We start from the raw sequence: 67,641 nt of genomic DNA, 5'->3' as shown, positions 1-67,641 counted from the left end.
CTGGGGCTCCCCTACTACAAGCTGAATTCACCTAAGAGCTGAAATCACTGAGTGTTGTGTTAAGTAGTGGGGGAGCCTGAAGATATATTGTGGAGCAGTTCGTGGGGCGGCTGGCGGAGCAGAGCGCAGCTGAGTGAAGGAGTTCGTGGGGCGGCTGGCGGAGTGGAGCGGAGCGAAGGAGTTCGTGGGGCGGCTGGCGGAGCGGAGTGCAGCTGAGCGAAGGAGTTTGTGGGGCGGCTGGCGGAGCAGAGTGCCGCTATGGAGCTATGGGGCGGTCAGCTTCAGATCACGTAAGGTGCCTCTTACCCCCGTCCCATTTCCACCCAGGTTGGGAGGTAAAGCTCCGCAGATAAACTTTCGAACTCTGGGGCTGCCCTGACCAGGGACAGAGACTTTTGGGGCATTGGACTTTTGGGACTTTGGGTGATTTGGGGTTGCTGGACTCAAGAACCAAAGGGAAAAGGGCATGCCCCAATTTGCCTGGGGTGGGTTCTTTTTTTTTGCTCATGGGTTGTGTTATGAATCCTGTTGGTGGTGTTTCCCCAACATAATGCCACATTGTTTCTCTCTGTTATTAAAAGGCTTTTGCTACACTCAGACTATGTGCTTGCGAGAGGGGAAGTATTGCCTCTTGGAGGCGCCCAGCGGGGGTGGTATATATTTGTCCCAGGTCACTGGGTGGGGGCTCGAGCCGGTTTGCATTGTGTTATTGGAATGGAACCCCTAGATATTGAACCCGGCCCTTGTTGCTGCCAACTCTGACGGGCAGAAGGGTTACATAAGGATTAAATAGTCAGTTTTCATAATGGCAGAAGGTAACAGCCAGGCTTCAAGGTACTCTACTAGGTCTCTTGTTGGATGGTATTTATGAATGATCTGGGAAGAGTGGCAAGTCATGAGGTAGCAAAATTTGCAGATGGCACAATGGTTATTTGGTTTCAGAGTAACAGCCGTGTTAGTCTGTATCCGCAAAAAGAACAGGAGTACTTGTGGCGCCTTAGAGACTAACCAATTTATTTGAGCATGAGCTTTCGTGAGCTACAGCTCACTTCACTGGATGCATCCGATGAAGTGAGCTGTAGCTCACGAAAGCTTATGCTCAAATAAATTGGTTAGTCTCTAAGGTTATTTGGGTTAGTCACATCTTGAGAAGACTCTGAAGAACTTGGAGAGATGTAAACAAGCTCGGTGAGTGGGCAACAGAGTGGCAATTGGAGTTTAATGTTGATAATTGCAAAGTAGTGCACTTTGGAGGGGAAAAACTGAACTATTTGTATACCCGACAGGACTCTAAATGAACTGTAATCAACCCCAAAAAAGGGACCTAGATGTCATTGTAGACAGCTCAATGAAGACCTCAGTTTAATGCCCAGCTACGATCCACAGGTTAACCAAGACATTTAGATGCATAATGAATGGAGAAAATTATGGAAAAATATTCTGATGCCTTTATATAAATCAATGTTGCAACCTCATCTAGATCCTGAGCGCTGCACTGGGCACCCCATCCCAGAACTAGAGAACGATCAAAGATCTGAAAATTCTCCTCTGAAGAGAAATGGAAAAGACTGGACTTGTTACCTTCGAAAAGGGATGGATAAGACAGGGAGCATGATAAGTCTATAAAATAATGAATGGGATGGAGAAGGCAGATCAGGAATGTAGTAGAAAGAGCGAGCCTGAGACATGAGGCTTGGTATAAGGGGCCTGGTGTAAGGCCTTAGGCCTGAACTGAAATAGTAGTCAGGCCCTGCTGATATAAAGCGGAGTGCAGTGTTAGCAAAAGTTGGGCTGTGAACAGTTGTCAGGCCCTGTTATAAAACAAGTCTGCTTGCAAGTTCACAGAACCTGGCCAGAACCGGCCTGGTATTGCAAAAACATACACACATTCCTAAGGAGTAGGCACAAGACACTCATGCAAACACATTCCAGAAGGGTGGTACCAGAAGCTCCTGATACTGGGTTATTGTGTAAACACACTCCCTGAAGATGATACAAGGACACACCGACCCCCTCCTAAAGATAAGGTCAGGATGACAGGGTGATGGACAGAGATGTTTGGTGTACAAGGTAAAGCATAGTAACTAACCACGTTGGAGGAGCAATACGTAATTTGTTTGTATCCGTATATGAAAGAAGGGTCACAGAGGGAGTGTCTTTGTCCAGCCAAGGGTGGAATGAAAAGTCCCGCCGCTCACTGATCTGTCCATTGTTACGGGCATACATGTGCTAGTGTACCTGTAGACATTGATCTGGGGAGCTAGGACCGTGCTTTGTCGACAAAAAACCTGGCTGGGTGCCTTCGCTACAAATGGAGTCTTGTGGTCTTTGTGGGCAGTTCGATGGAGGTGTGCTGTGTCGGCTGTCTGCACAGAGCTGGGACAGCACACAGAAAGAATACCGTGACAGGGTCAGGCCAGATGGCTACAGGAGAGTATTTTTTTTTTTTTTTGAAGCAAAAAGGTATTTTTTTATTTGCATAACACACTTACAAGACAAAAAAAACAGCAGCATATGCAATGTGTAACACAGCAGCCAATCACAATTGTTTTCTCATTATCTTCAGGGGAGGGAAGTGTTCAAGCTTGCCTGGGCCCAGAGCGGGGGGCTTCCTCGACTCTCATGGTCTTTCACCCTTCCGAGTTACCTGGTGGCCCAGAGTGAGGAGGCTTCATCGACTCTCAAGGTCTGCCACCCCCTTGAGTTACCTGGCACCACGCCCAGTGTCACCAACAATTCCCTCCTTTGAAAGCACCCAACAAGAGGGGCAGGCTGTGGGGTGGACAACCCGGGGGGGGGGCACATGCACCCACGTGTGAAAGGACCCCTCTAAGATGGTGGTGTCTGTAGCAGCAAAGGCTAGGGCTACGGTCCCTTACTCTCTCCCCCAATCAAAGGGTCAAACAAAGGGAACCGGACGGGGACACCGAGCAGAGAACCTTGGACAGCGCCCACCGCTCCTCAAAAGCATCAAGGGAGTCAGTGGACGCCGCCCAGAGGAACTCTGCCCGGATACGTGAACGGACCGAGGTTCGGAAAATGGCCCCACAGTCACAGGAAACTCCATCGGCCAACCTCCTCTCTCTGGTTTTATAGATGGCCATTTTAGCCAGGGCCAGGAGGAGGTTAACTAGGAGATCCCGCAACTTTGTGAGGCCACGGATGGGGAGTGCATGAATAAAAAGGTGAGGGGAAAAATGCAACCAAAAACATAATAGGAGATTTGTGAGGAGCTGGAACAGGGGCTGCAGCCTGGCGCACTCCAAATATATGTGCGCCAGGGTTTCCCTCACACCACAAAAGGGACAAGTATCTGGGATGGGGGTGAACCGCGCCAGGTACGTGCCCGTGCTCACAGCTCCGTGAAGGAGCTGCCAACTGATGTCCCTGACAGGCCTTGGAACCAAGGTGGACAATAGGCTGGCCCACTGGGGCTGCTCACCCTCCAAAGGTGGCAGAAGGTCTCGCCACTTTGTGTCAGGGTGGGACACTAGGGTGAAGGGTGTGGAGCACGAGCGTGTATAGATGTTTCCTTGGCATGGTTTGGAAACGTACCGGCTGCAGTTCATGCAGCCAGCTTGCAGTGAAGGTGTGAGGGGATTGATTGGATCTGCGGGGCAGGGGTCCAATTAAAAAATCCGGCGGGCCTGGGGTAGAGGGTGGGTGGGGCATGCCCTTGAGCAGGACCCGGTCGAGGTAAGCTTGAGCAGCGGGCGGCAAAGCGGCCTTCACCTCCTGAAGTACGTGCTGGGGGGTACGAGGTCTGGAGAGCCCCATGCGCTGGGCGAGCATCAGGGGATCCAGCCAGTCTCCCCTGTTGTAGTCCAGGAGGTCTCCGACTCTCGTGACTTCTGCCAGGATCAAGCTCTGGTGCACCGAGTGGGACTCCGCCACCTGCACACAGATTTGGGGGTTGTGTAGCAAGGGCTCCACGAGGAGATCTATCCCCTCAGTGGCTGCCACGGACCTGGTCATTGAAAACAGTTTCCAAGTCTGGAGGAGGTCCTGGTAGAAGACCGGCAGCCCAGAGAGGTCTTGCGGAAGACCTCCCGGGTGGAGATAAAAGAGCTGCTGGTCATATAGGAGCCCTCAGATGCGGCGCAGGATGGCGTGCGCCAATGTGCTCCACGCCGAACTGCCTGCACCATAGAGGAGCCTCTGTAGGGCCTGGAGGTGGAAGACACGGACCTGAGTGTGCAGACACTTCAGGCCCCGTCCCCCTTCCTTCAGGGGTAGATGAAGAACCCCTACAGGGGCCCAGTGCATTCCTGACCAAAAGAACCCCAGAATTGGTGTCCGGAGGTTGGTCAGGAAACCTGGGGCCAGGACCAGGGTGTTGAGCCGGTACCAGAGCATGGACAGGACTAGTTGATTAAGCACCAGCACTCTCCCTCAGAGGGAGAGACATCGGAGTAGACCCATCCATTTCTGGAGCCGCTCTATCACCCTGCCCTCTAAATTTTCCCAGTTCTCCAGCGGAGAGGGATGCGTGGCAGAAAGGTAAATGCCGAGGTAGAGCAGCTGACCCGCGTTCCACCGGATGGTCTGAAGCGCGGGTGGGAGGGAGCTCGCCTGCTGCCAGTCTCCTACCGCCAAGCCAGAGCTCTTGACTCAGTTGACTCAGGTGGAGGAGGCTGCCGAATAGATGGCCTGGCAAGCTTCCACCTGCGCCAAGTCGCCGGGGTCCTGGATCACGAGGAGCACGTCATCAGTGTACGCCGACAGGACCAGCCGCAGCTCCAGCTCCCGCAGCACCAACCCTGTCAACCTCCTGCGGAGGAGACAGAGGAAGGGCTCAATCGCCAGAGCGTACAGCTGGCCTGAGAGGGGGCACCCCTGCTGTACTCCTTGCCCGAAGCTGACCGGTTCGGTCAGGGTCCAGTTGAGCTTAACCAGACACTCTGCGGAAGCGTACAGCACCCGGAAAAAACCCACAAACTGGGGTCCGAAGCCAAACGCCTGCAGAGTGCTCAGGAGGTACCTGTAGTCCACCCTATCGAACGCCTTCTCCTGATCTAGGGACAAGAGGGTGAATGACAGACCGTCTCTACACCTGAGTTCCAAAAGGTCCCGAACCAGAAATAGGTTATCAAAGATACTGTGGTCTCGGACGGTGTAGGTCTGGTCTGGGTGGATCACGTCCACCAGCACAGACCGTAGCCGCAGCGAGATTGCTTTCGCTACGATTTTGTAGTCCATGCTGAGGAGCGAGACAGGACGCCAATTTCGTAAATCGCGGCAGTCCCCCTTCTTCGGCAATAAGGCAAGCACAGCTCGTCTGCACGAAAGAGGGAGGACTCCGCTCTGCAGAGACTCGGCCCAGACGGTGACTAGGTCTGGGCCGAGGATGTCCCAAAACACGCGGTAGACCTCCACAGTCAGCCTGTCCATGCTTGGAGACTTATTAGTGGGCATATGATGGAGGGCTTCCAAGAACTCGGCCAGAGTGAGAGGCAACTCTAGTCGGTCTCGGTCGCTTGCGCTGACCGTAGGGAGCTCCTCCCAAAGCACTCTGCGAGCGCTAGGTTCGGTCAGATCTGGGGAGAAAAGACTTGTGTAGAAGGCTTAGGCCCTCCCGCACATCTCCGCTGGTTCTGTGAGGGGGGTACCGTCTTCTTTCAGGAGGCAGGTGACGTGTTTCTTGGCCCCCCTCATTTTCTCCAGGGCATAGAAGAAGCGGGAGCCGCGATCCATCTCCCGAAGGAGGCGGATGTGGGATCAAACAAAGGCGCCCCGGGCCCGATGGTCCTCGAGGGCCCGGAGCTCCTCCCACTTCTCCTAGCACGCTCTGCAGAGGAGCGGGTCTTCGGGGCTGGCAGCCAGACGCCTCTCCAGCTCTAAGACCTCCCATTCCAACTGTTCTATCGCTGCATTTCTCCGTCGGCTGGTGCCCCGGGTGTAGTCACGGCAGAAAGGCCGGGTGCGCACCTTTCCCAGGTCCCACCATCGCTGCGCCGAGGGAAAGGCACGCCGCTGCCCTCGCCAGGCCAGCCAGAATTCCTGGAAGGAGGTCACGAAGCCCTCATCCTCCAACAGGCTGTTGTTAAAATGCCAATAGGCCGGCCCTGGCCTTTCCGCACAGAGGGAGGCTGTCACGGTGGCTAGGTGATTGTCAGAAAATGGGGCCAGCCGAATGCTGGAGGAATGGGCTCATGAGAGATGGAAGCGTGATAAATAAATGCTGTCCAACTGGGAGTGGCTCGACCAATGGGCTTCCACTTGGACAAAGGTGAACGTGGAAGTGTCATCCGGGTGGTGGTCACGCCAGATGTCCACTAGGGAGTGATGTTCAACTATCTCCCGGAGGGTGTCCGCGGTGGCCGGGCTCTGCTCGGTCCCCGAGCGGTCTTGCTCCTCGAGGGTGGTATTAAAATCCCCTCCCAGGACCAGGCACTCGTGAGAATCTAAGGTGTCGAGGAAGGCGGACGCCTGCTGATAGATTTGCGCCGCTCCGGGCCCGATGTCGGGGCATAGACGTTAACTAGGTTAACCACGAGCCCCTCTATATAGACCCGGAGATGCAGCAGGTGACCCTGCACAGCCTCGGTGACCCCTAGCACCTCAAGCCATAGGTCGGGGGAGAACAGGGTCGCCACTCCAGCCTGCCGAATCGTGGAATGGCTAAAGTAGACCCTGTCCCCCCACTCCAGCCGGCAACTATCTTTGGCGGTCAGATTTATATGGGTCTCCTGCAGGAAAATCACAGAGTACCCTCCCTCCCGAAGGAAGGAGAGCACCTGGGACCTGCGGAGAGCCATCCTACAACCCCTGGTGTTCAACGTTGCGATGGTGAGAGGTGTCATGGGGAAGGCCGGGGGGGATTCTCACTGGCAGGGAAGCTCACATCCCCCAGCGGGCCGCACAACAGTCGTTGACCACCCCGTAGGTGAGTAATTGGTCATGGAAGACGCGGACCCGCCAGTAGGCCGCAGCATCCTGCTTCCCCGTCCCTTTACCTTCCCCCATGAATCATAGAATCATAGAATATCAGGGTTGGAAGGGACCCCAGAAGGTCATCTAGTCCAACCCCCTGCTCAAAGCAGGACCAATTCCCAGTTAAATCATCCCAGCCAGGGCTTTGTCAAGCCTGACCTTAAAAACCTCTAAGGAAGGAGATTCTACCACCTCCCTAGGTAACGCATTCCAGTGTTTCACCACCCTCTTAGTGAAAAAGTTTTTCCTAATATCCAATCTAAACCTCCCCCACTGCAACTTGAGACCATTACTCCTCGTTCTGTCATCTGCTACAATTGAGAACAGTCTAGAGCCATCCTCTTTGGAACCCCCTTTTAGGTAGTTGAAAGCAGCTATCAAATCCCCCCTCATTCTTCTCTTCTGCAGGCTAAACAATCCCAGCTCCCTCAGCCTCTCCTCATAAGTCATGTGTTCCAGTCCCCTCATCATTTTTGTTGCCCTTCGCTGGACTCTCTCCAATTTATCCACATCCTTCTTGAAGTGTGGGGCCCAAAACTGGACACAGTACTCCAGATGAGGCCTCACCAATGTCGAATAGAGGGGAACGATCACGTCCCTCGATCTGCTCGCTATGCCCCTACTTATACATCCCAAAATGCCATTGGCCTTCTTGGCAACAAGGGCACACTGCTGACTCATATCCAGCTTCTCGTCCACTGTCACCCCTAGGTCCTTTTCCGCAGAACTGCTGCCTAGCCATTCGGTCCCTAGTCTGTAGCTGTGCATTGGGTTCTTCCGTCCTAAGTGCAGGACCCTGCACTTATCCTTATTGAACCTCATCAGATTTCTTTTGGCCCAGTCCTCCAATTTGTTTAGGTCTTTCTGTATCCTATCCCTCCCCTCCAGCGTATCTACCACTCCTCCCAGTTTAGTATCATCCGCAAATTTGCTGAGAGTGCAATCCACACCATCCTCCAGATCATTTATGAAGATATTGAACAAAACCGACCCCAGGACTGACCCTTGGGGTACTCCACTTGATACCGGCTGCCAACTAGATATGGAGCCATTGATCACTATGAGGGCCCTTGTGGCTCGGAGGATTTGAAAAAAATCCCCCCATCGCTGGAGAGCAAGCTGTACCTTGTTGCGGGAGCCACGGACATCCTCTAAAACCTTCCGCAGCTCTCCTTGCAGCTCATGGGGGGGTGGGGTTACGGTTTCCCGGTTGTTCCCTGGCGGGGCCCTTGGTGCAGCCCCGTGGTCCACTAAAACGGACAAGCAGGGTGCAGACCCCCAATGGGGTGCCTGATGGGCTGGAGCTTCTAGGCTTGCCTCAAGTCCTGGGGCGATAGGGGGCGGTGGAGGGAAAATGGCAGCCCCTAATGGGTCGGGGCAGGAGAATGCAAAGGCCGCTCCCTCGGGGTCATCGATTGGAAAAGGGAAGGAGACACCCCCGGGGGCGGCAATAACATCGCAGGAAGTAGACTGGATAGGGGCAGGGGCAGAGGTGAGGTTCTGGGTTTCGGGAGGCAAGCAGCTGGATGGTGGCACCTCCCGATCAGGCTCGAGGGTTAAGGAGGTCGGAAGGGATCTCTCAGTGATACCGGGTACGGGCTCTATGGTGGATTTAGCGGCCACAGTATCAGGAGGTGGATAATCTTCTGTTGGGCCCCCGCCTGGGAAGGAAGTCGATTGCTCCGCACCAACGGGGGGTTCCCGTGGTGATTCATGCCCCGGCCACGTGGCGCCCGCTGTCACCTGAACAGGCTCGGTGGTCATCAGTGGGGTGCCATAAGTGACCGGGTCGATGGAGGAGTCCAGGGGCTCCTCGGAGGTGGGAGCAGAATCAGCAGTTAGGGGGAGGGAGCATGGGGAAAAGAGGGGTGGAGTGAGGTCGCCCAAATCAAGGTTTGCTGGCAAAAGGTTGTCCTCCCCCTGGGTGACTGGGGTCAGATCCAGGGCCTTGATCTCCTCGAACATGGAGGATAGGACACTTTTCGTTGCCCCGGGGTTCTCCCTGCTGGCACCCGCCACGACGGTTGCCTCAGGGTTCAAGGGGGCTTCGGGTAGTGTCAGGACAGAAGGGGCTTCTTCGAGGGTCTCGGAGGGGAGGGTCTCCCATGGAGGGGAGACACTACCTTCCGGTACTACCACGTCTTTCCCAGCTGACACCGGTGGATGGGACGCACCCGTGGGCAAAGCGAAAGGTTCGGCATCGGTGGCCCCCTTCCAGGTCTTCCGGGGGGCCTCCGCCTTGGGTAGATGAGGTGGAGCTCAAGCCTTCCGCTTGCCTCGCTTCCCCTGGACTAGGGCCCAGCCCTCCATGGCATCATCTGGGGGCTGGTTAGCAGGGGTTGTATCAGGGGGTAAAGGCGATGGCTCAAGGACTTGGGGGGGGGGGGACAGGGAAGGTGGGGTGGCATAAGGGAGGGAGGATTCTCCCTGGGGCAGGCTCTCTCCCATGCCTGGTGGTATCTCTGCCACACCCTCCTCCATAGGCCCTGCCAGATTGTCAGCAGCCAGGGCGGGGCTCTCCCGCTCGTCTGGGCATTGTAGGGGAGGTGCCCCTTGGGCCTGAGCGGGAGAAGTGGTGGTCTGAAGAGGGGGTGGGTGGGTTCAGGTACTGGGTGGCCAGGGGCATTGGCAATGATGGGGCTGATGTCCTGCCGGGTCTCAGGGATCCCAGGTGCCCCTCCTTGCCGGGCTAAGGGGCAGTCCATCCAGACACGCCCTGATGCCCAGCAGAGGTAGCACCGGGCTTCCCCCGTGGAGAAGTACACCCGGTAACGGGCCCCCTGGTGGGGGACCAGGAAGGACCCCTTGAGCGTCACGCGCCGCCAATGGCGGTAGAAGCTGCACTTGCCGGCGGAAGGAAAAGATGTGACGGAGGGTGGGGTCCTTGCAGCCCAACGGGAGAGGGCTGTTGACAGAGACAGGTTTCCCCAGGGTGGAAAGGGCAGGTAACAAGGCAGCACTGGGGAGAAAAGGAGAGACAGAGGTCAGGACCAGGCGGACGCCCAGGTCCTCTAGTGGCTCTAGGGGGACAAACACCTCCCCCCCCCACCGCCTCCTGGGTGGCAGCCTCCAATGCTAAGAAGAAGACTACCTTCCCGTACATTTTGGAGGCCGCCACAATGGCCAAGGGCCCCACCACCCTCGCCAACGCCCGCACGTAGGTCTCCACCTGGGGTGAGGCGGGCACCAGGGAAGGGGCCCTGGCAGCTGTTGATGGTGGCGGAGGTGGCGGGCAGGAGAGATGACGAGGCAGCAGGCGGGGGGGCCACCGCCACCTGGGCATACGTCCTGGGGGGTGAGGGAGGGACACCCGCAGAACTGGTGGAGGGGGCAGCGGGGGAGGATGCCGTGGTTGGTGGCGGGGCCGCAGCAGTGGGGGTGGCCCCTGCCACGGAGGGCCCGGTGGTTTTAGCGGGGCCCTTCCCCTTCTTCTTGCCCTGGCCTTTCCCACCGACTGGGGGGGCTCCCCTAGAGTCTGGGGAGGCAGTGGGCATGGCAGCGGTGGAGGTCACCCTGGTGCCCTCCATTGCTGATGCCCCAGCAGGGGCGGTGGCAGGTGGTTAACAGGAGTTGGGGTCAGGTAAAAAGGGACAGGCTGTGGAATGGGCAGTTCGGGGGGGGGGCACATGAACCACCGTACGCTTGTCCAGAGAGTCCTGTTTGGTTGGCTGGTGCTTCTGGCCCACGCGGTGGAATCAGGGCGAGCAGCTAAGTCCGGAAGCAGATGTTAAACAGCCAGCAATGACGATGGAGGGGGCAGTGATGAGGATAGTAGTGTGTGTGTGGGGGGACACACAGATGGATCGAGAGGCAGCTCCGTGCCACACCCCTGTGTCCCTACAAACCCAGTCACGACACAGTCAAGGCCTCCCCCCACCCGAGAGCACAGTTCGAAAGTTACTCAGTCTTGGGCCCCTCCACGGCGATTTGTAGATTTCCCGGGCGATGTTCCTCCTGTAGACGGCTGTTTCTCTCTCTGTCCCGGGTCGCAGCTGCAACGTTCCAGGGATGCCGGAGCAGGTGATAAGAAATTCTCTCAGCCAGAGACGGGTCCGCAGACAAACAGCAAGCGGCTGGGTCTGGGGGCTGGGTCCTCCCCCTCTGGGAAGCGGGCCCGCAGGCCCCCCACTCTCTGGGGGGGGGGGGTTCAGCTGGAGCAGCAGCAGCGTCCGAGGGCGGGGGGGGGGGCTAACAGCTGGCCGGCAGCTGGCCAGCACCCTAGCAACAGTAGAGAAAGAAAACAAAAGAAAACAAAAGAAAAGAAAGGGGGGAGAGTGTCTGGCCTGGTCGGGGGGGGGGGGGCAGGGAGCCAAAAGCAGGGGCAAAAAGCAAGGAAAGCCCAGGCCAGAGGGCAGCAGCAGGAGAGCAGGCTAAGTAGTCCCTTTTCCCTGGGTAAGGTAACAGGGAAAGTTCCAGAACAATCAGGAACCTTCTGGAGACAATTAAGACAGGCTGATTAGAACACCTGCAGCCAATTAAGGCAGGCTAATCGGGGCACGTGGGTTTTAAAAGGGAGCTCACTTCAGTTTGTGGGGTGCATGTGAGGAGCTGGGAGCAAGAGGCACTAGGAGCTGAGAGTGAGAACGCGGACTGTTGGAGGACTGAGGAGTACAAGCGTCATCAGACACCTGCGGTGAGGATAAAGAAGGTGTTGGGAGGAGGCCATGGGGAAGTAGCCCAGGGAGTTGTAGCTGTCACAGAGCTGTTCCAGGGGGCACTCTAGACAGCTGCATCCCACAGGGCCCTGGGCTGGGACCCGGAGCAGAGGGCGGGCCCGGGTTCCCCCCAAACCTCCCAACTCCTGGTCAGACACAGGAGGAGTCGACCTGGACTGGGGGGTTCAGAAAAACGGCCAAGCTGAGGTCTGCCGTGAAGCTCCAAGGCGAGCAAATCCACCAATAAGCGCAAGACCCATCAAGGTAGAGCAGGAATTTTGTCACAATACACATGCGCAGCCAACAATGAACAACGGGGAACTTGTTCTCCCTCTTGTCATAACATAACAAGGGACATTCAAAGAAATTAAAAAGTGGCAAACTGAAAACTGATAAAAAGGAAAGACTTTCATACAGTGGGCAATTAAACTGTGGAACTCATCACTACAGGATGTTAAGGGCAAGAATTTAGAAAAGGTTAAAAACATTTATTGAATAAAAATATCCAGAGTTATAATTAATGCTAACAGATATTTTGAAGGGATATTAAACCTTGTACTTCAGGGTTTAAGCAACTTCCTAATGATAAAAAGAAAAGGAGGACTTGTGGCACCTTAGAGACTAACCAATTTATTTGAGCATGAGCTTTCGTGAGCTACAGCTCACTTCATCAGATGTATACCGTGGATAATGATAAGGGATTAGGATGAGACCTAATATTGGCAGGGGCAGATTATCCTACATTTGCCTAGTTTGCAATTCTTACTCCTTCCTCTGATGCATCTGGTGCTGCTCACTGTCAGAGCCAGGACCCTGGGCTGGCGGGACCTTGGGTCTGATTGAGCGTGGTCATTCCTGCCTCACTGGGAGTTTTGCTGGAGTACAGGCTGGGAAAGCCCTCCCAGATTCGGGCTGGCACACACGAGCTGCTTCCACCTTGTGTGGACTCTCTGGTGTTTTTGCAGCGTCCCCTTGACAGTGAAGCTCTTCCCGCACTCAGTGCACGTGATGGGCCGCTCCCCCGTGTGGATCCGCTGGTGCACTTTGAGGTTGCCCTTGGTGGAGAAGCTTTTCTGACAGTGGGTGCAGGTGAGCGGCCGTTCCCCTGTGTGCACTCGCTGGTGTGCAGGAGGCTGCCCGGCTGCGTGAAGCGTTTCCCACGCTGGCTGCGCATGTATGAGTGCTCCCTGGTGTGGATCCTCTGGCGCATCTCGAGCTCCCTGGGGGAGGCAAATCTCTCCTTGCACTCAGCACATGCAAAGAGCCTCTCGTGCACGTGGCTCTTCTGGCGCGTGTTGAGCGTGGCCTTCTGGGCGAAGCTCTTCCCGCACGGACAGCCGGTGAGCGGGCGCTCCCCCGTGTGGCACCGCTGGTGTACCAGGAGATTCACCTTCTGAGTGAAGCTCTTCCCACGCCCCGCCCGTTGGAAAGGCCGCTCCCCGCTGTGCGCCCTCTGGGGCAGTTTGAGGATGTCTTTCCTGGTGAAACGTTTCTCACACTCCGTGCACGGGAACAGCCGCGTCCTGCCGTGCGTCCTGCCGGGCACCTTCAGAATGGCCTGACGAAGTGCTTCCTGCATTCAGGGCAGGGATCGGGGTCACTGTGTCCCCCCCGGACACGTGGTCTGGGGGCAGGGATCGGGGTCACTGTCCCCGTCCCCCCCAGAGACGTGGGCTGGGGCTGCCCGGGGCCAGCGCTACCTGAGCAGAGCCACCTGCAGCCATTGCCCGGGCCTGGGCCCTGCCCTCCGGCTCCCGCTGCCCGCCGGGCCGGAGTTTGTCTCTGCTGCTCTCAGCGGCTCCTCCGGCAGGAAGGGGTGGGCCGGGGAGGGGGTCGCTGAGCGGAGTCGGACCCAGCCACGTCGGGCTCTGGGACCAGGCTAGTGACCCACGCCTCCCCCATACCCAGGCACTGCCCCTACACTCCTCCTGCAGGCAGGGGCTGGCCTGGGCATGGATTTACACCGCCCCACGAGTGCCACTCAGGAGTCACTGGTGCGCTCCACCCCAGAGCTGGCTGCTTTCCAGCAGGGCACCACTCGGCTTGCAAAGTGCTTCAGGTAAAAGGCCTCCCCACCTCCGTGTACAAAGCAACCGGAGATGCACCATCTCTGCCCACAAGACAGGGCCCGCACCACGCCCCTAGCATCACGGAGACCGTTGTTGCCTAAAAAGGGGGAATGGCTAGAACCGGTCGACTCGCACCAAGCGAGGCTGTAGCTGCACATCCTGCAGCTGCTGCCCTCATCCTCCCTCCCCCGGCTCTTTGGGTCACCCCCTGGGGGCACGTGCTGTGTGGCTGGGAGCTGAGCAGCAGGGCTCAGGGCAGGGTGAGCGGGTGAAGCTAGGCAGGAGGTCAGACTGGATGATCCGTTGATCCCGGCTAGTCCTAAATTCAGGCAGCAGAGCACTGGCTAGGCAATCTGGGGGTTGTAGGATCAGGGCCTTAGATCATAAGCTCCTCAGAGCAGAGACTGTCTCCTTCTGGCTTTGGGCTGGATGCAGGACACCGGGGCCAAAGCCCGACTGGACCCACTGGGGGCTCCTCCATCATCACTGCTACCCGTGTGATCACTGTAGCACCAGCGCATACACCCATATTAATAACCAGCAGGGGCATCGCCCTCCGCTCCCCGCCCCAGCTGCCTGGGACGCGGGACACAGCAGAGTGGAACCTGCCCGTTCCCATCCTTGTCTGGGCGACGCGCTGGGCACACACGTCCCTGGGAACAAATGCAACTCGCAAAGAAGGACGACGCATCACAAAGCGTATGTTGCACACAGGGCCCAGGGAGTCAATGGAGGAAATAGGGGACTTTCAGACTTAGCGGCTGATCCAAGCAGGACCAGGAGCTGTCTGCTCTGGGGGCGGGGTCCCAACACCCGCACCACTTTGGATACAGGCTGCAGATTTCTGTTCCCCAGCAGCTGAGTCCAGCAGCGATGAACGCAAGGCTGGAATGCTGCTGGGGGCCAGGACTCCAGGCTGGGGTTTGCTGACGAGGCTCAGAAGTGCTTGGAAAAGGACTGAGATGGAGTCCAGGTGACCAACCCTGCAGGCTACGGCGTCCCTACAGAGTCCAAGACCTCATCTCGAGAAGATCCCAGGGGAATGCACGTCCTGCAGGCAGAAGGGTTTGGTTGAAACTGTGCACTTCAGTATCTGGAAGAGCGACACAGTGGAGAGGTTTGTATAAAGAGCAGTAGATTTACTAGCTACCAGCCTTTGTCTGAACGTTATTAATACATATTCCAAGTTTTGCTGACACGGCCAGGGTCACGCAGGATGGGTCCTGGGGCATATGCTCTCCACCGTGGAGCCCAGCCCCATTCTCAGCCCAAAGCCCAGGTGCCAGGCAGGGAAATAGTCCTAGTGGGCTCTGGAGCTACGTCCACACGGCACAGGGCAGCGACTCGGAGCCCAACTGCACAGGCTCAAGCCGACAGTGCTAAAAACAGCTGTCGATGGTGGGGCTCAGGCTGGAGCTCAGGCTCTGAAGCCCACCTGCTCCCCCAAGCTTCAGCGTCTGCCCTGCAGCCCGCCATCTCCACGGTCAGTTTTAACACCGCCGCGTGAGCCCTGCGAGCCCCAGCCTGTTGGCCCAGGCTCGGAGTCGCTGCTGCTCAGGGTAGACGTACCCGGGTTTCTCCTCGAGGGGTATGGATGATGGGCCAGGCTCCCTCCGGGAACAGGCCAGCCCGAGCCTGCTTGGCTGCAGCGTGAATGGAGGAGCCGGGTTCTGCTGTGGTATTAATGCAGCAGCAATCAGCGCTGCCGTGGGGGTGAGGAGATCGGGAAAGGGTCCTTGCACCTACAAAGCCCGGGGCATGGAAAGGAACAGGCAGCTTCTGGTGCTGTTTATTGGACCGGCCAGGGTCTGAATGGGGAATCCCCTGCCTGGCTGTATCCGTGCAGGGGAGATGCCTCTGCCTCACCATTGTGGGGAGCCAAGACTCCCACTGAACCCTGTCACAGGGTCCCCAGGCGATGCTCTGGATCTGCTCCCCACGAAGCCAGTCAGGACACTGGGGAAGTCTCCTCTCTGGGAGCAGCCTGTCTGCAGGACACACAGCTCACCCAGCTCCACCTTCCTGGGTCTGACCTCGGAGCATTCAGCCTCCTCTGCCCCTCCGTGCGCTTCCCACAGCGAGTCCGCCCAGGCGGGGTCCTGGGGAAGCCAGAGGGTCCTGCCCCACAACTCTGCAGTCAGACTGGACTCTCAGCCAGTGTAAAATGGAAGGTTTATTAGTCGACAGGAACACAGCATAGAACAAAGCTTGTTAGCACAGAAATTAGTAACTTTCAACCAAGTCCATCTTGGAGAATCCCAGGCCAGACACGCTGGCCTCCCTTCTCCAGTCTCCCACCGCAGACTGCCCTGGACCCAGCTGCCTGGCCTCCCTCCGGTCTTCGTCCTGCTTCCTGAGCGAAGTATGACCTGGTCACATTCCCCTCCTGGGTCTCAGGTTAGGAAGGGCACCGGCCATAGCCTACATGCAGGCAACTGGAACCACCTCACCTGCCCCAAGGGCCTCGGCAAAAGTCACACACCCAATTCCCACCACCTAGGCATTGGTGCAGCACACAGGGAAATTGAGGCACGCACAGTATTAGTAAAGTACAGCAAGACTTACATGCAACACAAGGTGAAAAACCTGTCACACCCTGGCTGTTGTCTGGCTGCCTCCCCCCACTTGTCTAACTTTGCGAGCCCTGGGCTGACCCTGGGGCAGGGACTGCCTTTGTTCCCACTCTGTCCAGTGCCTAGCCCAACAAGCCCGGGGTCTCATCTGGGACTGGGCATTGCCACCATGCAGATAACCAACACCACTGCTGCGTACGCACTGATTTGGGTCTTCAGCCTTGTGGGTAGCTGCTCCCCTTGCCCCCCGGGACCAGCCTCTGCCAGCTCCCAACCGTGACCAGCATGTACACTCGTAACGGCTGCGGAGTCGCAAACAGCCAGAGCCGCGAGGAAAGGGGCTTCCCTTCTCCACCCCGCAGGGGAGTGTCACCGGTTGCGGGCAGCCGTAGTGCTCAGCCAGCACGGTGATGGGGCCAGCGAAGAACCCAGAGACCCAGGCCGCGAGGGGCACCCCCAGAAACCAGGCACCCAAAGTCACTCAGGCCTCTTGGCCTCAGAGTGTAAATGAACCCCAGAAAAGCCTCAACAGGCAGAGCCCCCATCAGAGCGTATCACCCACCCCTTGGGGCCCGATCCTGCTCAGCTGGGACAGGCCCTGTCTCACAGCCTGGCTCTCGCTGGCAGAAGGTAACTGAAGCCAACAGGGTCCAGGTGAGACGCTGGAGGGAAACAGAAGAGTTTCAACAGACATGAAGCCCACTAAGTGCAGGAGACCGATCAGGAAAAGAGGGTTTTGAACCAAAGCATGAACTATGCCCACTGCAGTCATCCTCTGCAGAGCCAGCCGCAAACCTGCACTGGGATCTCAGAGTGCATGGGCAGAAGGGACCATTGTGATCGTCTGTCTGATTGTCTGCAGGCCACAGAACCTCCCCCACCCACTCCTGTAATAGCCCCTCACCTCTGGCTGAGTTACTGACATCCTCACATCACGGTTTAAAGACTTCAAGTTCACTTGCAAGTTTAAACTAACCTGGGCCCCACGCTGCAGAGGAAGGTGAAACCCCCCCAGGGTCTCTGCTAATCTGACCTGGGGGGGAAATGCCTTCCTGACCCCAAATACCGTGATCAGTTAGATACTGAGCATATGGGCAAGACCCACGAGCCAGACACCTGGGAGAGAATTCTCTGTAGTAACTCAGAGCCCTCCCCAGCTAGCGTCCCGTCACCGGCTGGCAGGCCGTGGTGTCTGACTCTGCAGTGTTGCAGGATCAGAACCAAGCAAAGCTACAGGCCTAGGACAAGCTGCCACTGGGCTCTTGGCTAGGCAATGCTCGGACACCCCTGCAGTAAGGTGCAGCAAGTTGAACAGAGAGCAATGCAACACACTGCACTGACTGTGTCCAAGAGCTCTGCTTTATTTCACTGTTACAGTTCCATGTTTCTGGTCTACGGTCACAGGCACACACAAGTCAGGCTGGCGGCAGATACCCCTGTTCCCAGTGACTCATGCTGCATAACCAAGAAGGGCAGAAATCCACGTGGGATTTTGTTCAAGGCAACAGGGATAGCAACATTTGAGTCTACACGAAGGCTATATTTGAACACTAGATGTTGTCATAGGACAGACGAAAGGGTCAATGGATACATTAGTTTAGGAGGATGAACAACCTCCCCCCTGCAGAATCAAAGCCCCAAGCCCCAGGGCAGGCGTCCCATAGGGCTGGAAGGACATATCTGACATCCCTTTTTCTTCTACGCTGGGAGAGTCGGCAGCAATCAGCCCCAACGTCCAAATCACTGGGCAGCTATTTTACTTTACACAGTCGACGCTCACAGCCGTACTCCCCCTGGACAGCCAGCCAAAGCAGGGGCCTCACTGCAGGGGACCAGGATGTTTCTCATCAGAGGAGCAGCAGATAAAGGGTTAAATGTGCTTCTGTAACCACCATGCACCTCCGTCTGCTCTCAGACCCAGTTTCGCTCTCGAACAGAACATGTCACGGCCACATGCTGCCGAGCCTGGCCCCTGCCCCCCCGCTATGGGCAGGGCTAGGAACCAGCTCAGCCTCACTCAGGGTGTTTCAACCTTCTTTCATTTGCAGACCCTACAAAGTTTCAAATGGAGGAGCAGCCCCCTTGGAAATCCTAGACAGTCTGAGGACCCCCAGGGGTCCGCGGCCCACAACCTGAAAGCCCCTGGCTTAGGGCTGTGATGCTGCTGAGGACAAAGGCGATCGGAGTCAGCCCAACTCGCCCTTCCGTGGCTGGCTCACAGCACGAGAGCTCCCAGAGCCGCTGCGTCGGGGAGCCACGGCCCAAGCAGAGCCCAGTACGACAGGCAGCGCTCGGGCAGCTCTCTGATCCAGCGGGGCCAGGCCGGGCGTGCTTTGTACAGCCCAGCTTCGTGCCGCAGCCCAGCCACACAGGCCCCCAGTCTGGCTGCTGGAGCCCAGTCATACGGGGGGAGGGATCTCGGCTCCTGGGCTGGGCTGCGACGTTTCCCTCGCAACCAGAGACCGGCCATTGGCCAGGGATTTCCGTTGGCCTGGCCGGGACCCGAGGGACGCCTGTTCATGGCTGCTCTACGGATGTAGTGCTTAGCAGCTGTAGTGACAGGTAACGAGACCACAGACACTGCCCGGGCCCGGCCTCAGTCACCTGGACCATGCAAAGGGTGCGTCAGCAGCTACCTCCGCCCTGCACACGGGAACTGGCTTTCCGACAGCTCGGGGGCAGCCTCACCCCAGGGTCCAGCCCAGCTGAGATCTGCAGCCACCTGCAAGCTCCCGCCTGGGCTGGAGCCTGCTGTTAGCCCCAGTTCTACTGGCCAGGCCACCTGCACATCTCTCCGCCGGGAGACGCCTGGGAGCCCCGGGGCAGCGGGTGGGATTCCCCTGGGGCAGGGCTGCCGGGGGAGCTGGGGGCGGTGGCAGAACTCCCAGCAGAGCCCTGGCACCGACCTGCAGGAGTGGGGCAGAGGAAGGAGAGATGCCAAGGGCAGAAACATCCCCCCACAGGGCAACCCCTGCCCCTTAGAGCCAGAGCCAGCTGTGCGGGTGTAAGGGGACGCCCACGGCTCCTTAGGCAGAGGGAGTGCTCAGAGCAGAGACACCATCACGTGACAGGGTCTGTGTCCACACAAAGTCCATGGCCAGCGCTGGTAGAGGGGTTAAACCCACCAGCAGGGCACCAGCCACCCCATGGAGCAGCTAGGAGACACAGAGGGCCTGGGAAGAGCCAGCCAGTCACAGGCACGATATATCTCCTCCAAGGACAGACCTGCCAGGGGAAACCATCTTATTAGGAGAGACCCAGCGCTGGGCCACCCTACCGGGGGAGGGGAATTTGTCCCCGGGCACCCTACGGGGGAGACAGAGTGGAGAGAGACCCATCCCTAGGGCACCTGGCCACCCTACTGGGGATGTGGGGAGGGAGAGTTCCAGCCCCGGGGGGCGGGGCCATCCTGCTGGAGGGGGTTGGGGGGGGGGGGAGAAGACCCATCCCTGAGGAATGACCAGACCACCGGAAGCCTCGTCTCTCCCCCACACCATGCTGTCCGTCCTTTCCTCCTCTCTCCTTCCCCTCCTCTGCTCCCCACCCCCAGCCCCGGTGCCCCCAGCCTGATCTACCCGCCGTCTGGACATTGAGCCCTGGAGAACCCCCGGCCCCTCCCCTCCCCGCACTGCGGGCAGCCTGCGGCACTGGGCTTGCCCTGCCATGTGGCCCCTGCTGCTGGAGCCCCCCGTGCCCACCGGGGGGAAGGGTGGGGTGTGGGTCAGAGGACAGCACTGCAGGGGTCAGAGCAGGGCCGAGCCCAGCCCGGGCGGAGCCCGCAGCCCCACGCCGGGCACGTAGCGGGAGCAGCCAGGGGCCCGGCTCTGGCTGGCCTCGGCCTCGGCGGCCATTTGCATGGCGCTCTCCGTCTCCAGCAGTCTCTCCCAGTGGTAGACCAGGCCGTGCAGCTGGCACCACTTCATGGCAGCAGACAGACCGGCCAGGGCCTCGGCAGCGGTGACACGGCTCCCCGGGTCCAGGTCCCCGTCCTCCTCCGAGCACTCGGTGGCCTCGGCCCACTGGCTCCTCTGGGCCAGTGCCCACTCCTCGCTGGTCATCTCGCCCACGGCCGGCTCCTCCGCGTCCATGCCGACGAACTCGCTGAAGTCCTGCTCGCTCATGAAGGCCGGCCGGGGCACGTCGGCCAGCGGCCGCAGGTCCAGCTCCTCCCGCTCACAGGGCGCCAGGTGGAAGCCGGCCTTCCGGAAGCAGCTCTGCACCGTGGCCGGCCGGACCAGGCTCCACGCCTGGTGCAGCATGTAAACGGCGTCCAGCAGCGTGACCCGCCCGGCGATCTCGGCCGCCCGCCCCGCCCGCCCCTGCTCCGGGCTCAGCAGGGCCTTGGCCGCCACCAGCGCCCGGTAGTGCCCCTTCAGGTTGCGGGTGACGCCCATGTCCATGGGCTGGGTGATGCTGCTGGTGTTGGGGGGGAAGAAAGCCAGCTTGATCTGGCGCAGCTTGGCCTGCAGCTCGCGGGGGTGGGCGCTGCTGTGGGCCAGGAAGAGCAGGACCTGGCGCTGGTCACGCCGCAGCTCCTGCTCCCACTGCAGCGCCCACTCCTGGAAGAGGTGCGCGGTCACCCAGGCGTTGGCCGAGCCGGCGTAGGCGACGGGCAGGGCGCGCAGGTCCTTGGGCAGGCACCGCGGCCGCTGGCTCTTGCCCACCACCAGCAGGCGCCTCTTCTCCGTGCCGGCATGGTTGGCGCAGCAGAGGACGGAGACGCGGTCCTTGGCCTTCTTGCTGCCCAGGAGCGGCGGGTCCCGGTCGGGATAGCCGCGGTACAGCAGCCCGGTCTCGTCGGCACTGAAGATGTTCTCGGCACTGTAGCCGGCCAGCAGGGAGGGCAGCACCTCGGTCACCCAGCTCTGGGCGCTGCTGACGTCCGCGTCCTGCTTCTCGCCGTGCTGCCGCTTGAAGACGATGTTGTGGCGGGTCTTCCACCGGCAGAGCCAGCCGTCCGTGGCCTCGAACTCCCGGCCTGCATGCAGGGCCAGCTCCTGGGCCTTGGCCTTCAGGATCGGGCCTGAGAGCCTCTCCCCCCTGGCCAGGGCCTGCTGGAACCAGAGGAACAGCGCGTCCTCCACCTCCCCTCCCTTGCCCTCCCGCTTGCGCTTCCGCAGTGGGTTGGCATTGGTGCGCCAGTCGGCCAGAATCTGCTCCCGGCTGCGGCCGATCCGGCCTGCCTGGCTCTTGGAGATCCCAAACAGCTTGGCCACGCTGGACAGGGAGGCGGTGGGTGACTCCAGGGCCTGCAGCAGCTTGACGCGGTCAGCCAGCGAGAGCTCCTTCCTCTTGGAAATGATCGTGGTTGTGCAGCACGAGATCCGGCGCTTGGAAGGGTCTGCGGGGAAAGAAAGACCCTGTCAGCTCTCCACAGCCCGCCCAGCACCTCTCCCACGCCTCGTTCCCAGGGCAGCCCTCAGCGAATGGACCCCACACACCCCGCATCTTCCTTGAGCAGTCGCACCCCTCCAACCCCAGGCACTGAGCCTCGCAGCCCTCCTGGGAGAAAAGATCATCCACAGCTACCAATGGGGAAACTGAGGCTGTGACTTGCCCAAGGTCTCAAAGCACATCACTGGCAGATCTCAGAACAGAACCCAGGCGTCCTGGCTCCCAACCTCCCAGCAGATTCCATTCCCCTCCCAGAGCTGGGAATAAGAACCCAGGAGTCCCAGCTCCCAGTCCCACTCGAAACCCTCCATGTGCAGCCCTGAATGAGTCACCTGTGATGAGCGGCTGTGACCCAGGAGTGGGGGAGCCCACCCCCTTCTCAACCCCTGCTCTAGCAGCTGGTCTCCCTCCCCACCTGGGGGCTTTGAGCAATAGGAAACCAGGAGACCAGAACACACGCCCAGACCATGGTGCTGCCGTGCCCGCCGGCTGGCCAGCAGTGCCTATTAAAGATCTGTCAGTCCCAGCACGTCACACACGTGGGGCTCTTCCGGACAGCGTTTGGGTGCCCCTTGCTGGGTCATGGGCACCAAACCCTGGGTGGGGAATCGTCCAAGAGCTGCCCGCAGAGAGCGTGGGACACGTTCCCCAGCAGCAGGGAGAGGCACAGGGAGATCGACAGGGGCACGGAGCGGAGAGACGGGTCAGACGTGCTAACAGGACACACGATAACGTGAGGCGCAGGGCGGAGCACAAACCGTGAGCAGTAGTGCAGAGACAGCGTTTGCACGTGTGATAACTGGGCGTGCCCATTACACCAGCTCCACAGGGACCTGGCCATTCACACCTGCAGTCACTACAGCTGCGCCCGGGCAGGCTAGAAACTATGGGCCTGGAAGTCTCCAGGCCTGATTCTCCCGTCTCGGGCCATGTGTTGCTGTTTGCACCTGGGCCATCGTACGCCCATGCTGCTCAGCCGTCAGTGACGACCCGGGGCAAAGCGGGGCGGAGGAGGGGGGCACGGCCTTGGAGTGGGCAGGGAGCTGGGAAACGCCCAGAGAAGGCACACCAGGCCATCCAGCTCTGGTCCAGGCTGGGAACTGGGTCTGCAAAGGTGTCTGCATCACTCACCTGGGACGGGGCCTTTGGGGCTCTCCCTTGCTCGCAGGTCCTGGCCATCCCCGACAGGCGGCTCTTCCCCCCGCTCCAGCTTCGAGACGAGCTCAGGTTTGGGGCTTGCAGAGCCTGGGCCCGGGGGAGAAGCACAGTTGGTTTCTGGCACTGCCCCAGGACCCCGGCTCAGGCTCTCCTGGGCTGCTCTGGCGGAGGGGCGGGGTGTCAGGTGTGAAACAGTCATCAGAGTTGGCGCTAAAGGGCCTTCTTGTATGAGACAGTCAGAGCGGTTAATTCCCCCAGGGGCCAGACAGCATCTCCCCCCAACCCTCCATCATCCCCCGCCAGGGCTCCCCACTCCACCAGCGCCTCGAGCCCTCAGACAAGCCTGCCCAAGCAATGCGTGGACCAGGGCTACGAGGCCAGATCTGGGCATAAGCCATTCCCCGGGGTGGCTCAGTGCCAGGCACCAGGCACAACTGGGGTGAAACAGAGACAGGGACCGAGTGAGACCCACAAGGGCACAAGGGGTCAGCAGGGATATCGCAGGTCACAGATGAAGTGCACGGACAGGAGCTTATGCAGCCCCACACTACCCTGCCCACGCCTTGCCCGCACTGGTGCCAGCCCACTCCACCCCAGTGCCTGACCCACGCCTCGCCCACCCTGGTCCCAGCCCATCCCATGCCTTGCCCACCCCAGTGCCCACCCCACGCCTCGCCTGCCCCAGCCTGTCCTGGTCCCAGCCCACCCCACCCCACGCCATGCCCGCCCCACACGGTTCCATGATTGTCACATTCAATCAGATTTCCCCACAGCAGGAACATCCGAGTTGGGGGCTGCTGCCCACGAGGGACGGCCGAGGGGGGCTCACCCAGCGAGGCCACCAGCTGGTAATTCTCCGTCATCACGTGGCGGTACATCTCCCGCTGCCAGCCTGCCAGTTTCTTCCACTCCTCCTTGGTGAAATAGATCGCAACGTCCTCGAAGGTCACGGGCCCCTGGGAAACAGGGCGCCCCTGCTCAGCACCACCCGCTCCCGCGGCCTGCGGACACTCGCAGCCCAGGCTCGGGGCCCTTCACTTCGACCACGTCGCCCCCTCTTGCTGACCTCCACCGGCTCCTTCTCTGCGAGTCTTCACCGTCCGTCCCACCCACCCGCCATCTCTCCCTCCTGCTACGCTGCAAACAAGCCCCTCGGAGCTGCCACAAAACGACCAGATTATCCACCTTCACACCGAGCCCGCGGCCTGCCCCGCTCAGCGCCGCTGCATTGGCCCCGTGCGCCCCCGTCCACCCGCCTGGCTCTTGGCTGGTACCTCCGTTATCAGCGCGTGGGCTCCCGGGGCCACAACGCGAACGCTAGCGAACAACGGCCGAGCCGAGGCAGGCCGGTTCCCGCAGCCCCGCCGGCTCTTCGCAGTGTAACTCCCAGGAGGCAACATGTGGTTCCAGCATCCCAGGACCTCTGCCCCCTTCACACCAAGCCCCGCCGGGCTCCACGGGAGGATGCAGGAGTCACCCTTTGCTGCTGAAGGGAAGTGAGCCAGGCACAAGCTTGGCTGTTCCAAGCGGGGTGTGCTGGGGAGCCCCTGCTCCGGAATGGCAGGGACTGCGGCTGGGGGGGCCTCTGCAGAGGTGGGGAGCAGCCGGGTTTGAATGGCAGAGATGCTGCCAGGTGACCTGGACTGAGATGCCCTGACAGGAGGAGGGGAGAAAATTACCCCTTATCTGTCTGCACTGCCCTGCACCCTGTACAGTTATTCACTTATCCCCATTTTACGGAGGGGGAAACTGAGGCACAGAGACAGGCAAGGACTAAAAGAGATCCCACAGCAAGTCAGGAACAACACCCAGAAGAGCTAACTCTCAGCCCCTGGCCCCTCATCCACTAGGCCCCATTCTTCTCCCAGAGTTGGGGATGGAACCCAGGCGTCCTGGCTTCCCCCGGGCCCAGCTGCCGCACAAACGAAGCAGCAAGTGGCTGCTGGCTGGAGGCTCCGCTAATTCTCGGTGCCTCCCCATAGCACCGCCCCTCCCTTCCCGAGGTGCGCCCCCAGAGCCCCCCGTGCGCCCCCCGGCCTGGCCCGGCCCCGCCGTGCGCCCCCAGAGCCCCCGTGCACCCCCAGGGTCCCCCCCGGCCTGGCCCGGCCCCGCCGTGCACCCCCAGGGTCCCCCCCGGCCTGGCCCGGCCCCGCCGTGCGCCCCCAAAGCCCCCCGTGCACCCCCAGGGTCCCCCCCGGCCTGGCCCGGCCCCGCCGTGCGCCCCCAAAGCCCCCCGTGCACCCCCCGGCCCAGCCCTACCTGCGCCGAAGCCCCTGCAGCCATTTTCCCCGCTCTCCCTGCGTGCGATGGCGCCGCGGCCGCCCAGCGGGCACATGCCCGAGCCCGGCCCCGCGGTGCAGCGTCCGGCCCCTCGCCAGGGTCCCCGGGCCCCGCTGGCGGCCGCCTCTCCGCGCTCCGCGCCGGCTGCAGGCGCTGCCCGGCTTAGACCCAGCCTGCCCCCGGGCGCAGCCGGCTCCTGGCGCACGCTGGGGCTGCCGTCCCGGCCCAGCCTCGCCTTTGTGTCCCGGCAACACCGGGAAGCGGCGGCCCCGCCTCGGGTCCCGGGGGTCCGCGCAGCCCGGCCCGCCCGCCGGCTGGGAGAGGCGATTGCGGCCGGGCCCCCTGCCCTGCCCTCAGGGCTCCCGACCCGGCTGTTCCGGCCCCAGCAGCCGGGGCTGGGTTACAAATGGCTCCGGCTCCAGTTCAAGCTGCAATCACAAGCGTGGCCGGGCCTGGAGCCCGCTGGGTCCTCTCGCGCCGTCCCGGAGCGCGGCCGGCTGGAGAGGCAGGAAAGAGCCGAGCCGAGCCGGTGGAAGTCGCTGGCCAGGCCGCTGGACCCAGGGTTGCGGGGGGCTCGCCCAGCTGCGGACGGGGCCGCCGCGTGCAGGGTCGGGAGAGGGGTTCGTCCGCGTCGCTTCTCCGGCTGGCGCAGCGAGCTCGGGGCCGCGGGCGCCGGAGGGAGCCGAAAAAGCAGGAAAGTTGATTTTCCTCTGGCAACCTACGAACCCCAAGGTGCGAGAGGAAGAGCCCCGGTGCTGCCCAGTCCGGGCGGCCCGACTGGTGAGCCGGTCGCTACCCCGAGCCAACGCGGGCTGCGCTCACGGCTCCTGCCGGCCCTCTGGCGTGGCCGGTTCCTTGCCTATCCCGCCGGGCTCGGATGTGGAGCCAGGAGAGCCTGACCCAGCTCGACAACACTCGCTTCACGCAGGAAGGCGGGACGTTTCCCTCCCCAGGTTCTAGTACAGATGGAAAACGCCAGAATCGGACGGGCGCTGAGCCAAGCTGCTCCGGGGAGGCGGCAGGCGCGGGGCGCCCTCGGGCGGCGAAGCATCGCCGGACTCCGCGCAAAGGCCACCTGCAGCTGGAGCCCAGCGGCTACCAACCCGCCAGACCCGGCCCGGCTTCAGGGAAAGGGGCAAGGCCAGAGGCCTACAGTGGTGGTTTAAGCTGAGGCTTTAAATGAAGGTTTCCTATCTGCTGATTTCAGTCGCTCTGATTCAAATCAATTCACCCGACAGCGACAGCTGCCCCTCACCCCCGGCCCGGCAGCTCCATTCACAACCCATCAGTGACCAGATCCTCAGCCCCCTACCTTGGGAGGCAGCAACCATCATTCCCACGGGTAATGGAGAAATGGCACTAGGTCACTTCTGGCAGTTGGGGGACTAGAACCCCTGTCCCCAGCAATGCAGCGTGATGCTCCCCAAGGGCACCCAAGGTTGGGCAGCACCTCACCCCCACCTGCCCTTAGCACAAAGCAGTCTTGTCTGGTCCTGCTGTGGATCAGCTCCCTGAACCCACCAGCCTCTGACAACACAATCACTGCCTGCCAGGCCCCCACAGGCCTTGTCCTCTCTGTATCGGTAACACCAGGCCCACACCAACCCCGAATCCTCAGAGCGTTCCCTGCCACGTCCAGCCCCTGGCCCCCCTCAGACTGACCATGCTGGCTGTTCCCCAAAGGACCAGGACACCCCAGTTGAACACACAGCCCTTTGATACGTTACTAGTGAAAACAAGGGCACGTTTATCATCAGAGATTCAGGGGATGGTGATAAGAACCCTGGAAACAAATGGTTACGTGTAAAACAAACTGTAAGGTGCTTTCTTGAGACTGAGCCTGGCAGGTTACGCACTCCCTGAAGAAGTTCATCTCACCCCAAATCCTCCGCCGTCTTCTCAAGCCAGGTTGGCTGAGACCCTGCTTCCAAATGCGCCTCCATCCCCGTCCTGGGCGCAGAACCCCCATGTGTCTCCTCTGCCTTTGAGACACACACCCCGAGTTCACCGGCTTTACCCACGGCCCGGACAAGCCCCTGGGCCGGGTGTTTCCTGTGTGCTCCGTTCCTACTGACCTCGGGTCTCCTCAGTAACATTTGACTTCGTATGTGAATGGGCAGAATTTACAGCCCAACAGAGAGACAGGATCCTCTCCTCCTGCCCAGAGGCGGCACCTTTTGGAGACCACTTTGACCTCTCCAGCTTAAGAGCACAATTGGCTGGCCCAGACCCATAGCTCCTGCGCCGTGTGTGTGAGACACGTCACAGGGATGTTGACCAGCGTGACCCCGGCTTTCGGGTAAGACCGCGCCTGACATTCGTCTGTGCCCCAGAATGTTCACACCTGATGCAGGAGCTCTCGGTAAGGTCCCCCCCCCCCCGTCAGTTGGGCTAAGCAGTTTTGGGGTCACAGGCTGACCCTAGCACCAGGCACAATCGTGCTACTCAGGAATCTTAGCAACTGCCCCAAGCAGGAGAGCCGGTGAACGGCCCCGGCGCGGCCCCCAGAGCAGCAGGCAGTAGAGCCGCCTGTAACTACTATCTAGAGGCATTGTGGCCCAGACGTGAGAGGAGAGATAGGACATGGAGCTTCCCCACAGCACTCCTGCCCTCCCTGTGCGAGCAGGGCTGGGTCGCGTCAGGACTAGTGTTCTCCCCGACAGGCCGGGACAGAGGGATGACCTTTCCTGGTGCTGCCTGTGAGCATGTAACACCCCTGTAACTACTCACCGTCCTCAACACCTACCAGATCCCAGAGCTGCCGCAATCCAGCAGCTGGTTCCAGGGGACACACACCAGCCAGACGACTGTGGATCGCTGGCTTTGCAGCAGGAATCGCAGCTGGAAAAGCCCCTCGGACAGGAGAACAGACAGCCTCAATCCACTGCCCACACTCTCGTTATTGGGTGAGTTTTTCACAGCCCAGCAGCCAGGCCCAGCAACCCAAGATGGCTGCCGTGACTTGTTATTTCGGGCCATCGGTGGGTCCCGTTCAGAGGAAGGCAAAGCAGGGAGGCGGGCTTGGAACAGTCAGCACAGGGGAGAGGGGCTGTGTCAAACCTGCAGAGAGCAGCTGGGGACACCAGGGTTCCTGATTGCTGGCAGCTGCCAGGCTGGCTTCACCCAGGGGCCAGCGCCTCTGTCATAGAGTCCCCGGGCGATGCTCTGGATCTGCTCCCCATGAAGCCAGGCAGGACTCTGGGGAAGTCACCTTCCTGGGAGCAGCCTGTCTGCAGGACACACAGCTCACCCGGCTCCACCTTCCTGGGTCTGACCTCGGAGCATTCAGCCTCCTCTGCCCCTCCGTGCGCTTCCCACAGCGAGTCCGCTCAGGTGGGGTCCTGGGGAAGCCAGAGGGTCCTGCCCCCCAACTCCACAGTCAGACGTGACTCTCAGCCAGCCAGTAAAACAGAGGTTTATTAGATGACAGGAACATGGTCTAACACAGAGCTTGCAGGTGCAGGGAACAGGACCCCTCAGCTGGGTCCATTTTGGGGGGCAGTGAGCCAGACAACCACGTCTGCCCTTCACTCCATGTCCCCAGCCAGCCCCAAACTGAAACTCCCTCCAGCCCCTCCTCCTCTGGGCTTTGTTCCTTTCCCCAGGCCAGGCGGTCACCTGATTCTTTTGTTCTCCAACCCTTTAGCTCTCACCTTGCGGGGGCGGGGGCGGAAGGGCCCAGGCCATCAGTTGCCAGGAAACAGGGTGTCGGCCATTCTCTGTGTCCAGACCCCTGCACACCCCTGCCCTCTAGGGCTCTGCAAGGATCATACACCCTTACCCCACCATGTAGATACTTAAGAACTGCATAGGGGAAACTGAGGCACCCCCACACTATTCAGAGGAAACATTAAGAACAGTCCTGCTTCATCACAGCCTCCCTGTGGGTTCATTCCCCCAGCCTACATGGCTGGGGGAGGGGGTGCCCTGGTCCTAGCACCCTGAGGCCTGGGTCTCCCATACACCATGCTGGGGGGACACAGCCCACACAGGCTAGTACAGTATCTACTTAAGCGGCTTCTGCAGCTACTGGGCCAGCTTCAGCCCAGCTCCCAGGCTCGGGCAGCTCAGAGCTCTGCCAACACCTTTGCAAACCAACCCTCGGCTTTGGGCCCCGCAGCCAGGAGAACGGCGTTGAAATGCGCTGGCTTTCTGCTTCCTGTTCCTCTGGAGGGCATCTTCCTGCCCCAGCAGACTCCACACACGCCCCTTGGAAGCGAGACCTCTGTCCTGTCCCCGCCCCAGGGGGTTTGGTGGAGTGGAACATGCGCCCCGGGAGGCCTTGCTCGGGGATGCTCGTTTAGACAGTGTCGGCGAGTGCACATTTCCCAAACCACCCAGCGGGGTCGCTCTTGGATTGCTGCAGCACACTGCCACCGCTCACCATGTGGGCACAAATCGTGCAATATCTGGTGTTTTACATAAAGCCCCAGCTCCTGGAGTCATGTGAATATATGGGAAGCACAGGATCATTGAACTGCAGGACTGGAGGAGTCCTCGGTAGGTCATCCAGTTCAGCCCCAGTGCTGAGGCAGGACTAAGTATTACCTACACCATCCCTGACAGTGTTTGTCCCACCTGCTCTTAAAAACCTCCAGTGACAGAAACTCCACAACCTCCCTGGGCAATTTACAGGCAGTCCTAACTTTATGACGTTCAACTTACAACGAACAGCACGTACGTTTCTAAACGGACACCCTGATTCGACTTATGACAGTGGTTTAGACCTGATGATGCCCGGTCTCGCAGTGGAGTTGATTGTGGTTCCGAGTTACAACGTTTTGACTTACGACACAATTTTCAGGAACCGATTGTGTCGTAAGTCCGAGGACTGCCTGTTTTCCAGTCCTTAACCACCCTGGCAGGTAGGGAGTTTTTCCTACTGCCCAACCTAAACTGCCCTGGCTGCAATTTAAGCCCATTGCGTCTTGTCCTGTCCTCAGAGGTTAAGAAAAACATTTTTTCTCCCTCCTCCTTTTACATACTTGAAGACTCTGATCATGCCTCCTCTCAGTCTTCTCTTCTCCAGACTAAACAAACCCAATTTTTTAATCTTCCCTCGTAGGTCATGTTTTCTGGGACCAACCTTCGGTGCCTTCAGTACCCCTGTATCACGCCATGAGCCCCCGGCAGGGAATCCCCCTGGACTGGATGCCTGGGAAGGACTTACACATCCAAGGGAAAAATGCACCCCCCCAATTTCCATAGACTGGAGTGACTCTCAGCCAGCGCTGTAAAACAGAAGGGTTTATTAGATGTCTGGAACACAGTGTAGGAAGTTCTTAGTTCACATACAGAGTTACAGCATAGTCCATCCAGGCCAGTCCTGAGCCCTCTGACCTCCAGTCCAGAAGAAGGAATCCTGCTTCCAGCCTACACTAACAACTCAACTGACCCCTCCTTCATCCTTTGTTCTCCAGTTGGTCACTACTGTCTGGCTTCCCCGCAGAGGATGGGCGACCCATGGTCGTTAGTTGCCAGGTACCAAAGGGCTGTGCAGTTGGAGTGGCCATTGTCCTCTCCAGGCCCCAGAATCATAGAATATCAGGGTTGGACCTCAGGAGGTCATCTAGTCCAACCCCCTGCTCAAAGCAGGACCAATCCCCAATTAAATCATCCCAGCCAGGGCTCTGTCAAGTCTGACCTTAAAAACCTCCCTGGTCTACACTAGGACTTTAGGTCGAATTTAGCAGCGTTAAATCGATGTAAACCTGCACCCGTCCACACAATGAAGCCTTTTATTTCGACTTAAAGGGCTCTTAAAATTGATTTCCTTACTCCACCCCTGACAAGTGGATTAGCGCTTAAATCGACCTTGCCGGCTCGAATTTGGGGAACTGTGGACACAATTCGATGGTATTGGCCTCCGGGAGCTATCCCAGAGTGCTCCATTGTGACCGCTCTGGACAGCACTCTCAACTCAGATGCACTGGCCAGGTAGACAGGAAAAGAACCGTGAACTTTTAAATTTCATTTCCTGTTTGGCCAGCGTGGCAAGCTGCAGGTGACCATGCAGAGCTCATCAGCAGAGGTGACCATGATGGAGTCCCAGAATCGCAAAAGAGCTCCAGCATGGACCGAACGGGAGGTACGGGATCTGATCGCTGTTTGGGGAGAGGAATCCGTGCTATCAGAACTCCGTTCCAGTTTTCGAAATGCCAAAACCTTTGTCAAAATCTCCCAGGGCATGAAGGACAGAGGCCATAACAGGGACCCGAAGCAGTGCCACGTGAAACTGAAGGAGCTGAGGAAAGCCTACCAGAAAACCAGAGAGGCGAACGGCCGCTCCGGGTCAGAGCCCCAAACGTGCCGCTTCTATGATGAGCTGCATGCCATTTTAGGGGGTTCAGCCACCACTACCCCAGCCGTGTTGTTTGACTCCTTCAATGGAGATGGAGGCAATACGGAAGCAGGTTTTTGGGGACGAAGAAGAAGATGATGATGATGAGGTTGTAGATAGCTCACAGCAAGCAAGCGGAGAAACTGGTTTTCCCGACAGCCAGGAACTGTTTCTCACCCTGGACCTGGAGCCAGTACCCCCCGAACCCACCCAAGGCTGCCTCCTGGACCCAGCAGGCGGAGAAGAGACCTCTGGTGAGTGTACCTTTTAAAATACTATACATGATTTAAAAGCAAGCATGTGAAAGGATTACTTTGCCCTGGCATTCGCGGTTCTCCTAGATGTACTCCTAAAGCCTTTGCAAAAGGTTTCTGGGGAGGGCAGCCTTATTGCGTCCTTCATGGTAGGACACTTTACCACTCCAGGCCAGTAACACGTACTCGGGAATCATTGTAGAACAAAGCATTGCAGTGTATGTTTGCTGGCATTCAAACAGCATCCGTTCTTTATCTCTCTGTGTTATCCTCAGGAGAGTGAGAGATAATTCATGGTCACCTGGTTGAAATAGAGTGCTTTTCTTCAGGGGACACTCAGAGGAGCCCATTCCTGCTGGGCTGTTTGCCTGTGGCTAAACAGAAATGTTCCCCGCTGTTAGCCACAGGGAGGGGGGAAGGTTGAGGGGGTAGCCACGCGGTGGGGGGAGGCAAAATGCGACCTTGTAACGAAAGCACATGTGCTATGTATGTAATGTTAACAGCAAGGTTTACCCTGAAAGAGTGTAGCCACCATTTTATAAAATGTGTCTTTTTAAATACCGCTGTCCCTTTTTTTTTCTCCACCAGCTGCATGTGTTTCAATGATCACAGGATCTTCTCCTTCCCAGAGGCTAGTGAAGCTTAGAAAGAAAAAAAAAACGCACTCGCAATGGAATGTTCTCCGAGCTCATGCTGTCCTCCCACAGTGACAGAGCACAGACGAATGCGTGGAGGCAAATAATGTCAGAGTGCAGGAAAGCACAAAATGACCGGGAGGAGAGGTGGCGGGCTGAAGAGAGTAAGTGGCGGGCTGAAGAGAGGGCTGAAGCTCAAATGTGGCAGCAGTGTGATGAGAGGAGGCAGGATTCAATGCTGAGGCTGCTGGAGGACCAAACCAGTATGCTCCAGTGTATGGTTGAGCTGCAGCAAAGGCAGCGGGAGCACAGACTGCCACTGCAGCCCCTCTGTAATCAACTGCCCTCCTCCCCAAGTTCCATAGCCTCCACACCCAGACGCCCAAGAACGCGGTGGGGGGGCCTCCAGCCAACCAGCCACTCCACCACAGAGGATTGCCCAAAAAAAAGAAGGCTGTCATTCAATAAATTTTAAAGTTGTAAACTTTTAAAGTGCTGTGCTTAAAGTGCTGTGTGGCATTTTCCTTCCCTCCTCCACCACCCCTCCTGGGCTACCTTGGTAGTCATCCCCCTATTTGTGTGATGAATGAATAAAGAATGCATGAATGTGAAGCAACAATGACTTTATTACCTCTGCAAGCGGTGATTGAAGGGAGGAGGGGCGGGTGGTTAGCTTACAGGGAAGTAGAGTGAACCAAGGGGCAGGGGGTTTCATCAAGGAGAAACAAACAGAACTTTCACACCGTAGCCTGGCCAGTCATGAAACTGGTTTTCAAAGCTTCTCTGATGCGTACCGCGCCCTCCTGTGCTCTTCTAACCGCCCTGATGTCTGGCTGCGCGTAACCAGCAGCCAGGCGATTTGCCTCAACCTCCCACCCCGCCATAAACGTCTCCCCCTTACTCTCACAGATATTGTGGAGCACACAGCAAGCAGTAATAACAGTGGGAATATTGGTTTCGCTGAGGTCTAAGCGAGTCAGTAAACTGCGCCAGCGCGCCTTTAAACGTCCAAATGCACATTCTACCACCATTCTGCACTTGCTCAGCCTGTAGTTGAACAGCTCCTGACCACTGTCCAGGCTGCCTGTGTACGGCTTCATGAGCCATGGCATTAAGGGGTAGGCTGGGTCCCCAAGGATACATATAGGCATTTCAACATCCCCAACAGTTATTTTCTGGTCTGGGAATAAAGTCCCTTCCTGCAGCTTTTGAAACAGACCATTTCTCCAGACTGTCCAGATGCTTTAGAATTCCAATTCTGTCCTCCAAAGCACCTGCAACCCCTCCCAGCTTGGTATCATCCGCACACTTTATCAGCGTTCTCTCTCGGTCACTAGCCAAATCAATATTCACTAGACCGGGCCCAGGGCAGATCCCTGCGGGACCCCACTCACTATGCAATTCTAGGTTGACTGTGGCCCATTGGCACGGACTCTCAGGGAGCGGTTCTCCACCCAGTCCTGCGCCCGGAGGCTCCTGGAGGCTGTTTCCCTAGTGTGCTATGAGGGTCTGGGAGACACGTCACAAACCGCATTCAAGCCGAGCTCTGTAATCTCCCCCCCAGCCTTGGGACCCGGCCAGAGAAGGATACGAGGGTGGTTTGACACCGACTGTAGCTCAGCCCCTTGTTACCTTTGAGGTGCTCACAGAGCCAATCTCAGCTGTCATTAAAAACCAACCTTTCTGCCCCCCGCAACATTCGAGCTTGTAAATGTGGCACCCCCCAAAGCTGCTTCTTAATGAGCCCCAGCTGCCAGCCCTTCTCCCAACACCTAGCCCCAAGGCAGGTTCTGCTCCCCGCTCCCCCGTGGGAGGCTGAGCACACGCCCCGGCGTGGCCTGTGATGCCGGGAGGGGTTTGATACCCGCACATGGCCCTTGACGCCCAGTGGCTGGCGATCCCCAGCACGAGGCTGCAGAGCCTGACCCAGAGCCCCAAAGGCCCCAGGCGAGAGACACCCTGGTCGTTACAGCAGATCAGAGTCAGTCGGATGGGAGAGGACAGCAGGGAGGGCCCTACTCCCCGCCGCCCGGGGAATGTCCTGGTGTTGCCATTTCACTGCGGTCTGGGCTCTCACGCCGTCTCCGGGCTGCACGGCAGGGCTGGGCGTTGCAGGCAAGGTGCTGGGGACTCATTTGAGATCAGAACGGCCACACGGGGTCGGAGCAACAGTCCAGCCAGCCCAGGAGCCTGGCTTCTGACAGCGGCCAGCGCCAGCGCCAGGTGCCCCAGAGGAAATGGGCAAGGGACCCATCAAAGAGGAGGCCCGCAGGGCAGGCCACGGAAGCCGTCCGAGCCCACTCACGCAGGCTGCCCAGACCCCTCTCCACTCAAGGCCGAGCTCCAAACCTGCCCCCATGGCTCCTCTCCGCTCTCTCACGTACGTCTCCACACAATGCCACAGACGCCACCCAGGCCTCGTGCCCTCCCACCGGGAGCGGCACCATTCACCCTATTTTGCAGGTGGGGACGCCACGGCCCAGGCTGGCGAGGGGCCGGGCCCAGGACCGCCCGTGGAAGGGGTGGCAGGGCCAGGCACGGGGCCCAGCTCTCCGGCGGGGCCCAGCTCTCTCGGCGCCCGGTGGAGGCACTGGTGCTGTGCCAGCTGCAGGCGGCAGCGCTGGCCACCCTGGGGGCAGGCGAGGGGCACCATGTACCTGTCCTTGCGCCTCAAGCCCTTCCCGCACTGAACGGCTTCCGGTGCTCGTGCTCCAGCCGGTGAGCGGCCCAGGCCTCCCTGGAGCCGAAGGCCTGTCCGGCACGTGGGCCCGCTCGCTGCCGAAGCGCTGGCTGCACTAGGCACAGGGGTGCGGTGGCGGGCGCGGAGGTGGGCGGTCAGGGAGCCGCGCCGGGGGAAGTGCCCCCCACTCTGCGCGCAGGGGAACGGCTGCTCCGGCGCGTGGCTCTCCCGGCGCTCCTGCCAGGTGCGCTCAGCGCAGGGGCCGGGCTGCTCGGCCGAGGGGCGCCGGTGGTGCTTGCCGAGCGTGATCCTCCGCGGCAGACTCTTGCCGCACTCGGCGCAGGGGAAGGACGCCTCCCCGGCGTGCCGCAGCGGGTGGCGTTGCAGGAGGTAGATGTAGGGGAAGAGCTGGGGGCAGTGGGGCAGGGGAAGGAGCCCCTCCTGCGCTCCGCCGGCGGCTCCACCGGCAGGATGATCCTGTCGCTGCACTTGGTGGCACTTGAAGGGCTTCGCTCCGGCCAGCTCCATGCGTACCTTGTCCACCAGGTGCTCGCTGTAGACGACGCTGCGCGTGCAGGCCACGCAGGTGACCGTCCGGTCCCGCAGGTGGGCTCTCTGGTGCACCGCCAGCCTGCCCACCCGGATAAGATCTTCCTGCACTCCCCGCAGGGCAGGTTGCACTCCCCGAGGTGGGTCCTCAGCACGTGCATGATGAGGAGGCCCCGCTCCGAGAAGCTTTGCCCGCTGTCCTTGCAGGTATTCGGCACCTTCCCCTGGGGCGCTGGGAGGGCTGCTGCTCCTCCCAGGGACTTCTGGGCTCCCCACGGCTTCTCCTCAGCCCCAGCCCAGATTCCATCACCTGCCGGGCACAAAGAGAGAGACCGGCCATTACCGCCAGCGCCGTGAGAGGGAAGGAGCCTGGGTCCACAGCAGATTATCGGGGGGAGATTAGCTAGGAGGAGAAGGGGCAGGTGAGATTTCCCATCCAGGATGTCACAGAGAGAACGGCCAGCGCAGTGCAGCCAGTAACTAGCCAGCAGTGATGAGGTCTGCACTGCGGCCGTGGTGGGGAGCTTCGTATCGCAGGGCAATGAGCCCAGCCCCAGACGCTGTCTCAGGGAACGAGACAGCCAGGGAGAGCGTCTCAGCGTCTGAGTGTCCACTCTCAGCCCCAGCCCCTCCCAGCCTCCCCTGACCCGAGCCTTTCTGGGGGAGCCCCTGGCATCACTCACCCGTGCTGGGGGGCTCAGGAATCGCTCTCTCCTGCCCCTGCTGGGGCTCTTCCCCTCACTCCAGTTCACAGCTGTTCTCTGGCTTGGGGGCCGCAGAGCCTGTGCGTGGAGGGGAGTCACAGGCATGCGGGGTGTTGAGGAGAGGGGTGTCCTGGAGAGGCAGAGCCAGGCGTCACCCTGGATTTCCGGGGCAGGATCATGTCTGCAGGGCTTGCTACAGCCACGGGTATCATGGGGAGCGCAGAGTCGGTGCCTGGGTCTCTCTGGGAGCCGAGGTCCTGGGGCTCTGAGGACACAGGGCCCATGGACAGCTGGGGTTTTGGCCAGAGGTGCAGTCTGGGACCCAGGCATCGAACCCCCCTGAGCTGCTCGGAGCCCCAGCCCCAGCGGATGTTGCTCTAGGGCTGCTCCCAGGCCAGGTCCCCCCAGGGCAGCCGGGCTAAGGCCTCGGAGGCACTGAAATGACAGAGCTGGTGAACCAAGCTCCTGGCTCTGTCCCCATCCTCAGGCCACGATGGGAGGTGGAACGGGCACTACCTGGCATTTAGCGACTGGGCACAGGAGCTCCCTGGGGAATCGTGACAAGATGTGCCTGGTCCGCGGGTTGGTCGCTCCCGGCGGGGAGTGCCCAGGAAGTGCCTGGGAGGAGGAGGTCGCGGTCTCTGCCATGGCAGAACCTTTCAACCTGCTCATGGATCCCGGGGCCTATGGGCGGCGACGGTTGCCTAGCCGGCAGGCCAGGCGGCAAGCCGGACTCCTTGGGGGAGCATTGGCCAGGTCCAGCCAGAGACGGGGCAGTGGCCGGGGGGGCTTGGAGCGGTGCCCAAGCCTGGGGCTGACGGACGTGGCTGAGCCCTGCTGCCCTGCATGGGGTGGGAGGGGAGGACCGGCTGTCAGGCCCTTCGCTCAGTCACGGGCCCCCTGCCAGGAGTTCGGAGTGGGGGCCAGGACAGGGGATAACTGGCTATTTGTGCTGCTGCTAAAGAGATGGACAGGGAGCCTCACACACCGAGGAGACCAGCTCGAAATTCTCCCTCCTCACGGCCCAGGACAGCTCCCGCTGCCATTCCCCTAACGCCGCCCACTCCACGGGGAGAATCGGACCCCCACGTCCTCCAACGCCACCCGCAGCACAAGCCGCCCCCCACAGCGCCTCCTGGATAGCCGCGCCCAGGCCCTGCACGGTCACCACCCTCCCAGCTGCATTCCCAATCCCCATCTGGGAGCTCACCTCGGGCCCTTGGGAGGGCGAGGCCCCTGGGAAGGAGGGCAGCCATGGGAGCAGCGCAGGGGTGCTGGAGCCAGACGGTTTCATGGCACTGGCCTCTTCCTCCCCTGCAGTCAAGCCGACAGCAGATGCCCTGGCAAGGGAAGGCCGAGTCTCACGACACGCTGCCCTGCATGGCAGAATGAGCCAGCAGCTGGGACAGTGGACTGGGACGGAGAATCGAGGCAGCCAGACACCGGCCTGGAACTTGGCTCTGCCTGCGTTTCCAAGGCGACATGGGGTAGGGGAGCCCTTGGAGCCACCAGCCCAGGGCACTGCCAGGAGCACCGCCCAGGCCTGGCACATCTGTCCCGGGCACCTGCCCTCGCCCCTTACCCGCGCTGGTCGCAGGTCGCTCTGCGTCTCGCACACCTGTCCCCAGTGCAGGAGGACCCTGGAGAGCCGAGGAGCCCAGACAAACCGACCATCCCCGACACAGGGCCCGGCTCGGTGACTCGCTGCAACCCAACCGTCCGTCATCGGCGCCTGCGGGGGGGCAGAGAACGGCACCGCGTTATCTGAGCGCGCGGGAGAGGCCACCTGGACAGAGCGAAGGCGCGAGCTCTGCGTGGTGACACCGCTCGCAGCGGATGGGGAAGGGCCAGGTGCACCTAGCCCACCTTGTACAACACGGGAAGGGGCTGCAGAGGCCGGGCTCCCAGGTGCACAAGCGTCCCATGCTGGAGGGTGTGAAAAGCCCCCACAGCCAGCAACAGAACAGGCTGCCCCAGGCCGGGGCTGCGGGACACCAGAGCAGCTGCCTGCCAGGGGACACCAAGCCTGGAATAGTGGGGGCTGTGGGTCGGGAGAGAGGGGTGTCAGCAGAGCTTGGGGGAAGCCCAGGGCTGGGCTAGCAGGGGGCTGTGGGTCAGGGGCACTTTCAGAGCTGGCGGGGAGCCCAGGGCCGGAATAGTGGGGGGCTGTGGGTGGGGAGTGAGGGGCGTCGGCAGGGCCGTGGGGGGAGCCCAGGGCCGGAATAGTGGGGGCCTGTGGGTGGGGAGTGAGGGGCGTCGGCAGGGCCGTGGGGGGAGCCCAGGGCCGGGCTGGCAGGGCGTCGGGACTGAGGGGCGTCGGCAGGGCCGTGTGCTGATCCAGGACTGGCTAGTTCGTTAATCCACAGGTCAGGCGCAGGCCAGGCCTAGCAAAGTGGCCGCCCCAGGTGACTGAGGTGAGGCAGACCCGCAGCAGGAGCAGGGATGCTCGCTCAGCTGCCAGGACTCCCCCCTCCCGCAGAACAGCAGTGACCCAGCCCGCCGGCACGCGGCACCAGCCCACCCCGGGACAAGGCCAGGTCCCTTAAGGGGTGCTGGGCCCCGCCTGCGTGGGGCAAGCTTCGCTCACAGCCCACGTGCAGTCACATGACAGGCAGGCCACGCCAGGAAGGTCTTGCCCGCGGGGGCAGAGACAAAACGGAAGCCGCTGCAGGGCCCCGAGTGAGGCTCTATTGCTGGGCTGGAATCCAGCTGCTGGTGGGCCGGGGGCGCCGGCGTGAACCTCTGCCCAGCAAGAGAACAGGCACCTCGGAGATCACCGGGTCCCTGACCGGGCAGCCCCAACGCAGCCCCTTCAGCTACCCCGGGGGCGCCAGCCAGCCGGCGCAGAGCACAGGGCCCCAGGGCTTTGCCTCCTCATCCTCCACCACTACTGAAGTGCCACGGGGGCCTTGCACAGGCGGCTTTGCTGCAGCTGGCCCTGAGAACACGGAGACCTGGGCCAGCGTCCGTGGAGCTGGGAACAGCGTCCTGGAGCCCCGCTGGGTCCCACGGGGCAGCAAGGCTGTGACCGAACGGCACACACCCGTCTCCACAGGGAGGTGCCCTCCCCACTCTAGCCGCGCCTCCTGGGGGGCGGCCCAGACGAACGGGGCACTGAACCCAGCAGGTTTGCAAGGGCACACAGCGCCCAACGCAGGGCACCCATTCCCCGAGTCCCCCCAGAGAGCAGGGCTGGCGGTGCCTGCGAACGGCCAGCAGCACGGTTCACACAGAGCATCCGCCCGCCGAGGGGGCCCAAGACAGCTGCCCAGCAGCAGTCTGAGCAGCTCAGGTGCCCGAGGGGACCAGGCCCGGCAGCTGGCCGGCACAGAACCCGACACACCAAGGAGTTATCTGCAGGCCTCCCCGCTCCGTAACAGAGCGGCTCAGGGGTGGGCTCAGCATCACTCAGCCCTGCTGCGGGATTCCTCCCCCCTTCCCCTGGGGAGCCCTCACGTTTGGCTCTTCGTCTTTATCCGCCTTCCAGGCGACCTCCACTGCGGTGCCTGCAGAGCCTGTGTGGGGGAAGAGAACCACAGGCTGGATTTCCTGTGGCCACTGCGGGCTGGGACGGGAGCCACATGGGGAGACAGGAGGACAAGTGTTCCCTTCCGTCCTATGGAAGAGGCTGCCTGGCAGCCCCGGACCGGCCATGCGATGGCCCAAGGAGCTCTCTGACAACTGTGGGGTGCCATTTCTCTTGCCCCCCAAGCTCCGGGGCTATTCACGGCACAGTCTTGCTCTCTCCTGCCCTGGGAACCTCTCTTGTGCGCAGACAAAGGCAGAGCGCTCCCCGGATGCAGAGCGCACTGCGGGGAGGCCCAGCTCTGTCCTGCCTTTATTCCAAGGCTCACCACAACAGGGTTTTCACTACCCCTTCCCCAGAACTCGAGGAAACCAGCCCCTTTGATAGGTTTTCCCTGGAGGGGAAGTGGGGCTGCTGAATTCCCATGCGCACAGACAGGCCCAGGCAGGGGAGCAGATGAGGCAGCTAGACGTGCAGCGGGACGAGGACTCTGCACAGAGACTGGGGCCAGCAAGGATCAAAGCCCAGGCCTGAAAGCCCCAGCTCCCGGGTTAATGCGCCGGGACGGTTACAGAGCAGGAGACGAAGCCAAGGCAGCCGAGAGGGACACGTTACTCAGTTACCAGCAGGGCTTTTTGGGTGGTGGCTCAGCCTGGTTCATGCCCCAGACAAGCCCCTTGATGCAGGAGCTTCCTCGCCCGGGGAGCCAGGGGCAGCTGCTATGGGGGGTCCCAGTCCTGCTGCTCCCTCCAGCGCCCCGTGGAAGTGGCTGCCCCAGACCCTGGTCAGCCCAGCTGGGAGCAGCAAATGCAGAGGCCTTGTGGGTACTAGCTTGGAGACCAGGAGTCTCCCCATTTTCAGGCCAATCTCATGATTTCTGGGGTCTGCCTGGTGGTTTCTGAACTCCTGGGGCTGGCGATTCTGGGCCATACCCCGCCGGGACCCCATTACCGCAGCAGCAGGCCTGGCTGGGTGTTCCCACAGCACTGGGTCGAGGCCCCCAGTATGAGCTCAGCCGGGACAAGGATTGGACCAGTCCTGCCCCAGCCTCTGGACGTCTTCCCCACTGACTAGCCCCCGTGATCGCATCTCTCAGGGAGGACGCCCCACTAAGAGCCCACGGCCCGAGGGAAAACCCCTCCCCCAGTGCTCCTCGCCCTGGCCTGGGGATCTCGGGGGACCTGCATCGCTGTTGGGCTCTGATGTTGGGGCTGGTCTCTCCGAGTCAGGGATTTTCATGTGTGCGGCAGCAAAGAAAGGGAGCCTCACCCAGCGAGGTGACCAGCTCGTAGTTCTCCTTCCTCACGGCCCAGTACAGCTCCCTCTGCCAGTCCGCTAACGCCGTCCACTCCTTGGGGAGAAACCGACCGCCACGTCCTCGAATGCCACCGGCACCTGCAACAACACGCGGCCCCATCTCAGCACCGCCGGCTCCGCCGGGATTGAGATCTCTAAGGGACTGAGAATAGTGATGCTGCTCCTCAAACAGCACCGATTTTTGGTCTCTAGCGAAAGGAGGCCCCCGGGACCCGGGACCCAGGACCCATTAGAGGGGAAAAGCCCTGTCCCCTGCCCCCCTGAGCCAGCCATTCCCCCGACCCTGGGGCGAGCTCAGAGCTGGTGCTCCCTAGAGGGGAAAGGACCCCCGCTCCCGAGGTTACACTGGGCCGGGCAGGTTCTCGGACAGCTGGGCAGAGAGGAGCCGCGAAGGGGCCCGGCAGGGGCTGTTCCCTTCCACCTCGGGAGAGGGGAGCGATGATTCGGGCAATGCAGGAGAAGCCAGGGGCCTGTGAGCCACGGAGAGGCCAGCGGCCTGGCCTAGGAATGGGGCCATGTTGCTGCACCCGAGGCCCACAGCCCACGCCTGGCACGCAGGACGGGAAGGGCTGGGGAGGGGCAGCCGGGGGCTGTCTCAGCGAGGGAGCAGCCAGGGCCAAGTGGGGGCAGGAGCAGGTTCTGGGCAGGGAGCGCTGGGCAGGGCCCAGGGTGGCGGCTGGGGCGACTCTGCCACGGGGAGCTTGGTGAAACTGAGCACACTAGATACAGGAGGAAAGAAATGGGCACAAAGTGACCCCCGCTTGCGAAGCGTCTTCTGGTTATTCTGCCCCCCGGGACGTTAGCGGCCTGCCAGCCCCCAGCCCAGCGCAGCCCAGCGGTTGCCCTGCCCAGCCCTGGCACTGCCCAGCCCTGGCTCCCGCCTGTCTCTGGCCTTTGCTCACCGCGTGCCCTGGGGCTCGAGCTACATCCGCACCAAGCTCTCGGGGCAGGGCCCGGCCGTGGGGGGTCCCGATCCCTGCAGACACCAGGACACGCAGCACCGGGGCGTGTGAACAGGAGCTGGAGCACTCCTGCGAAGCAGCTGTGCCCGAGCTCCGGCTGCTCCCCGGGGGGCCTCCCCGGCCCGGGAGCGGGTCTGCAGGGGCAGATCCCTCCCTGCGCAGGGCGCGGAGCCGCGGACCCCATTTCCTGGCCTCCCTGCGCGGTGGGGACGGAGCCGCCCGGGAGCGCAGGGACCGGGGCGCCTCCGGGAAGAACAGGGCAGCGTGGCCCTGCTCGCGCTCGGGGCATGCCGGGAGCTGTGGTCCGGTCTGGTCCGGTCCGGTCCGGGTGTGTTGTGGGAAGGAGCCGAAGAAGCCCCCCGAGTTCCCATGGAAATAGACGTTGGGGTTTCAGCGACCCCAGCTAAATGAGTCGCCGCCCCCGCCCCGCCCCCAGGTTCTTTCCTTACCAGGGTTTTGTTTTTTAAAAATGAGTTTTGGTTAAAAACCGTCGATTTTCCCAAGCCTGCCTGCGAGCAGCACGTGAGAACCCGGACCACGGGGCTGGCCACATTCGGGTGCCAGGTTTTCATTTAAAACAAGCATCAGAAACCTCCCCCCTCGTGAAATGGGGCTGGAAAGGGGTCCTGCAGGGGGAACTCCCACTGGGTTTTCATTGGAAACAGGAGTGTAGCACACAAAGCCGGCAGCCCCCCTGTGCCAGGCCTGCCCGCCGCCAGCTCGGGCTCCCCTGGGCTGCCAGAGCGAAACAGGCTCCAGGGCCAGGATCCGGCCAAGATTTGGCTTCCAAGCCCCAGGGGTTTCTACCCCCTGGACCTCATTCCCACTGGGCCTTGAGCCTGGCACTCACTGACTCCTGTGCCAAATGGGCACCAAATGCTACTTCCTCTCTTGCCTCAAAATCTTGTGGCGGCAAGTTCCACTGGTTAACAACACTGCCTTTAGTCAGGTTTAAACAGGTTGCCTCTGATTTCCACGGGGTGTCTGTCTCCCTTCGGGTTTTCTATCACATCCATCAGTTGTGAAATGAACGGCCATTCAGTCCCATCGGAGTGATTTCCCTGCCCTCCTCCCCCGCCAGCATCACATCACCTGCTAATTTGGGGTCACCGTGGTGGCTGTCGGTGTCACGGAGTCCCTGGGCGATGCTCTGGAACTGCTCCCCATGAAGCCAGTCAGGACTCTGGGGCAGTCGCCTTTCTGTGAGCAGCCTGTCTTCAGGACACACAGCTCACACAGCTTCCACCTTCCTGGGTCTGACCTCAGAGCATTCAGCATCCTCTGCCCCTCCGTGCGCTTCCCGCAGCGAGTCCGCTCAGGCGGGGCTCCTGGGGAAGCCAGAGGGTCCTGCACCCCAACTTCGCAGTCAGACATGACTCTCAGCCAGCCAGTAAAACAGAAGGTTTATTAGACGACAGGAACATGGTCTAAAACAGAGCTTGCAGGTGCAGAGAACAGGACCCCTCAGCTGGGTCCATTTTGGGGGCAGTGAGCCAGACAACCACGTCTGCCCTTCACTCCATGTCCCAGCCAGCCCCAAACTGAAACTCCCTCCAGCCCCTCCTCCTCTGGGCTTTGTCCCTTTCCTGGGCCAGGAGGGCACCTGATTCCTTTGTTCTCCAACCCTTCAGCTTTCACCTTGCAGGGGGGGAAGGGCCCAGGCCATCAGTTGCCAGGAAACAGGGTGTCGGCCATTCTCTGTGTCCAGACCCCTGCACACACCTGCCCTCTAGGGCTCTGCAATGATCATACACCCTTACCCCACCACCTAGATACTTAAGAACTGCATAGGGGAAACTGAGGCACCCCCACAATATTCGGAGGAAACATTAAGAACAGGCCCACTTCGTCACATCTCTCCCCCCTTCGAGATCGAACTGAGCGGGGTCACTTAACCCGGTGACCTGGGGAAGTTCGAAGCCACCAATGTTCCCATGGATGCCCCAGCATCTCTCCCATTCCTTGGTAGGGGTTACACCAGGCCCTTCCAGTTTCACGCCCTCCCTTAGGTCGGGGGTGGTCGATAGCACTAGCAGGCTGCATGTGGGAAGGTTTCTGCAGCCCATGCCCTTTGGCCACCCCAAAACCCCAGGGGGTCAAACTGGGATTGGGTTTTCTCCCAGAGCTCCAGTCTGGAGGGCTGCAATTCGGGCTCTCTTGGTGAAGGGCCCCCATCTTGACCTGGGCCACATACTGTTCACTTACAGAACTAGCATGGAGACATCCCTTTCTCCACAACCTTGTCTCCCCAACAAGCTGGCCAAACACAGCCACTTGGTTATAGGACGGTATACCTTTCTTAACAGCTTTCACTCCATCTGAGACCTTCTCAAAGCTATCCACACTGGATCTTTCAACAGGAAAGTCAGTGGATCCATTCACAACAGAAAATTTCTGGCTGTTAGGAACTGAAACTTTCTTGATTAAATAATTTTCACACCCTTCAGTTGCAGTAAACTGCTTGCAAAAACTCCATGAGGATTCCTTTCCCTAGGGGCTTTTCTATGCAACAATTCACCCCTCACAGAAATTCTGCTCTTACCCTCTTTACCTAGGGCTTGCTCTAGGGGAACACTTTCCTGAGCAACAACAGACTCTTTCTGGGTCTCCCTTACATCCAGAATCACCTCTGGCCCATCAGGCGGATTCCTACACAATCCCCTTTCAGGCAAACTTACAGACTTCCTAGATAAAAGGTTAGAAGCATTTTCCTTCCCTTTGCCACACACAAATTCAGGAATCTTTTCCTCCTTGCTACAGGTTTCCACACCCTCAGTAGGTAACACAATCACACACCTTCATGCTCTCCTTGTGCCTTGGCTAGGATCTCACCCTGATTAGACAGAGTTGCTCCACCCTTTCCAACAACACACTAGCAACAGGCAAAATACAAGCACCAGAATTGTCTGGTCTCGGGGATTTTACATAGACACTAACTGGATGCGACCTAGTTACAGGACCATTCTCCCGAGCAGACAGAAACTTAGGACCCTTCCCTTCCTGGGCTTTAGCTGAATCCAGAACCAGCTCTGAGACAACTGCACGACCCTCAACCATCACAGGCTGAAAGGCCCCTTCTGTCTGCTCCACAGACCAAGAAGAGCCGGACACACTTTCTCCTTTACCAGACACACAGGTTGGGATCTCATTCCCTTTGTCCCAGCACACAAGGCTGGTCACAGACAACTGCTTGGAGATCAGGGTAGCTCCCTCCATAGGCAAGTCAATACCCCTGACAGACACAGGCACTGTTTCCTTCACTGTCCCAATTCTCCACCCAGCTAACAGGTAAGGTCCAGGGACTCTCATCTTCCACTCTCCTCGCCTTCCCACCCTGCTGACTGGACACAGCCATCAGCTCACAAGGCTGCCTAGGCTCATCCAAACTTTCCTTACCAAGCACCTTGCCACTCCCCACAGATCCCCTGCCCTGCCTGTGTCTCCCCCCACTCAGCTGGGGTCTCAGCTCCCACTGTGCTCAGCGCTGCCCTTGCTGTCCCAGTGGGGGCAGGCCACTGCTTTCCTCAATGCATCAGAGCCAGCAAGAGTCCCCACTCTTGTGTGCAAGGGGGCAGGGAGCATCTCTCTGTCCCACCCAGCCCCAGGGGTCTGGTTACAGGCAGGCAGGTAGCCTGAGCCTAGTGGCTCCTCCCTGCTGCCAGCCAGGTCATCTGCATTTTCACTGACCATTTCCCCCTCCACCGATTGGTTCCCTGGATTCAAATTCAAACCCTTGGCAGTTACAGGAGCAGGGCCTGGATCCTGTCCCAAAGAGACACAGTCACCCCACAACAGGGTCTCGCAGCTGGTGTCCTGGGGCACCCCAACGACCAGCCAGCCCCACTCCTCCTGGGTCTGCACAGGGATCTGGGCCATAGGCAGGGCGAGGGGCTTCGTCCCTGGGACCCTCACCCAGCTCACACAGGCCCTCAGCATCTGAGGCTGCACCCCCCAGGGCCTGACACCAGTTCTCTCTGTCCCAGGATCTCACCACCCCAGGAATGTCTCCCCATTGACCGTCACCTTCCGCTCCCACTGGGGGTCCGAGGGGCCTGGCCCCAGGAAACTCCACACAGACATATAGGTTGGGGTCAGGAGTGGGAGCGTGTCCACCTCCTCACTCATCTGGCTGACGGAGTCTATGGCCTTGGGACCCAGCAAGGGAGCTAGACACCGGGGCTTTTCCGCAGGGTCCCCCTGGTTCAAATCTCCAGCCTGCTCAAAGGCAGTGAGGTGGGCATCCACATCCCACCCGCCCCCCCTTAACTAGGGGCAGCAATTTAGTCTCGAGGTTCCCTGCGGAACTGGCCCCCCGGGGTCTATCCCCACTCACCCTGGGGAGGTCCCCTAGGCCTCTCCGCTCCCCCACCGCCAGTTCATGCTGCTGCTGCTTCTGCAGCTCTTTCTCGGGCTCTCGCTGTCTCCCAGGGTCCTCTTGCTCTCTCGGACTCAGCTCCAATCCCGTCCGTCTCGATCCCCCGATGGGGAACCCGATCGTGAAGACCCCCGTCTGGTCGGGGACAGGAGTCTTGGGGATGCCTGGCTCCCACTCCAGCTGCTCCCAGATCCTGCTATAGCCCCAGTTGGGGTCAGGAATCTGTTCCTTAGAGCGGTCATCCTCCTCCAGCTGCACGATTAACTCTGCTTTGGTGAACTTTCCAACGCTCAACCCTCTCTTTTTGCACAGGGTTACAATGTCCTTCTTAAGGAGACGGGGACAGGCCGTCACTCCGCTCTTCCCAAGTTGTTGTGGACTCACAGGCCCGTGTGTTCTCAGCTCCCCACGGTTTCCAGGGAGAACCCCTAGTGTGCCAGCCCTTCTCGAGGTCACCACCTCTTTGCCAGGGTCGAGCTGCAGACTCCTCCGCCCCTTGGACTGCTCGCTGCAATCCCCAGGGGAACCCTGTTACTGCACAGTCCTTCTCGCTGGTCACACACTCCCAGGGGTTAACCGCCCCCCGAAACCGCTCCTCTCTGAGCCTTCAGCAGGCCTGGTCCTCGGCAATCCCTCTTCGTGTTACTGCTCCCCAGTCACTTACTGCAGGAAGCACCATCCACGGGGTGCAGTACATCCCACCGCTGCCACCAGTTGTCACGGAGTCCCTGGGCGATGCTCTGGAACTGCTCCCCATGAAGCCAGTCAGGACTCTGGGGCAGTCGCCTTTCTGTGAGCAGCCTGTCTTCAGGACACACAGCTCACACAGCTTCCACCTTCCTGGGTCTGACCTCAGAGCATTCAGCATCCTCTGCCCCTCCGTGCGCTTCCCGCAGCGAGTCCGCTCAGGCGGGGCTCCTGGGGAAGCCAGAGGGTCCTGCACCCCAACTTCGCAGTCAGACATGACTCTCAGCCAGCCAGTAAAACAGAAGGTTTATTAGACGACAGGAACATGGTCTAAAACAGAGCTTGCAGGTGCAGAGAACAGGACCCCTCAGCTGGGTCCATTTTGGGGGCAGTGAGCCAGACAACCACGTCTGCCCTTCACTCCATGTCCCAGCCAGCCCCAAACTGAAACTCCCTCCAGCCCCTCCTCCTCTGGGCTTTGTCCCTTTCCTGGGCCAGGAGGGCACCTGATTCCTTTGTTCTCCAACCCTTCAGCTTTCACCTTGCAGGGGGGGAAGGGCCCAGGCCATCAGTTGCCAGGAAACAGGGTGTCGGCCATTCTCTGTGTCCAGACCCCTGCACACACCTGCCCTCTAGGGCTCTGCAATGATCATACACCCTTACCCCACCACCTAGATACTTAAGAACTGCATAGGGGAAACTGAGGCACCCCCACAATATTCGGAGGAAACATTAAGAACAGGCCCACTTCGTCACAGTCGGTAACTTCTTGATCTGCCCAAATGCCTTGTTGAGTTCTGCAGCCCCACACCCACTGCAGCCCCGTTTTAGTGATACTGGATTGTTTGGCTTATTCCTGTAACAAGTTTGGTAGAAACTTTCCTTGTTAATAAGCCAAAGCTAAAAAGGACCCAGTTCAGGGGTTCTTAACCAGGGGTCCGAGCACATTGGCCTGCTGCTGAATAGGAGGGGGGTCCTGCATGACCCTCTTTTCCCAGCAGGACCCCCATCTAGTCCAGTGACCTGGTGCCTGGCACACTGCCAGCGTTAAAGCACAGGACTGTACCAGGCACAAAAGTCCCTGGGTCAGAGCTTCCCCCATCTGTCAACCACCCTGAGTCAGACGCTGGGGTTTGTGAAACACCCATTTCTCTGTTTCCTTCTGCAGTCCAACCCCTGCGGTGATCAGCCCTCGGAAAGGCCACAGCCGCCAGCTGTCCAAAATGCACCGCAAGGCTCCTAGCCTGTGAGACAGCAGCCGTCCCTGAGGCGTGTTCCTTGTGTAACCCACACACCTCCCGGGGGTGGCGGCTGACCCCGCTAGGGGCACCGAGACCACTTAGAGATTAATGGGTCTGCTACAGCCTTAGTTAAGGGCCATGTGGTTTTTAGCTCATTGGTTCATGCATTTAGCACCAGAGATCCCAGATTCGATCCTGGCTGATGGTGACCGGGGTCTGTCGGCGTCACACTAGGAAGGTGTTTTCGAGGCTCACCCAGGAGCCCCTTGTCACGGAGTCCCTGGGCGATGCTCTGGAACTGCTCCCCATGAAGCCAGTCAGGACTCTGGGGCAGTCGCCTTTCTGTGAGCAGCCTGTCTGCAGGACACACAGCTCACACAGCTTCCACCTTCCTGGGTCTGACCTCGGAGCATTCAGCATCCTCTGCCCCTCCGTGCGCTTCCCCCAGCGAGTCCGCTCAGGCGGGGCTCCTGGGGAAGCCAGAGGGTCCTGCACCCCAACTCCGCAGTCAGACGTGACTCTCAGCCAGCCAGTAAAACAGAAGGTTTATTAGACGACAGGAACATGGTCTAAAACAGAGCTTGCAGGTGCAGAGAACGGGACCCCTCAGCTGGGTCCATTCTGGGGGGCAGTGAGCCAGACAACCACGTCTGCACTTCACTCCATGTCCCAGCCAGCCCCAAACTGAAAACCCCCTCCAGCCCCTCCTCCTCTGGGCTTTGTTCCTTTCCCGGGCCAGGTGGTCACCTGATTCCTTTGTTCTCCAACCCTTCAGCTCTCACCTTGCAGGGGGGAAGGGCCCAGGCCATCAGTTGCCAGGAAACAGGGTGTCGGCCATTCTCTGTGTCCAGACCCCTGCACACACCTGCCCTCTAGGGCACTGCAATGATCATACACCCTTACCCCACCACCTAGATACTTAAGAACTGCCTAGGGGAAACTGAGGCACCCCCACACTATTCAGAGGAAACATTAAGAACAGTCCCACTTCGTCACATCTCTCCCCCCTTCGAGATCGAACTGAGCGGGGTCACTTTAGCCGGTGACCTGGGGAAGTTCGAAGCCACCAACGTTCCCATGGATGCCCCAGCATCTCTCCCATTCCTTGGTAGGAGTTACACCAGGCCCTTCCAGTTTCACGCCCTCCCTTAGGTCAGGGGTGGTCGATAGCACTCGCAGGCCGCATGTGGGAAGGTTTATGCAGCCCATGCCCTTTGGCCACCCCAAGAATGTCTCCCCATTGACCATCACCTTCTACTCCCACTGGAGGTCCGGGGGGCCTGGCCCCAGGAAACTCCACACAGACATATAGGTTGGGGTCAGGAGTGGGAGCCTGTCCACATCCCCAACCACCTGGCTGACGGAGTCTATGGCCTTGGGACCCAGCAAGGGAGCTAGACACCGGGGCTTTTCCGCAGGGTCCCCTTGGTTCAAATCGCCAGCCTGCTCAAAGGCAGTGAGGTGGCATCCACACACCCCCCCTCCTTAACCAGGGGCAGCAATTTAGTCTCGAGGTTCCCTGCGGAACTGGCCCCCCGGGATCTATCCCCACTCACCCCGGGGAGGTCCCCTAGGCCTCTCCGCCCCACCACCGCCAGTTCATGCTGCTGCTGCTTCTGCAGCTCTTTCTCGGGCTCTCGCTGTCTCCCACGGTCCTCTTGCTCTCTCAGACTCAGCTGCAATCCCGTCCGTCTTGATCCCCCGATGGGGAACCCGATCATGAAGACCCTCGTCTGGTCGGGGACAGGAGTCTTGGCGATGCCTGGCTCCCGCTCCAGCTGCTCCCAGATCCTGCTATAGCCCCAGTTGGGGTCAGGAATCTGTTCCTTAGAGCGGTCATCCTCCTCCAGCTGCACGATTAACTCTGCTTTGGTGAACTTTCCAATGCTCAACCCTCTCTTTCTGCACAGGGTTACAATGTCCTTCTTAAGGAGACGGTGACAGGCCATCACTCCGCTCCTCCCAAGTTGTTGTGGACTCACAGGCCCGTGTGTTCTCAGCTCCCCACGGTTTCCAGGGAGAACCCCTAGTGTGCCAGCCCTTCTCAAGGTCACCACCTCTTTGCCAGGGTCGAGCTGCAGACTCCTCCGCCCCTGAGACTGCTCACTGCAGTCCCCAGGGGGACCCCATTACTGCACAGTACTTCTCGCTGGTCACACACTCCCAGGGGTTAACCGCCCCCCGAAACCGCTCCTCTCTGAGCCTTCAGCAGGCCTGGTCCTCGGCAATCCCCCTTCGTGTTACTGCTCCCCAGTCACTTACTGCAGGAAGCGCCATCCACGGGGTGCAGTAGATCCCACCGCTGCCACCAGTTGTCACGGAGTCCCTGGGCGATGCTCTGGAACTGCTCCCCATGAAGCCAGTCAGGACTCTGGGGCAGTCGCCTTTCTGTGAGCAGCCTGTCTGCAGGACACACAGCTCACACAGCTTCCACCTTCCTGGGTCTGACCTCGGAGCATTCAGCATCCTCTGCCCCTCCGTGCGCTTCCCCCAGCGAGTCCGCTCAGGCGGGGCTCCTGGGGAAGCCAGAGGGTCCTGCACCCCAACTCCGCAGTCAGACGTGACTCTCAGCCAGCCAGTAAAACAGAAGGTTTATTAGACGACAGGAACATGGTCTAAAACAGAGCTTGCAGGTGCAGAGAACGGGACCCCTCAGCTGGGTCCATTCTGGGGGGCAGTGAGCCAGACAACCACGTCTGCACTTCACTCCATGTCCCAGCCAGCCCCAAACTGAAAACCCCCTCCAGCCCCTCCTCCTCTGGGCTTTGTTCCTTTCCCGGGCCAGGTGGTCACCTGATTCCTTTGTTCTCCAACCCTTTAGCTCTCACCTTGCAGGGGGGAAGGGCCCAGGCCATCAGTTGCCAGGAAACAGGGTGTCGGCCATTCTCTGTGTCCAGACTCCTGCACACACATGCCCTCTAGGGCACTGCAATGATCATACACCCTTACCCCACCACCTAGATACTTAAGAACTGCCTAGGGGAAACTGAGGCACCCCCACACTATTCAGAGGAAACATTAAGAACAGTCCCACTTCGTCACACCCCTTCCTGCTGCTAAACGCTGTTTCATAAACTGTGGGCCCCCTTTTTATTTATGCAACCATCAGCCAAGTGTCCGAGGCTCCATGGTGATCCGTGTCCACGCAGGGGTGGGTTACTGCACCTCGGACTCACTGCAACATAGGAATTGCCAGATGGGATCAGCATGAGGTATGTCTAGCCGGGTCCCATCTTTGACAGTGGCCAGAACTAGGTGCCTCACAGGAAGGTGTTGAAACCCCACAGCAGCAGGTGTGGGATAGTCTGCTTTGCACATGGATCTGATCCTGTCTCTAATAGACAGAGCTTGGCTTGAGCCCAGAAGCTGGAGGTCTAGTGTCCCTGCCAACATTTTCACCATTATTTCATTCACTGCTCTGCCTATTCTTGTTATCCAGAGAAACATCCAATACCTTTTTGAATCATGCTCAATTCTTAGCCTCAACTAGGTCCTATGTCAGTGAGTTCCGCAGGCTAGTTATGTCTCCAGTAAACAAGTATTTCCACTGATCAGTTTTGAATGTCTCAACTTTTCATTTCATGCAAAGTCCCGGCATCCTTGAGTGAGGAGATGAGGGAACGAGGGGACAGCAGACCCCAACTTCCTTGTCTAGGCCAGTTGTTATTTTATAGACTTTGGTCACGTCCCCTCTCCTGCGTCTGCTCGCTGCGGTAACCCTCCGAGTCGGTTCAATCTCTTTGCAGGGGAGTTTTTCCTTTGATCCCTCTCGCTGCCCTTGACTGACCCCCTCTCGTTCTGCCCTAGGCTGGCTATAAGGGGAGCCCTGGGCTGACACAGGATCCAGGGGTTGGCAGCACCACTGATCGGTGTGAAGGGAGTCAAATATTCCCTGTCCATCCCAAGCCTGTTGAATCCCAACATCACACGAGTGTTTCTGAACCCCGGCGGCATGTGGAGTGAAGATCTCCGTCGAGCTGTCTGGGGGGATGCCCAGGCCCTGTCCAGGGCTGAGCCGGGTCATCTGGACCCCCGCAGGCAGACGGGGAGGTGCTCTTTCCCCATCTAGCGTGTCTTACTCTGCATTCAATGAGTATGGGTGTGACGAAGTGGGACTGTTCTTAATGTTTCCTCTGAATATTGTGGGGGTGCCTCAGTTTCCCCTATGCAGTTCTTAAGTATCTACGTGGTGGGGTAAGGGTGTATGATCCTTGCAGAGCCCTAGAGGGCAGGTGTGTGCAGGGGTCTGGACACAGAGAATGGCCGACACCCTGTTTCCTGGCAACTGATGGCCTGGGCCCTTCCCCCCTGCAAGGTGAGAGCTAAAGGGTTGGAGAACAAAGGAATCAGGTGCCCTCTTTGCCCGGGGAAAGGAATAAAGCCCAGGGGAGAAGGGGCTGGAGGGAGTTTCAGTTGGGGGCTGGCTGGGACATGGAGTGAAGGGCAGACGTGGTTGTCTGGCTCACTGCCCCCCAAAATGGACCCAGCTGAGGGGTCCTGTTCTCTGCACCTTCAAGCTCTGTTTTAGACCATGTTCCTGTCGTTTAATAAACCTTCTGTTTTACTGGCTGGCTGAGAGTCACATCTGACTGCGAAGTTGGGGTGCAGGACCCTCTGGCTTCCCCAAGAGCCCCGCCTGAGCGGACTCGCTGTGGGAAGCGCAGGGAGGGGCAGAGGATGCTGAATGCTCCGAGGTCAGACCCAGGGAAGTGGAAGCCGTGTGAGCTGTGTGTCCTGAAGACAGGCTGACTGGCTTCACAGGGATCAGTTCCAGCGCATCGCCCAGGGACTCCGTGACAATGGGTTCCCTGTGTGCCCGTTCGCCCAGCTGGGTCCGGGGTCTCTGAGCCCCTCACGGCCCCTTCTGCACCTAAGTAACCTCCACGCCTTTGTGTCACTGGCAAACATTGCTGCTCCCATGCCGCACCCCCAAATCACTGGTTAATATACTAGCCACAGGCCCCAGAACAGAGCCCACAGGCCCTGCTGGTACCCTTCTGGCGGGAGGAAAGCTGGCCACTCCTTCTGACACTGAAGACAAGGACACGCCAGCCTGTCCTGAACACACAGGGCCTGGCCCTCCCCTGCCCTTTGCTCTGTGACCTCCCTCACGCTGGGCACCAGATCAGAAAGCACCAGACCCCTCTCAGCACTCCTGGAGGTGGCTGCACAAGGACCAAGACGAGGAAGCACCAGCCCCCGGGTACCGAATGTACCACGGCCGACAGGGAGCCTGGGTAACTGTCTCCTCGAGCAGCGATCTGCCCGCACAGGCCCTGGCCTGGGCTCTGTGGGGCACCAACGCATAGGCCTGGTCACAGCCCCCATTAGCCGGCTGCAGGCCGTGCAGCCTGACAGCCCGAGCACAGGAGAGCTGGTGCCTCCATTCCTCGCCTGCAAGCCCCTAAGTTTGGGCCCCATGTTCCTGCTGCAGGAGCTGATGGCATCGCCAGCCGCGGGGCAGGGGCAAGCTGGCAGCTCCCAACGTGGTTTGAGAGCGGGGGGGAGAACAGGACCATCCCTGGGATGGGGGCGAGGAGGAGGGGGAGCCGGGTAACACCCTGTAGTGTCTGCCCCTGGGAGCACCTCCTTGCTGATGACTGCTGCCATAAGCCCTGCCCTTCCCAGCCAGCCCCCTACCCATCTCTCCCCTCCTCCCCAACCCCGGATCTCACCGTCTGCTCACACTAGGAGAGCGCACATTAGTGGGACAGGTGCTGGCTGGCTCCAGGGGGCCCCTGCGGGAAACCCAGCACCCCGGGAACAGGTTCTGGAAATGGGCAGCGTGATGCAGTCCCTGTCCCCAGCCAGCCCCGCAGGGCTGGCGAGCTGTGCCCTGCCAGAAAGCACAGGCACGAGGACCATTGCCCGGGGGCAGAGCAGAGAGCAAGGCCCCTGTCCTTCAGTGGGGCTCTGACCCCATTGATATCCCCTATGCCCTGCCAGCCGCGCTGCCCTGTGCCGGTCAGCAGCCACGTGGCTCAGACACACCCTCATGGCACGCTCCCAAGCCGGCCTGGCACAGGGGGTTCAGTCCTTTCTGCGGTTTGCAGTGACATGGACCTGATCCCTTGGGAACATTCCCTGCACCCCAGCCAAGCCACTTCTCGGCTGCACGCCGCTCGCCTCGTTTGATCTCCAGAGCCATCTTGCTTTCCCTGTATCCTTCACACATCATCCCAGGACAGCGCCTGGAACCCGGCCCCGGGCAAGCGCTGACAGGAGCTGCCCACTGGGGACCCCTTCCAACCCCCTCAGTCCAGGCTCAGCTTGTGCCCCCCAGCAGGGGGGCTCAGAGCCCTTCTCCCTCTCTGCCTTTCAACCCCCCTTGATGTAAGCCGGCCGGCGAGAGCCCTCTAGTAGCATCAGCACGTATCATGGGTGTATTTTTCTGGGAAGGGAGTGGGGAACAGGAGCCAGGACTCCTGGGTTCTATTATGGCTCTGGGAGGGGAATGGGGTTTAATGGTTAGAGCAGGGGGGTGGGGGGGACTGGGAGCCAGGACTCCTGGGTTCTATTCCTCTATTTGCAGCGTCATCAGTCACTCCATGTGGCCCGTTTGGCATTCGTTTCCTCCCCCGCTGCGAAGGCGGGAGGCGCTGTGCAGCCGGTGTATGGGGTGGAGGGCTCCCATTCACACACAGCTCGCTCCCTGCAAGCGCCAGCGATCCAGTGGGACCAGCAAAGACAGACATTCATAAGAGACCGTTTATTTCCAAGCAGCTGGCTGCCCTAGTCAGAGCAGGGCCTGGGAAGACCCTCGCCCTAGTACAGTTGGTACAGGAGAGGGATCAGTGGGATGCCCCAGCTCCAGAGCCAGGACAGGGAAGCGGGGCGGTGTGGGAGGGATGCAGGCTGTGCAGAGCAGTTACCCGGCAGAGCGAAGCTGGAGCCTGGCCCGGTGCTCAGATATCCTGGACAACCTGGGCTTTCTCCTTGTCCGGCGGGAGGATGGAGTCAGAGGACAGGAGCGGCTCCTTGCCCCCCGTGGCCTCGGCCCAGTCCTGAAAGCAGGGCAGAGGTTTAGGGCTCCTGCGCCGAATAGCGCAGCCAGCTGAGGGCAACGGCGCCCGTAGCTCCGCACTGCCCCAGCGCACACCGCCTGGGCAAGCTGCTGCCCCCGGGCAGAGAGGAGAGTCCTGCCGCGGCCTGGACCCCTCTGCTGAGGAGAAGCCAGTGAGCAGATGGGTCCTGACCCCTTCTTGCTCTGCCCCCGCAAGATTCCCGGGGCACTGAGGGTCTCTGAGCTCGGGGGCTCAGAGCGCGAGCCCCAGGGGCTGGCCTGACATGCAGGGCCGGCGGGAGAAGCAGGAAGGGGTCCCCAGGACTGCCTGCCCCTTCCGTTATCACAAGTAGCCTTGTGATGCTAATGGGATGGGGGCTACCCTACAACCCCAGGTGAGGTAGGCTCTGCCAGCCAATCAGACGGCTCCTTCCGCTCCACCCAGAGCAGGGCAGGTCAGGTTACACTGCAGCTTTCAGGAGCTGGCACTGATGGGGCAACGGGCCCACTGCTCCCCGACTCGTGCCCCATGCTGTGGGGACCCCCAAGGGGGGGTCCCCTGGATCTCCACAGAAGCCCAGGGAGGGGTCATCTCAGCTATCCAGGAGCCCTGCTGGGACGTCTCCTCCTCTGCCACCCCCATACAGCACTAGGGTGCGTCTCCCCATATCACTGACCCACCAACCCTCATGCCAGTCCTGGGGAGGCAGAAGGAAGCCCCTGGCCCAGGGTCCCCCGCTCCTGGGAGTTCAGCCGGGGCTGCCCTGGGGCCCAGCCAGCCTGCCCTAGAGATGATCCCGCTCCCCCGTTACCTGCTTCCTGCAGCACAGGGCCCAGCAGCCGTAGAGGAAGGAGTAGAGGGTGATGCAGAGGCCGGTGGCCATGGTCAGCAGCAGGAGCAGCCGCACGCCCCGGAACAGGTTCTGGGAACAGCGGAGGGGACAGGCAGCACCACGGTCACGGGGCCCCACCCTGCCCGGGGCCAGGAGCCACCCAGCTCCCAGGGCTCCGTGCTCGGACAGCAGCTGGATCGGCCGGAGCAGCCCGCACAGCTCTGTCTGGGAGCTCTGTCTGGGGCCTGGTCCCTCATTTCAGACCCATGGGCCTCATTCTGATGATCATGCTCCTTGCTGGGGGGCAAGCCCCTCGGAGGCCATCCTGGGGGCTGCCCCCAGGGGGCAGTACGGAGCCTGTGAGTCAGATCCTTCCAGCCAAGGCTCGCCCAGCACTTCCCCAAGGGACACCGCGATCAGGAGGAGGGACCCAGCCCCAAGGTCACATGGCAGCTGGTGGCAGAGTCAGGATAGAACCCAGGAGTCCTGGGGCTCGGATCACTACAGCACAGCTGCCTCCCACTCCTGCAGGAGGAGGTGCACGTCGGGTAAACTCTGTCTCTCAGTGACCCAGACATCCAGCCGGACTGAGCCTCCTCTGCACAGGATCTCTGGGGCAGGAAATAGCACCCCTGGAAGTGACCGTTGGCCAACCGGCAGGTCACAGCCCCTGCAGAGCTGCGGAGGGCGGGGTCTCCTACCGGGCGGGGCACCATGTGCGCACCTCTGCCGGCCGGGGCGAGGGACCACCCAGCTCCACGCTGGTGCCTGCAGAGAGGGGGCCCGTTGCTGCAGCGTGGGGGGCCTGGGACACTGTGGTGACCACACCAGGGGGGCTGCTCACCTCAAGCCTCCTGAACTTGAACCTGCAGTCCTGCGGTCTCCAGAAATCTTCGGAGCCCGTGGGCGACGGTGAGGCCGGGCCACACAGGTAAGAGCCTTCGGTGAAGGTGAAAGACCAGGTCATATCCCGCGCCCCGATGATCACAGCCACGGTCGCCGAGACAACGCTGGCCAGGGTGAACAGCAAGGCTAGCCAGACCTGCGGGGAGGGGACCCACCGGGTGAGGCACAGATGCACCGGCTTCCCCGCCCCGCCCGCGCAGGACCATGGTCCAGCCCCAGGGCTCGGCAGGGGCACACGGCCTGCGGCTGCAGGGACGGAGGGGACACTGCAGGGAAGGGGGCTGCCCAGCCCCACCCACCGGCAGGTGGGGCGCTAATGAGGGAGCATGGCACATGGGGGGGCCACCGGAGCCTCCGGGGGGTAGGTGTACAGAAATGCAAGAAGAGGGTGGGGACATTAGGGCAGTAAGACTGGCCGCCTGACACACAGTAGAAGGGATTTCATAGATTCCCGGCACCAGGACCGTTCTGCCCACCCCGCTGGCACCCTGGGCCCGATGAGCTAGAGTGGGGCTGTTAGAGACACGCGTGGCCTGGATTCACTGGCTCCTTATTATCAGCCGGGACGGGTCCGGTTCCGCTCCAGCCAGCGGCTCTTGTCCGGTCCCTGCCTGTTGGAGCCAAGGGCCGTCTGCCACAGAGCCCCCTCCCCTGCACAGACCGGGCTCCGGGCACCTGCAGACGGCGCTCACGGCACCGCCGACCCCTCCCCTGCACAGACCGGGCTCCGGGCACCTGCAGACGGCGCTCACGGCACCGCCGACCCCTCCCCTGCACGGACCGGGCTCCGGGCACCTGCAGACGGCGCTCACGGCACCGCCGACCCCTCCCCTGCACGGACCGGGCTCCGGGCACCTGCAGACGGCGCTCACGGCACCGCCGACCCCTCCCCTGCACGGACCGGGCTCCGGGCACCTGCAGACGGCGCTCACGGCACCGCCGACCCCTCCCCTGCACGGACCGGGCTCCGGGCACCTGCAGACGGCACGCACGGCACCGCCGACCCCTCCCCTGCACAGACCGGGCTCCGGGCACCTGCAGACGGCACGCACGGCACCGCCGACCCCTCCCCTGGAGACACTAACCCAGCGAGCTCTGGCAGCCCCTCACGGGAGGCAGATTTCCCAGCCCTCGGCTCGTCCCTGTGGCTCCTTTCTGACCCTTTCCCACTTGCCACCATCCTTCCGGAAGTGGCACCACCAGTCCGGAATGCTCCCCCCCATCCGGGCGTCGGGGTGCAGACAGCGCGGCTGCCCCCCTGGGGAAAAGGGGGCAGGCTGGGAGTAGCCGGTCGTTGGGACCCACACCCAGGGCACTTCCCTTCAGTACAAAGCAGAGCCCCCTGGAGCCAGCAGCCGGTGCCCAGCGCCCTGGGCACGCACTCACCCAGCAGCCAGTGCCACGCTTTTCGCTCACAATGCAAAAGACTCCGGAGATGATGAACTGTGGAAGGGAAACCAGGGTGAGCGCCGTGTGGGCTGGGGCATTGCCAGGAGCAAGACCTCACCCCCAGCACCCACCCGAAGGTGCCCAGCAAAGGTGCAGGGGGTCGCTGTGCAGACAGTAGCTCTGGGGCTTCCTCTGGGACTGCCTGGGCCAGGGCTGAAGGCGCGTGCCGGCCGACTGTCCCTGGGGCCCACGGGAGCACAGTGTGGTGGGGATCAGGACAGACAGCGGACTGGCCCATGCCAGAGGGGACCGGAAAACAGGTCACTCGCTGACGAGCCACGTCCCTCTAACGAGCCCCAACAGCCACTGGAGCCTGAGAACTGCAGCCGCTTTGGGCATTACAGAGAGACCCCCCCCGTCCCCCCCGAATCCCAGCCCGAGAGCTCACGCCCGGGGAGAGAGGTCCTGCTTTGGGCCGAGGAGCAGCTGCAGAAATCCCGCCCCACGGGCTCTTCGTTTGCCAGGGACAGGCCCGAGTGGTGTCTGGAGCGGGGGAGCCAGTGACTGAGCCAAGCTGCTGCTCTGGGTGGTAGGGCTGCGTGCGACTCACCAGAGCGCCTGTCCAGAACGGGGATCCCGACGAGATCTCCTCTATGTGCGGCGCAAAGCAGAGCATCACGCCAATGGCCCCGCACACGATCCCGAGCAGCACCTGGCAGGCCTGCAAGATCAGCCCACAGGATTCAGCAGATGGACACAGCAGCCTGCCTTGCCTATCCCCCCCGTTGCCCATCTCCCCTCCCACCCACAGCTGGAAACAGTTCTCATGGAGGCAGGACCAAGTAAGCCCAGCCCAGCCCTGACAGGGGTTTGTCCAGCCTGCTCTTGAACACCTCCAGTGACGGGGATCCCACATCCTCCCTTGGGTGCCTGGTCCAGAGCCGAGCTCCCCTGAGAGCTAGAACAATTCGCCAGCATGGAGCCCAACTCCCCCTTGCTGCAGATGGACCCATTGCTCCTAGTCTGACCTTCAGTGGCCATGGAGAACAACTGATCCCTGTCCTCTTTCTAACCCTAACTCCAACCCCCAACTACCCAGCACATATTTAAAGGCTCCCGTCTTTATCTTCTTTTCTCAAGACTAAACAGACCCAGTTTTCTAGACCTTTGATCGTTTTTGTTGCTCTTCTCTGGACTCTCTCCAATTTGGCCACATCTTTCCTGAAGTGCAGCGCCCAGAACTCCAGCTGAGGCCTCACCAGTGCTGAACACAGCAGGACAGTGACTTCCCGTGTCTTACATACGACACTCCCGTTAATACGCCCTAGAAGGAGGTTAGCCATTTCCACCCCGGAATCATGTTCTCGAGGATATTCACTTTGTGATCCTCTCTAGCCGCCAACTCCCCCCAGCCAGGTGTTCCCCATTTTGTGCCTGGGCAGTTGTTTTTTCCCTCCCATGTGAAGTTCTTCGCACTTGCCCTTATTGAATTTCATCGGTTTGAATTCAGACCAGTTCTCCAATTTGTCAAGGTCGTCTGGAAGTCTCATCCTGTCCTCTAAAGTGCCTGCAGCCCCTGCCAGCTTGGGGTCATCCATGGTAAGTAAATACTTTCCACGTTATTAATGAGACTATTGACTCGTACCCGCCCCAGGACTGCCCCAGCGGGACCCCACTGCATGTGCCCTCCCAGTTTCACAGAGAGCCACCGACAGCTACGCTCTCAGTCTTTCAACCCCCTGATGGTAATTTCATCTCAACATCTCCCTAGTTCGCTTATGAGGGCATCATGTGAGACAGAGTCAAAGTCTTGCAAAATCAAGATCTATCACGTCTACTGCTTCCCCCACCCAGGAACCCCGTCCCAGAAGGAAATTCGGCTGATTTGGGATAATTTATCCATGACAAACCCAGGCTGGCTGTTCCTTAGACCCTATTTTCCTCGAGGTCTTACAAACAGATTGTAAGCCGCACTCCTGCTCTAGACGTGCTCCTGCTCACTGGGCTCTCCCCACTACACATCTGCGTGTCCCTGCGGCGCCCTGATCTCAGCCCCGTCCTGCCACGTTGGCACTTACCCCAAGCACTTTCTGCTCCCCGCGGTAGCGGCCCTTGGCAAGGCCCTGGCTGGTGGGTGCCCAAGGCTTGGCCCTTCTCTGGAGCATGGACCTGACCAGGAAGGCCAGGCACGACTCCTGGTTGACGGTGATGTTGATGACGGTCTTGTCCGAGCCCTCAGTGGAAACCTCCATGTCATTCACCTTCACCACGCTGGTCGGCATCCTGAGCCCGCTCTGAAACAGGGAGGGGAGTGAGAGCAGCGCCCAACCCGCGTGCCTGACCTGCGCAGCCCCCGCGCCAACAGGAGGTTCCCCTAGCACAGCCCCAGACCACTCTGCCCCACTGAGCACTGGGCACAGCGATGCCAACACCTCCTGGCCGCCTGGGAAGGGGCCGTTTCTAAGACCCCTTTTCAAAGAGGCCTGGAATGGTCCAACGGTTGCTGGATGTCATAGGGCTTACCAGACAGGATCAGCTCTGGGCCCATCTCCAGTAGTGGCAGGGAAGGGGCTGCAACCCCTGCAGTGGGCAGTGACGGGATAACCTGAGACAGGATCACCTCACAGGGTCAGCTCCTTCCTTTCCCCCATTCTTAGGGGTCAATTTATGCCCTGAAACAGGCGGGTTCATAGCCCTTCCCGCACTAATCCTCACCACACTAACTCTGGATGTTCTCATTATCCATAAATACGGCCAGTCTATTCTGAATCATGCTAAATTCGGCCTCAGTTAGATCATGTGGCATTGAGTTCCACAGGCTAGCTTGTGTGGTGTGAAAAACTATTTCCTTTCATCCTCCCCCTCCCAGCACTATCTTATTTTCTTTCCATTATGCCAGCAAATTTCTAATCACACTTAAAAATGACCAAGATATTATTAGTGATTTGGTATGTATCCTGTGGACACTCGATGTGCCAGGACCCCAGTGTGTAAGGTGCTGTACAAACACTGAACAAAGAACGTCCCTGCTGACAACCTAAGTATAAGACAAGAAATGGACGGGGAGCACAAGGAAACAGGGACCAGACCAGATGGGATTCACTCAAGAGTTCGGAAGGCACTCAAATGTGAAGTTGCAGAACTACTAACTCTAGTAGGAGAGGTTTCAGAGTAGCAGCCGTGTCAGTCTGTATTCGCAAAAAGAACAGGAGGCCTTGTGGCACCTTAGAGACTAACACATTTATTTGAGCATAAGCTTTCGTGAGCTACAGCTCACTTCATCCACGGCATGCATCCGATGTAGTGAGCTGTAGCTCACGAAAGCTCATGCTCAAATAAATGTGTTCGTCTCTAAGATGCCACAAGTCCTCCTTAACTCTAGTATGTAACTGTGACATTGCCAGGGCAAGATCCAGACCCATGAGTAATTGTGTCCCCTGCCCTCTAGCCTGGGGTGCCTTTTTCACTGCTGTAGCCACCTGCCTGGTCTGCTCACCCACAGCCTCCAGCAGGTAAGTCACTCCCAGCGAGGTCTGGCTCACGCTGGCTTTTCTATTGCAGGGTGACCCCATCACACTCCCAGTCCCAGATTTCCCCCCAGAAATGCAGGTCTCGTAGAGGCCAGCTATTTCCGGGACAATAACGCTGATATAAAGTGTGTCATTTAATTCATAAAAACGAGAAGTGAAGGGTTAATGTTTAGCTATTCCACCTGGAAGCAGGCGGGGCACACCCTGACTGTTTCGTAGAAGCAATGCACACATTGCTCTATCCAAGGACAAGGGCTAGATATGAACCATGAGAACTTGATTGTTTGGACAGCAACTGTGGGAGGCTTTCTTAGCCTGGGCTCAAGGCCTGAGAACCAGGATTGTAGTAGATAGGGGATGGTAACTAAGTATATGAATTAACCTCATACATTCCTTTGTGTAGCAGTGTGTAATGCTTAGGGGGAGAAATATAATAAAAGGAGAAGGTGGAAGGCGGGGGGGCAGAACGGCCCATCTCAGCTGACCAGCCTGTTTGCTTGCATAAAGCTGTGTTCTGTCTCATCACTGAACCGCCACAGAGAAGCACATTCTTACTGTCCCACATGGAGCTTCCCAAACACTGCACTTCAAAGACAGGATTAGATAAAACAATAAACAAGTTTATTAACGACAGAGAGAGATTTTACGTGAGTACAAGTAAGGAGGCATAAAAGGCAGAACCAGTTACAAGGAAAAGAAAAGTGAAATGCAGCTCCTGCCTAACTTAGCCAACCAGGGTACTTTGAAGCCAAGTTGCTCTCACCACGTTTTGGCAGTTCTGCGGGTGAACTTCTTTCAGTCAGGATCCCTCCCCCACTCCAACGCTGCTTCCTTCGTTCTCCAAGTGTCATGAATGCCCACGGGCAGAGAGAAAGGGAAGAAAGCTTTGGTGTATCTGCCCCCCTGGCTTATAGTTCCGCCCCCCTTTGAGTAACGTTTCCAGCGGAGATTCAGGAGACAGACAGTCTACGTGGAGTCTATAGTCCAAGTACACTATATTACTGCATCACCAAAGGCCACATGCTTGTTGACCCTTCAAAGAATTCTAGTAGATTGCTGAGGCATGATTTCCCTTGACAAAAGCCGTGTTAACTCTGCCCCAACAAATCTTGTTAGTCTCTGCTTCTGACAATTCTGTTCTTTACGAGAGTTTCAACTAGTTTGCCCGGTACTGAAGTCATGCTGACCGACCTGTAATTGCCGGGGTCGCCTCTGGAGCCCTTTTCAAAGATCAGTTTCACATGAGCTCTCCTCCCATCATCTTGCACTGAGGCTCAATTCAACGATAGGTTTATCCTCCTGCTGATAATAGCCGATAAGGACTCCTCCTTGTTTTTGCTGATACAGACTAACACGGCTACCCCTCTGAAACCACAGTTTGTAGTTCTGGAATTTCACATTTGAGTTCCTTCAGTACTCTTGGGTGAATCCCGTCTGGTCCTGGTGACTTATTGCTGTTTAGTTTATCCATTTGCTCCAAAACCTCCTCTGATGACACCTTAATCTGGGACAGTTCCTCAGACTGGACACCTGAAAAGAATGGCTTAAGTGTAGGAACCTTCCTCACATCCTCTGCAGTGAAGACTGACACAAAAAATCCATTTAGTTTCTCCCCAACGGCCCTGTCTTCCCTGAGTGCTGCTTTAGCACTTGGATCGTCCACTGGGCCCCGGATTGTTTAGCAGGCTTCCTGCTTCTCATGTACTTACAAAAATTGTCGTTAGTTTTTGAGTCTTTTGCTCGTTGCTCTTCAAATTCCTTTTTGGCCTGCCTAATTATACTTTGACATTTGAATGGGCCATCAATGGCTATAGCCAAGATAGTCAAGGATGCAACCCCAATGCTTTGGGTGTCCCCAAACCTCTGAGTGCCGGACGCTGGGAGTGAATGATAGGGGATGGATCACTCACTAATTGCCCTGTTCTGTTCACTCCCTCTGTAAGCACCTGGCACTTGTCACAGGAGACTGGCCTAGGTGGACCTTTGGTCTGACCCAGTCTGGCCACTCTCATGTTCTTAACGAGCCAGTGCTGGGCGGTCTCTGCACATCAGCTGCCTACCCACAGTTACTTCACCCACTCAGCCATTTACACATGCAGAGAGCTTTACTCTCATTCTATTAGGGTGACCAGATGTCCCGATTTTATAGGGACAATCCCGATTTTGGGGTCTTTTTCTTATATAGGCTCCTATTACCCCCCAATCCCCTTTCCTGATCTTCCATATTTGCTGTCTGGTCACCCTACATTCTCTAGCAAGATTTTTCAGAAGAGCCATTCCACGCAGAATGCCAACAGGACAGCTCGGCCGCGCATTTTAACATGGAAATAGCCAAAAGCCGTTAGTGGGTCCTCATTGTTAACACGTTTCAACTCGCTGGGCCCGTGTCCCTCTCAAAAGGCAGCCGTACAGCTCCTGGCAATGTCAGGTCTCCTGCATGCAAGGATCTTTTCCCCAGCCCCACATCCTGCAGGCTGCTCTTTAGAAATGGACATGGCACAGTCCCAGCCGGATACTCCGGGTTTGCTTCCTGATCCACCCACACGCATCCAATTGCAGGGCTGGGTCCCTGGAGTTCAGTGGCACCGAGCCTGTCCCCGCCAGACGTACTGCTCAGCTCGCATGGCCCAGCCTTCAGGCAAGCAGGGCTCGGGCGCTGTGCAAGAGCCGGAAGCAGAACAGAGCTCTGCGGTGGGAAAGCCCCAGAGGCCTCCTGGAGCTTCTCGTCCAGTCCCGCTCCTCCCTCTGGCAATCCCCCCCCCCCGCCGAGGCCAGCGCCTAGAGCCGAGCCCTGCCCCCCCCGCCATCCCCCTCCCCAAGGCCAGCGCCTAGAGCCGAGCCCTGCCCCCCCCCCGAGGGCAGCGCCTAGAGCCGAGCCGAGCCCTGCCCCCCCCCCCCGAGGCCAGCGCCTAGAGCCGAGCCCTGCCCCCCCCGCCATCCCCCTCCCCGAGGCCAGCGCCTAGAGCCGAGCCCTCCCCCCCCCGAGGGCAGCGCCTAGAGCCGAGCCGAGCCCTGCCCCCCCCCCGAGGCCAGCGCCTAGAGCCGAGCCCTGCCCCCCCCGCCATCCCCCTCCCCGAGGCCAGCGCCTAGAGCCGAGCCCTGCCCCCCCCCGAGGCCAGCGCCTAGAGCCGAGCCGAGCCCTGCCCCCCCCCCCCCCGAGGCCAGCGCCTAGAGCCGAGCCCTGCCCCCCCCCCCGAGGCCAGCGCCTAGAGCCGAGCCGAGCCCTGCCCCCCCCCCGAGGCCAGCGCCTAGAGCCGAGCCGAGCCCTGCCCCCCCCCCCCGAGGCCAGCGCCTAGAGCCGAGCCGAGCCCTGCCCCCCCCCACTGCCGCCCCCCTCCCGAGGCCAGCGTCTAGAGCCGAGCCCTGCCAGCGCCCCGGGGGGGGGGGGGGTCAGCAGGGTGCAGCCCGGCCCCAGCAGGTCTGCCCGGGGCCGTGCCAGCCGGGGTCACGTTCCATCCCCCGACGGGCTGTTCCCCGCTCTCAGCAGCGGCCGGAGCCGGGCAGGTCCCTGCCCCCCGGAACGGCCAGGCTGAGACAGGGGCGCAGACAGACGGGGGGGCCCCCAAGGCCGACGGGCCCCCAGCTCGCAGCGGGAGAGGAGGGTGTGGAGGGGCCCGGACCAGCACCAGGGCTTTGGGGGGCGCTGCCCCCGCGGGTCAGAGGTGGGGGGCCGCCTGGGGAGGGCAGGGAGCGGCTGGAGGTCGCAGCCCCCCCCCGCAGCAGATTCCCCCAAAGCGGAGTCCAAGCCAGCGGCTGAAAAGCCAAGCACGGCCCGGCCCCGCGACGGCCCCGCACTCCCCGCCGGCCGCCCCGCGACGGCCCCGCACTCCCCGCCGGCAGCCCCGCGACGGCCCCGCACTCCCCGCCGGCAGCCCCGCGACGGCCCCGCACTCCCCGCCGGCAGCCCCGCGACGGCCCCGCACTCCCCGCCGGCAGCCCCGCGACGGCCCCGCACTCCCCGCCGGCCGCCCCGCGACGGCCCCGCACTCCCCGCCGGCAGCCCCGCGACGGCCCCGCACTCCCCGCCGGCCGCCCCGCGACGGCCCCGCACTCCCCGCCGGCAGCCCCGCACTCCCCGCCGGCCGCCCCGCGACGGCCCCGCACTTCCCGCCGGCCGCCCCGCACTCCCCGCCGGCCGCCCCGCGACGGCCCCGCACTCCCCGCCAGCCGCCCCGCACTCACCGCCGTCAGCCCCGCACTCCCCGCCGGCCGCTCCGCGACAGCCCCGCACTCCCCGCCGGCCGCTCCGCGACAGCCCCGCACTCCCCGCCGGCCGCCCCGCGACAGCCCCGCACTCACCGCCGTCAGCCCCGCACTCCCCGCCGGCCGCCCCGCGACAGCCCCGCACTCCCCGCCGGCCGCCCCGCGACAGCTGAGTGCGCAGCGCCGCGCTCCTCCCTGCCTCGGAATGCGCGGCACGGAGCATGCGCGGTTCGCCCGCTGACGCCCCTGCCCGTCTCCCCCGTCGGCGTCTGCGGGCGGCTCTCGGCGCCGGGGCGAATCGGAGCCGGGGGGCGGGTCTGAGCGGGGGCGGACATGGACGGGGGGGTCCAGCAGCTGGAGGCAGGGTTAGGGGCGGGGCTAACGGGAAAGTCTGGGCGGGGTTCAGACCAGGGGCGGGGTTTAACACGCCCCTGAGCCAGTGCAGATAATCCCTGAGATTTCATTCAGTGAAACATTTTACCTGTATCCCCATAGAAACAAAGAACCCCCGAGCACCTCGGTGCCTGAATGCACGGCGTCTCTGAGCAGTGTCCCAAGTTCTCTTATTTCCTGCTGGGATTCCCTGAATTCCCTGAATTTTTAATTCTAATTTTTTGAGCAGATGTTTATTCTGTTGGAGCTGACTTCCACTCGGACGGAATTTCTGGCCTAGTGTCAAAACTTCGTTTTGAGTCACTCCACCAATGGGGGTTGCATTTTTGCAACTGTTATTTTGCCTCTCAGTCTAGGCCTTAGTGGTTTTCCGCATGCCGTTGTGTACAACTTGATTCTCAAATATTCAATAAAGGCCGTATACTGTCTCCTATAACGTCTTTCTCCCCGGAAAAAAAATCTATTGTAATTTTTGCAGACAATTAGAACTGCCATCGTGGGTCAGACCAGTCGTCCGCCTCATCTAGTGTCCTGTCTGGTGACAGTGGCCAATGCCGGGTGCTTCTAAGGGAATGATCAGACCAGGCAATGACTCAGTGAACCATCCCATGGTCCCCTCCCAGCATCCGGCAGTCAAAGGACGGGTTAGGGACATGCAGAGCTTGGGCCTGCATCCCTGATTATCTTGGCTAATAGCCAATGTACTTATCCTGAGGGACTGATCGAATTCTTTGTTCAACCCATTCATAGTTTTGCCTTTCAGAATATAATGAACACACATCTACAACCCCAGGATACCTTTACAACCCCAAGGATTCTAAAATCGTGAGTTATACACCCTCGAGTCAAGACATTGTAATAAATAAATGATTTCTTTTTTTATGTGCCTCTTTGTTCCTGAGCCTGTGGGGTGCAGCAAGGCCAGTTCCAATGCCTTGACCCTAAACACCTGAATGAATCTTCGTCTGCCCTCATACTCCCAAACATTTCATATACCTAAGGCCATTTCTGCACTTTAAGTGTGGGTTAACTCAAGTTATGTCAGCATAGAG

General features: G+C 60.0%; 3 protein-coding genes, 1 long non-coding RNA gene and 1 other non-coding gene across 12 annotated transcripts in view; 2 read left to right on the top strand and 3 right to left on the bottom strand.

Annotated features, from left to right (window-relative positions):
* The window catches only part of LOC142071240 (uncharacterized), a 13,425-nt gene extending 12,832 nt beyond the window's left edge, over positions 1–593 (top strand). Inside the window, exon 3 of the long non-coding RNA XR_012667330.1 lies at positions 1–593. This exon is cut by the window's left edge and continues 1,549 nt beyond it. This is a non-coding gene — a long non-coding RNA (uncharacterized LOC142071240).
* Positions 594–17,567: 16,974 nt separating this feature from the next.
* LOC125632982 (tigger transposable element-derived protein 3) lies at positions 17,568–25,158 on the bottom strand. 3 transcript variants are annotated; one of them, XM_048842019.2, is made up of 5 exons: positions 25,042–25,123; positions 24,057–24,435; positions 23,612–23,738; positions 22,756–22,869; positions 17,568–21,571 (listed from the first exon to the last, which is right to left on the bottom strand). In XM_048842019.2, exons 2-5 carry the CDS (start codon positions 24,180–24,182, stop codon positions 19,974–19,976), a joined length of 1,965 nt encoding a protein of 654 aa, XP_048697976.2. In that variant the 5' UTR covers positions 24,183–24,435; positions 25,042–25,123; the 3' UTR covers positions 17,568–19,973. The 3 variants fall into 3 exon arrangements, with proteins under 3 accessions (XP_048697976.2, XP_048697977.2, XP_074982197.1); XM_048842020.2 differs by lacking the exon at positions 24,057–24,435 and having other exon boundaries at positions 25,042–25,158; XM_075126096.1 differs by lacking the exon at positions 24,057–24,435 and having other exon boundaries at positions 23,612–23,696; positions 25,042–25,117.
* LOC125633025 (uncharacterized) lies at positions 25,089–32,783 on the top strand. Of its 4 annotated transcripts, XM_075126103.1 has the most exons (4): positions 25,089–27,361; positions 27,812–27,968; positions 30,128–31,656; positions 32,245–32,783. In XM_075126103.1, the coding sequence occupies exon 1, from the start codon at positions 25,089–25,091 to the stop codon at positions 25,959–25,961; it is 873 nt and encodes a 290-aa protein (XP_074982204.1). In that variant the 3' UTR covers positions 25,962–27,361; positions 27,812–27,968; positions 30,128–31,656; positions 32,245–32,783. The 4 variants fall into 4 exon arrangements, with proteins under 4 accessions (XP_074982204.1, XP_074982205.1, XP_074982202.1 ...); XM_075126104.1 differs by lacking the exon at positions 27,812–27,968; XM_075126101.1 differs by having other exon boundaries at positions 27,812–31,656.
* A 728-nt stretch (positions 32,784–33,511) lies between these two features.
* LOC125633003 (uncharacterized) lies at positions 33,512–41,358 on the bottom strand. Its single transcript, XR_012667329.1, has 5 exons — positions 41,020–41,358; positions 37,807–37,956; positions 37,435–37,564; positions 36,204–36,354; positions 33,512–35,830 (listed from the first exon to the last, which is right to left on the bottom strand). It is a non-coding gene; the product is annotated as an uncharacterized LOC125633003 (transcript).
* Positions 41,359–55,026: 13,668 nt separating this feature from the next.
* Positions 55,027–66,317, bottom strand: LOC125633014 (transmembrane protein 176B). 3 transcript variants are annotated; one of them, XM_048842121.2, is made up of 7 exons: positions 66,293–66,317; positions 60,542–60,757; positions 59,074–59,184; positions 58,461–58,517; positions 57,013–57,210; positions 56,148–56,258; positions 55,027–55,336 (listed from the first exon to the last, which is right to left on the bottom strand). In XM_048842121.2, the coding sequence occupies exons 2-7, from the start codon at positions 60,743–60,745 to the stop codon at positions 55,238–55,240; spliced, it is 780 nt and encodes a 259-aa protein (XP_048698078.1). In that variant the 5' UTR covers positions 60,746–60,757; positions 66,293–66,317; the 3' UTR covers positions 55,027–55,237. The 3 variants fall into 3 exon arrangements, with proteins under 3 accessions (XP_048698078.1, XP_048698083.1, XP_048698079.1); XM_048842126.2 differs by lacking the exon at positions 66,293–66,317 and adding an exon at positions 66,176–66,268; XM_048842122.2 differs by lacking the exon at positions 66,293–66,317 and adding an exon at positions 62,757–63,113.
* Between the last annotated feature and the right edge of the window lie 1,324 nt (positions 66,318–67,641).

The sequence above is a fragment of the Caretta caretta genome, chromosome 2 (assembly GCF_965140235.1).
Source record: "Caretta caretta isolate rCarCar2 chromosome 2, rCarCar1.hap1, whole genome shotgun sequence".
Lineage (NCBI taxonomy): Eukaryota > Metazoa > Chordata > Testudines > Cheloniidae > Caretta > Caretta caretta.
This window is presented reverse-complemented; position numbering and strand designations above follow the sequence as displayed.

Bases quoted from the DNA above. Each gene is read 5' to 3' on its own strand.
- LOC125633025 (XM_075126104.1), top strand. From the start codon at position 25,089: ATGGCGCCGCGGCCGCCCAGCGGGCACATGCCCGAGCCCGGCCCCGCG.
- LOC125633014 (XM_048842121.2), bottom strand. From the start codon at position 60,745: ATGCCGACCAGCGTGGTGAAGGTGAATGACATGGAGGTTTCCACTGAG. The intron at 59,185-60,541 runs GTAAGTGCCAAC...CTGATCTTGCAG, and splicing joins GGGAGCAGAAAGTGCTTGGG to GCCTGCCAGGTGCTGCTCGG. The intron at 58,518-59,073 runs GTGAGTCGCACG...TCCCTTCCACAG, and splicing joins CGTTCTGGACAGGCGCTCTG to TTCATCATCTCCGGAGTCTT.
- LOC125632982 (XM_048842019.2), bottom strand. From the start codon at position 24,182: ATGTTGCCTCCTGGGAGTTACACTGCGAAGAGCCGGCGGGGCTGCGGG. The intron at 23,739-24,056 runs GTACCAGCCAAG...CCTGTTTCCCAG, and splicing joins CCCACGCGCTGATAACGGAG to GGGCCCGTGACCTTCGAGGA. The intron at 21,572-22,755 runs GTGAGTGATGCA...CTTTCCCCGCAG, and splicing joins CCCCAAAGGCCCCGTCCCAG to ACCCTTCCAAGCGCCGGATC.